Genomic DNA, 72089 nt, shown 5'->3' on the forward strand with positions numbered 1-72089 from the left:
TATAGGGAAGGAGAAGGGGCAGTTTTCAGAAAGGATGGAGAAAACAACAGATGACTCATAACTGAGTATTCCCTTAACCAAAGCACACTAGTACATAAATATGATGGATATAAATACCTTTTATTAAACTTACCTCTCTCTCTTTGATTTAGTCCGTTGGGAAGGTAGCTAGAACTTGCTTGTTGAAAACATTATTGGACATACTAAGCAATACCTTGACTTACCGACAAGTTCGACTCAATATTATTTTTTCTTTATCTCTGAAGAGACATTTTAACCAAAGGTTGTTAGTAAAGAGGGAGCTGACATTCACTTTATTTGCCTGTCCTCTCCAAACACAAATACTCCTATGTGAAATGCCACCTGGAGACAGTGGCCATGGCCCATAAATTTAATTACTAACCTTTAATTCATCGCTGGCAAAATCAGTTCTTGAAGCATCTAAGCTAATCAGCCTTCTCTGACAATGCTAATCAATCGTTCAGCAGTCCACCTTTGGCTTAATTACTCTTGCACTACATTACATTTTCAAAATGTCAAGAATCCTCTTCTGGAAAAGCAATAAATCATTCCTACATGATGTGAGTAGAGAGCCCGTTATTATTCCCTCACACTTGACCTTGGCTGCATGAAGTTAAAATTGATCATTTGCTGCAGTGGTACATTATAGAGAAAAGAGATTCAATAAGAATCGTAGCACACAAAAAACAGGGAGGTTTTCAGCACGGTCTTACATCCCCTGAAATGAACCAGCTGCTGTCAGATGTTGTTTTTAAGGATTGGCATGTCTACCACAGCATTTCCTGAAACAGGTGAGCTCTGAGGCTTTTACACTTCCCAATTTCTGAGATCTGAGAAGCATAAAAACACCATCTTATCAGAAATCCAATTAATCTCTTGTTGTAGATTCAGATCCAAAAATGACTACTCATTTTCCTGATATTTTTCTCCAAATTACAAAAAATCATCTACAAATACTCCTCAGAAAATGAGGAGAAAGGAGTAAAAGAAAAGAAGAAAGCTCCATGTTGAGATTAAGTAGCAGATTGAGAGTTGGCTCTGGGCTCGAATCCTGATCACATCACTCACTACCTACGTGAAGCTGGGCAAGTTATTAAACCTCTGTAAGCCTTGTTTTCCTCCTTTCTGCCCTGGGCATAATAACAGGCGAATGCCTCTAGAGCAATGGTTCTTACCTAGGGGCAATTTTGCCCCCAAGGGGGACATTTTGCAGCATCTGGAGACACTTTATGGTCAAAACTGGGAGAGGGGTGCATCTGGTGGGTGCAAGCCAGGGATGACGCTCAGCATTTTAGAGTGCACAGGACAGCCCTTATTCCAAGGAATTATCCAACGCAAAATGTCGGTAGGGTACGAACTGAGAAATTCTGCTCTCTCGAGCAATTAGCGCAGCTCTTGATACATAAGAAGCACTCAGTCAGCTCCTCTGTGGTCCCGCCTCCAGCTAGGTTGGCTCCTGGATTCTAGTAACAAGCACCTCCTCATCTAGTCCCTCAGCCCTAAGGGATGGCAGATGCTTCCACTAATCCCTGGGTTGTCCTATCATCCCATTTTCAGATCTTCCAACACTGTTTATGGCTGCACCGGAGGGATCGGCAGAACTGGCATCACCTGTAAGCTTGTTGGAAAGATAGGACCCTTGTAGGGCCCATACCAGGTCTTCTGGATCAGAATCTGCATTTAACCACGATCTCTGGGTGTTTGCATATTAGGGATTGAGAAGCTCTTTCTAAAACTTGTGTGTGTGTATAGTGTGTGTGTGTATAGTGTGTGTGTGTATGAAAATCTTCAGTATCATAACCGACTCAGAAAGCATTTCTAGGGGGCTTCCCTGGTGGCGCGGTGGTTGAGAGTCTGCCTGCCAATGCAGGGGACACGGGTTCGAGCCCTGGTCTGGGAAGATCCCACATGCCGCAGAGCAACTAGGCCCGTGAGCCACAATTACTGAGCCTGCACGTCTGGAGCCTGTGCTCCGCAACAAGAGAGGCCGCGATAATGAGAGGCCCGCGCACCGCGATGAAGAGTGGCCCCCGCTTGCCACAACTAGAGAAAGCCCTCACGCAGAAACGAAGACCCAACACAGCCATAAATAAATAAATAAACAAATACTAAAAAAAAAAAAAAAAACGCACTTGGAGTAGTGTTTTAAAAAAAAATAAAAAATTAAAAAATTAAAAAATTAAAAAAAAAGAAAGCATTTCTATCAGAAAGTTAAATTCCTATTATTCTGGTATTTTAGTATTTGGTAAACCACAACTACAGTGTTCCCTTCAACAAAATGGGTGAAGAAGACAACAAATATTATGTCTTAAAAGCAAATAGGAAAACGAGAAGCAGATGACTAGCTTTAACAGCCCATGGCTAAAGTTTGCAGAGTTCCCTAGAGTTGGCAAGTCTCCAGGGGCTCAGTGGTCCATGTGAGAAGGACATGTCATGTGCCAGCAAAGCACATGCTCTCCAGGGCCTGGCTCTAGCCTGGCGTTGGAGCAACCGTCCATGAGCTTCACAAATATTTGTATTCATTTTATTGGAGGCAGAGTTCCCCTTGAAATGGGGCCAACTGAAAGCTACAAAATGCCCTGGAAAGAGAGATCCAATTTAGACTTGTGATCTGTAGAATTTTATAGGCAAAGCAGGTGGCCAGTATTTTGGATCATAATGTTTGTGAGGTTGGACTTGGGGATTTAGAATGACTGTACAAAAAGAATTCATAAGCCATCAGTATTTCTTACCAGGCCTTTATACTTTAGTAAGAATTTAGTGGAAAGAGCATGTGTCTTATTCTTACCTTCTAATCACCCAGAATGCCTCCATATGCTTCTTATAGAAATGTCTCTAGGTGCTTGTTGAAAACAGGTATGCATGTATGGAAGAGATTATAAGGGCTTATCCATGTCCATTTCTCCTCTCCTTCTTGAGTGCATGGGGGGGATTATACTTCCCAGACCCCTTTGGTTTAGATGGGACCATATGACTAATTCTAGCCAATGAAATGTGAGTGGAAGTAATGTATAAAACTTCCAGGCTAAAGCATTTAAGAATTGGTGTGATAAGCCACCTGTTAATATGGTAGTGGTTCAAGTTGAAAATCTGGTCCTCTGGGTCATTGAACAGAGGGAGTCCCCACTTACCTACTTGACTTCACATGAATTACTTCTGCTCAATCACTGAGATTTTGGAGTTGGTCTTTTGTAGAATCTTGCAGTTACTTACCTTGATTAATACAACATAAGCAGTCAATATCGTGGACTTTTTGGCTAAAATATTAATATAGTCTAAAAGCAGTGGATTTGAAGACACAGATTCAAGTTTTTGCTCCAACACTTAATAAGTGTGTGACATTAGGAAAATCGTTAACCATCTCCAGTCTTAAGTAAAATTAGATTGAGCTATATCATCTCTAAGATCCCTTCTTCTCAACTCCAGTATCCTGGAATTATTTGAAGGCCCATATCATGTTTTCTCCTGCTTGTTGGACACTTCTCCCCTCCCCACACTTTGCTTAATTATTATAAATGATAAACTCATGTAAATGCAAGTACATACGCTATGCAAATCCTAAGAGGATATTATTTATAAAGAGTCATGGAATCAGTTCATGCCTATAAAAATACATTTTTTTTTTATGAGGAAGGTTCTATCAGTACATAAGGCATATTTATAGCGCCATGCCTCGTATTTGCCTGATTTATTCATCTGCCTGATTCATAACCAAGAGAGTCTTTCAAAGAAGCCATCGTTGTCACAGTGAGGGGTCTGCCCAAAGAGTCAGTCATATGAACCTGAACTGTTTCTGCTACCTCTAACTAGATGAGTTTCCGTCTGCATTTTACCCCAGTCCAGTCTCCAACTGGAATCCTGGAGACCAAGGTAGAATACGGCTGAGAAATTGGTTCTCTGGAATTTTAGGAGTTATATGACCCTTTGGGGCTGCACTTTGTAAATAGCTTTTGTGTCCAGGGCGCAATGCTGTTGCTGTGACATCCAGTCTCCCCCTCCGTCCCCAATGCATTCACTCCTTTTTTTTTTTTTTTTTCTCTGTCCTTGGACATGTCAGATTTTATGCTACCAAGCTTGGACTGCAGTAAACAGTGGTACTTTCCACCCTCCTTTGGAAAAAAGAACACAAACTCTCCACACTTGATGTGAGACGCATGCTTATTATAGGTTTTTAAAATGCTAAGCTCTGAACAGCGATCTGAGGGAAAATAGCAGGGGACTGGAGTGGGGGAAGGGAGTAATTGGGGTGAGAAAGGGCACACAAGGAATAAGCGCACTGATTATTTCAGATGGTGCTTTGTTTTTCGTGAAATAAATATATCCTCCCAACTTGGGCCATCTTTTCAGAGTTCTTCTGAAAACAAGGATGTATTTTCTTTCTCACCGCCTGTCTGTTTCTGGTTTGGCCCCTCTGGGGCTGTTTCAGCTGCTGCTGCCTCCGCCCCTGCTGTTGCTGGATGAATTGTGCTGGTCCCACTGTTTCTGTTCGCCACCATTCCAGAAGGAAAGTCCTTTTGTTGCAGCCTTCTCGGGCTTCACAGCTCAAATGCACATTCAGGAACACCAGAGAATAAAGCTCTTCCATCTATCAGGAAATGCGGGGCAACTGCTTTCTTACTACAGGGCTGACAGAAAATAGATTTTTCTCATTTTTTCACAGCAGGTGAAATTCTGTGAGGACAGACTTCAAAATAGGAGACGGCACAAAATATCAGTGGAGTGTTTGGGGGTTTTTTGTTTGTTTACATTTGGTTCTTTTTTTTTTTTTTTGGCTGCGTTGGGTCTTCGTTGCTGCGCACGGGCTTTCTCTAGTTGCGGCGAGCAGGGGCTACTCTTCGTTGCGGTGCGCAGGCTTCTCATTGCAGTGGCTTCTCTTGTTGCGGAGCATGGGCTCTAGACGTGCGGGCTTCAGTACTTGTGGCTCATGGGCTTCAGTAGTTGTGGCTTGCGGGTTTTAGAGCACAGGCTCAGTAGTTGTGGCGCACGGGCCTAATTGCTCCGCGGCACGTGGGAACTTCCTGGACCAGGGCTCGAACCCATGTCCCCTGCATTGGCAGGTGGATTCTTAACCACTTTGCCACCAGGGAAGTCCCAGTTCTTTTGTTTTTTATACTCAAAATTTGATTGGAAACTGAGGTGCTTCTCAGTTGTTCCTTCTTAAGTGTAGATAAATAATAGTAATAACCACTACTGTAAAATCAAACTTTTTTCCTGCTAATTCATACTAAAAGGAACATTGCTCAAATTTTAGTTCTTTGTTTTACAGTAATTTATTCTCCTATACGCCCTGAATTCTTTAGAAAGAAGTCTAAATTCTATTGAGATATTTAGAACAAAAGTTTAATCTTATTTTTAGTCTTTGGCTTCAAGCATACATTTGCTCTGGTTTCTTCTTTTCTGATATTCAACTGACTTTGAAATTATCTTTCTTTCTCTCCTGTTTTCTACCTGCTATTTGTCCACTAATATGAGTTTGCTGCCTTCCCTCTCTTTCTGGAGATATCTCAGTTTTTCTCTTCTTTGAAATAAATTGTTTTCTTTTGCCCTCTTTTCCTGTATAACCCTATTTCCCAATTATTGTTTCCTTACCTTTTCCTTCCGATTTCTATCAGAGTCCGAATCAGTTCTACTTGCTTTTACCCTACTGGCAGTTGTCAAGAATTATAGTAGAGTGTAGAATAACAAATAACAAATAAAAAAATTGGCTTACTTGTTTATTAAGAAATTAAAATGTATATTTCTTGTTAGGGTGACATTCTTCCCATGCCTTGGTAGCACTAGGGAATGAAAGCGTCTTTCCATAAAATCATACTCACTATGATCTTATTCTTGGTAAAATATTGCTAATTTCACTTCATGGTAGATTAAAGATAAACAACAGTGTTTGATAATTCTCGTATCTAGAGGGAGGAATCTCCTCCCCCTTGAACATGGGTGAGCTGTGTGACTGCTCTGAGAAACAGAATTTGGTGAAAGTTTGACTAGGCACTTTGGGCGCAGGTTTGGAAAGACTGTGTATCTCCTCATCCTCTCTCTGGGAACACTCACTCTCAGAGCCTTCAATTACCATGAAAAAGTCTGACTCCTCTTGACCATACTGGAGAAGCCATGTGCAGGTGTTCCTTGCAGTAGTCCCAGCTAAGCTCAGCCTTCCAGTCAAGGCTCCAGATTCACACAGTGAAGCCATCATGGATCTCCAGACCAGTCCATCTGTCAGTCAACACCACCAAGTGACCTCAGTCAACATCACTGAGGGCAGAAGAACCATCCTGTCAAACTATACCCAAATTCCGGACCCATAAAATTCTGGAAAATCGTGAAATGGTTGCTGTTTTGAGACACTATGTTTTGGAATGATTTGTTACACAGCAGTTAATAACTGGAATGCCCTTTATGCTGCCAGATTTTACTATGGGCTGGTGGACCTGGAGGGACCTTCAGGCAAAACGTAAGTTTCTCCCTTGGGCCAACTTGGAACCAGAGAAGCAGCTGACCACACTTCTTCCTGGCCACTTGAGCAAAAGGATAATATCCTGCTTAGCCTGAAGCTACTCATTGTAATTTGAACCCCAATCAATAAATTCAATGTGTAAGAAATTTAAATTTCTTTATTTTTTTCAAAACAACTTCGGCTTTGAGCTTTTATTCCACTTACATGCATTATCAGAGAATCCTTCCCTTTCCCTGGGATCAGCAAACTACAGTTTCTAGGCTGCGTGTTTTTGTATGTCCTGCAGGCTTAGAATTTTTTTATGCATTTAAAGGGTTGTTTAAAAAAACAAAGAATATGCAACAGAGACAAAATATGGCATGCAAAGTCTAAACTACTTGGTATCTGACCCTTTACAGAAAAAGTTTGATAACTCTCGGTAAAGACAAAGAGTTGGGGTAGCTAACGGTCTACAGTCATCTTTTTATGCTTATGAACTCTGAGGTACTTACTCTCCTGCTTAGGTAACAGACATCAGCCAACATACAATTTACCTCTTGTCTCATCTAGAAGTTTCCTTTGGGTCTTGGAGTTCTCCCTGCTATTGCTGTCCACAAAGAGTAATCATTTTGCTACTCCTGCTCCACATACGGGAAACACTTTGGATACCGTCCAAAGCCCTCTGTCGCTTCAGTCCTTCTCAGGCCCACAGATACTATTCACAGAAACCTCATGCAGCTTCATCAAACACTCCCTACCTAGACTGTGCATTTCTCCTCTAGGATATGCTGCCAACACAATCTTCTGGCTGGGAAAGGGGGCACGGGTCCCCTCCACTCAGACATCCCTCACTTCTATCTGCCAGTCCTGTTTTTCTTCCCCAGGACTCACTCCTGGACAAGAAAGGGAAGAGGTTCATGATGTATTCATTATTTACTGAGCTTCCACTAAATGGCAGGCACTGTGCTGGGCACTTTGATAGACCAGTGAACTAAACAAAGATCCTTGCACCATTCTAAAAGAGGTAGCAGACAATAAACAATAGAAACAAATGAATAAGTACATTATCTATTTACTAAAAGCATATAGTACTAAAGTAGATACAGAAAGTGCAACCAAAAAAGAACAAATAGAAGACAGTAAGAGGGATAAGTCAGAGGTGGGGAGTCTTAGGGCAGGCTTTACTGAGGGTAAATATTTGAATAAAAATCTGAAGGAGGTCAGTAAATGAGCCATGTAGATAACCATCCGGGAGAAGAGTATTCCAAGGTACTGAAGACAGCAGTATGCCCGACCTGTTCAAGCAACATGAGGGAGGCTGGTGTAAACAGAAAGGAGTGTGACCAGAAAGAGAGTAGGGCATGTGTGTGGAGTCTTGTAATCCTTGTTTAGATCTTTTTGGTTTCGACTTTGAGTACCATCGGAAGCCTTGGCAGGGTTTTGAGCAGAGGAGTTGGTCTGATCTGGCCTAGGTTACAACAGAAATCACTTTGTCTGCTCTGCTGAAATCAGATTAAGGGTGTGGGGCAAGAGCAAAAGCAGGTATACTTGTTGGGAAATTATCGCAATTGTCTAAGCATGTCATTATAATAGCTCAAATTTAAGGTGACAACAAAGAGATGATAAAAAGTGCTAAGAGTGCTAAGACTCACCATTTCCAAGATTCCATTATTTCCCCTTCAAAATTGTCCTCCTCAGCTCAAAAATTATTTTATAGATTAAAGGTTTAAGTTTTGCTCTTAAATGATCATGTAGTCTCCAAATCTGTGGACTAGGTCCTGAATTACTGCCCTTCCCTTCAAGACCCAGGCTTTTAAATCTCAAAACCTGGGAGGAATTCCCTTTTTCTCTGCCTTCCAGGGAACAAATCCCTTCCCTGCATCCATGAGCCTAGAATAGCCTCACTGCAACTTGATTGATGAAAGAAGGCTGGGACAAAGGCGAAATAGGAAAGACGAGGGGAAAACCACCCATTACTATCATTATTACCATCCCACTCTCACTTTGCTACACCACAAGTAGAGAGGCTTGTTGCAAGTCAAGCTTGTTGTGAGGGAACATATATTACAAGATGATCTCACTTTGATGGAGCTGCTTATCTTTGGTGATCTTCAGCTGGCCTCAGGAGACCACAGGATAATGTAAGCCTATTTAGGCAGGAGAGAACCTTCCAGTACCCTGGTGAATAAGGGTATGTTGGATCAGCCTTGTGATCCAGAGTTAGCAGTGAGTATAGGTTAACAAATCTCTCCCTGGTTTCTACCTTTTTGTAATCCCAAAGTCCCCTTCTCTCTTCCCCATCCCTCTAATGGTTGATTCTTGCCTTCTTAAGGACTCTATGAGCCCAAAATCTGCTGAGTACCTGAAGTCATTTACTCCAGGTCACATGGACATTAAGCAACAGAGACAAGCTTCAGGCAAGCCTCTCTGGCTCAGAGCCTGTACTTTCACGCACTAGGAACACTGTATCCCGCTGTTGTCAGCAGTTTGAGTATGATGTCCTTTGATGTGGCTGGCTGTCTTGTATTTATCTTTCCTGAGTTAACTGACTTCATGAGTCTATGTCTTCTGTGTTTCACCAAATTTAGGACATGTTGGGCCATTATTTCTTCAGATGTTTTTCCTGCTTCATTCTCTCACTCCTGTCTTTCTGGGACCCCAATTATACATATGTTACTTCTTTGGCTATTGTCCCACAGATCCCTGAGAGTCTGCTGATAACTTTTAATTCTCAGATTGAATACTTTCCATTGATCTATCCTCCCAAGGACTAACTTTTCTTGCATCTCCAATCTGTTGTTAAGGCCATTCAGAGAATTTTCTATTTTAGATCCTATATTTTTTAGTTCTGGAATTTCTACTGGGTTCTTTTAAAAAGTTTTTATTTTGCTGCTGATATTTTCTATCTTTTTTAATCACAAAAAGCATATCTTCCTTTGTGTCTTTGAGTATAGTTGTAAGATATGCTTTACAATCCTTGTCTGCTATTTTAGTACCTGGTTCATCTCAAGTTTGGTCTTAGTTGATACTCTTTTCTCTTGAATATGGGTTGCATTTCCCAGTTTCTTCATGTTATAAGAAAATTTGGATGGTATCCTGGATATTGAGTGTGATTATATCAAACAGGCTCTGGATTCTGTTATGTTCCTTTGAAAACTATTGATGATTTTTGTAAGCAAGTTAACTTTGCTGAACTCAAACTGCAAACTTTTTCTCCCCTGCCGTTTTAGCCTCAGCTGGGTTGTTTGCAGTCCTCCCATGCATGTGTGATGTGGGGGTCAGCCACAGACTGGGACAAGATTTATATACAAAATCGGGAACTCTCTGTCTGTACCTCTCCTTTCTGTGATATCTCCTCTCACTTTCCAGCTGCTGGACTTACCCTGAACTTTGACTTCTTAATTTCAAGCCACTTCACTGCAACTTGTTCTCTCTGAGTTTACACTGACCCACATGGCAGAGGAGGGACTTCCCTAAGGCTAAAGCCATGAACGTGGGAAACTCACCAAGTGCCATTCCCTTTTTTTGTCAAGTGTCCACTCCCCTTAACAGTGTCCGCTTTCCTCTGGTGGTTCTCCCACGCCTTTAGATAGTAGTTTTGTAGTTGTTATCTCCAAGAGTGTTAGTCAAACAGGAACTGCTCAAATATTACCGAAAATGAAACTCTCTCACTTTTTGCAAGTCTTCATTGACTCATCTCTCTTCCATTATTCGAGAGCCAATTTGGGGCTGTAATTTATTCGTCTCTATTTCTGATGCCAAGAGGGTTGTACTCAGTGTGTGATCCCTGGACGGGCGGCATTAGCCTCACGTGGGAGCTTGTTAGAACTGCAGACTCTCCAGGATCTACTGAACCCGAATCTGCACTATAACAATACCCCAGGCATTTCATTTGTATGTTAAATTTGATAAGCACTGGTACAGAGCACACTGAGGGCCACAGCATGGGCACGTGGCAAATGCTAATTGAAAGTGTAAATAAATAAATTCTTCACCTAGACATTTACTGCTAAGTGTGGGATATTTGCATTGAGAAATCATTTTCCTCTCAGATTTTAATAACAACATTTGGTTTTATATATTTTCCTCCTAAACTAGTAGGAGATTTGGTTGGCCAATGTGAGTCTGAACAGTAAAGGAGAGAGATTTTAAAGGGCCTTCATAAAATGGAAAGTATGACCAGTGTCAGCCACTGCATTTATAGGAGAACCAGCATCATGTGTGGTTGTAATTGAAATAAGAAATTTTATGAATCACATCTTTGGTCTGCTTTTTTTTTTTAAAAAAATATTTATTTATTTATTTATTTGGCTGCGCCGGGTCTTAGTTGCGGCACACAGGATCTTTCATTGCGGCGTGGGAACACTTAGTTGTGGCACGTGGGATCTAGTTCCCTGACCAGGGATCAAACCCATACCCCCTGCAGTGGGAGCACGGAGTCTTAGCCACTGGACCACCAGGGAAGTCCCAATACCCACACAATTTTTTTTTTAACATCTTTATTGGAGTATAATTGCTTTACAATGGTGTGTTAGTTTCTGCTGTATAACAAAATGAATCAGCTAGACGTATACATATATCCCCATATCCCCTCCCTCTTGTGTCTCCCTCCCACCCTCCCTATCCCACCCCTCTAGGTGGTCACAAAACACCTAGTGATCTCCCTGTGCTATGCGGCTGCTTCCCACTAGCTATCTATTTTACATTTGGTTGTGTATATATGTCCATGCCGCTGTTTCACTTCGTCCCAGCTTACCCTTCCCCCTACCCGTGTCCTCAAGTCCATTCTCTACGTCTGCGTCTTTATTCGCGTCCTGCCCCTAAGTTCTTCAGAACCTTTTTTTTTTTTTTTTTAGATTCCACATATATGTGTTAGCATACGGTATTTGTTTTTCTCTTTCTGACTTATTTCACTCAGCTTTTCCCCCAGCCTGTAGGCTATAGATAAAAATCTCCCTCAAAAAGAATTTCCCGCCCCCATCCCATGCATAAATTCATCCAGATGAAAGCATTCTTTTTTATTGGCAAGCAAAGCTGATGATAGTTATGGGCCCTGACAAAGCACATCCTGTCATAAAAATATTTCTGATAAATGTTTATAGTTTAGAAAACTACAAAATAATTTTCAAATATAGAACATAGAAAAAGCTTGACAGAAGCCAAATGAATTTCTTCCTTTACATTTAAAAACCATTCTACTTGATTAAAAATTTGTTCACTCTTCTTCAGCTAATGGTAACTCGATGTAATTTTATATGCATTGCATTCTTTAAAGGAAAATCATAATTTAAAAGCATGCAAATGGAAAACAATGCTAGTGAACAAAAGAACTGTCAAATAGTAAAAAGTTGTAAATAAAACAGGAAAAAAGGAGAATCATCAAGAAGAATTTGTAACACATACACAGAGAAGCAACAAAAATATGTTTGTGCACTGGGACCATGGTAATTATTTTTCCCACAGACATGAAAATAATATCAAAATTCTTACCCATAACAAAATTAGTTTAACATCCTCTTTCCAAGTTATCAGCAATTTTTCTGCCACATAGTAGGTGAAAGCTAGTGTTTTCTTTGTTTTCCCCATTCTAAGCACATGATGTTATTAAGTAAGTAAGTGCTGCTTTGTGAAAATGACACTTCTAAATAAGAATGGAACAACACATAATAAACCCTCTTTGAAAAGAAAAGTGTCATTTTTGTCTGAATGCCAACATAAATTCGCTTTTTGATAAATAGTTGGAGTAGCTATCAATATTTAAAATCAGCTAATAATTGGCAGCTATGAATTCTCAAATCACGGAAAAGAATCGGCAGTAGAATTACTCTAGAAATGAAAATATCACTGTCAACCCAGTTTTTTTTGGAGTGGGCATTAGGATTGGCCAAGAATATGTTATCTCACTGGACTAATTTGGTGCAAGCTTCAGCCAGATCCCTGTGGACCCTAACGCTAACCCATCCCTTCCCCCTGGCTTTCCAGCAGGGTCACTGCTAATGGAGACGTGGATCCATCTCTACAGACTCTGCATTACTGAATGACCATCAGGAGCATGAGTTCTAGAACCAAACACACCTTGGTTTAAATCCTGGTTCTACCGTATCTTCGTGATATAACCTTTGGCAATTTAATTAACTTTTAAGCCTCTGTGTCTTCATCTTTAGAATGAAGAGCAGTTATAATCTCCCTTTTGTCATAGGACTGTTTAAAGAATTAAATGAGACAGTTCATGGAATGTCATTATTATAGTATTTGACAGAGAGTAGGTGCTCTACAAATGGTTCCTCCACTTCCTTCTCCTCCTCCTCCTTCTGTTCTTGCCATAAATGAATTTTCAGGATGTAAAGTTTGTTGAGTGGGTGATACGTGGTGGTGCTAGCCATGACTCTGAAATAGTTAATGTCTAGAGCAGCGCTGTCCAACAGATTCTATTCAATGGTGGAAATGTTCTAACCTATGCTGCCCAATATGGTAGCCACTAACCAACCACCTGTGGCTAAGGGGCCCTTGAAGTGTGGCTGGTGCAACTGAGGTGCTAAATTTTATTTCAGTTTTTAATTTTAATTTTATTGAAGTATAGTTGATTTATAATGCCATGTTAATTTCTGCTATACAGCAATGAGGCGGTAAATTTTAAATTTTATTTAATGTTAAATTAATGTAAATACAAATTTAACTAGCCACAGGTGGTTAGTAGCTACTGGATTGGACAGTGCAGATCTAGAGCAAAGATCACAAGCTTAGGTGCATGCAGGGAGTAGACAGGTGACAGAAATCAGTGAAGTGGGTTGAGTCTATGATAGGGTATGGTGGGAGATAGGGTATGGTGGGACTTGCAGAAACTAGAGACACATGCCTTGTCTAAAGGAGTCAGCCAGTACTAGCCTTCACCAGTGCTGCTGGGTAGGTGTTTGTCCAGCTTTTCTAATGTGTCAGGAGAAGCCAGGAACGTAAGTTTTCATGCAATGTCTTCCTATTCTTTAATGTGTCAACTAATTTAAAAATTTTTGGAGCACTCCAGGCCAAACAAAATATATTTACTAACCAGATGTAGGCCATGAAACATCAGTCTGCAGCCTCTAGTTGAGAGCCTACCCCTAAAATCATGGGAAAGTCACCAAATTAGACTGTCCATAGGAAGAGCAGGGAACATCAGCCTTGTTAACATGTCAGGTAGATTTGCAGGAAGTGGGCCTTCTTGGGGACCCCATTAATGATGGCCTCATTGCCTACATCAAACCTTCAGAAACTATCTCAATTCTGGGTCCTCCATTCCACATGGCTTATAAGCTGAAAGAAGCTAGTCTAAGAAGAAGGAATCTTGCAAAGACAGTAGTGTTTCCTGGTCCAGCTCATCCCCAGCACTTGGTGTCCACTGGTGTAAGCATCTTACCAAAGAGGAGAGTGACAGGGACAGGAACCAGGTCTGTCTTCCATGTTCTAAATTCTTAGGATTCTGGCAAGCCCCAACTGATGGAAAAATGAAGAAGATTCTGTCCTGCTTGAACACGAAACTCTGTGGCATCTGGTAACTCTGTGAAGCCACCAGGGTTTTCCCCCAGTGTATTCATTCATTTATTCGCTCACTTATTGAACAAATATTTGTTAAGCAGCTCTTATGTTTGACTCACCAGTGCTATCTCATTCCCCACCACTTGAGTGTGCAACATTGTGGAGTTGGCTTTCAGCCTTGTCTTCAAGTAGGAGCCAGGTGTAAAGGCAACATATCACCCAAGTTAAGAGCATTATCTTTGGCCTCAGCCTCAGGATTCAGATTGTCCACTTCCTATCTGTGTGGTCTTAAGCAAAAGACATTTTTTTTAGGGCACTGAAATTTTATTTCACTACATTTCACTTAAGATGATCACACAATGTCTATTCTTTTTTTTTTTAAATTGAAGTGTAGTTAATTTAAAATGTATTAGTTTCTGGTGTATAGCAAAATATATATATATATATATAAATATTTCTTTTTCTTATTCTTTTCCATTATAGCTTATTACAAGGTATTGAACATAGTTCCCTGCGCTATTACAGTAGGACCTTCATGTTTATCTATTTTATACACAGTAGCTAAGCAAGAGACTTTTTAATTCTTAGTACCTCATCTACGAAATGGGAAAAGTAAGAGTATCTTCCTTATAAGTTGGTGAGAAGATTAGATGAGAAAAGCATGTCAAGGACTTAGCATAACCATAGCAAGCTCTCAATTTAAAAAAAAAAAAAAAAAAAAAAGACATTTACAGGTAATGGATTAGGTCTCTTGCTCCGTACCGTAGCATACCAAGGGGAGGGTGCAGTGGGGGTTATCTGTCTCAGCCAAGACGAGTATTTTATCGTTGACTTTATTTACTATTGCTGGTGCACGCTAATAATTAAAAGCAGACTGACTTTTAGTCAGTTTTATTATCGTTTTAAAGTCCTCTACAGACGTTGCAGTCTGTTATCACCTGCTCCCAGGGAGACTGCTGCCACTGGCCTCCACTGGCCATATTTAGATGCATCTCTGGCTTCATATTTCTCCCTTTTGTAGTCTTGCTCTCTGAATATCTTTAATACTGGGTTTAGTCCCTCTTGGAAGCATAGGTGCATTGTGTATGTAATGGTGAGTTGAAAAATAGACTCCATGCAAACAAATATTGAACGTTATGATACAGGGTGACCAACTTGTACCAATTTGCCCAGGACTTTGCCAGTTTGAGCACTGAAAGTCCCATGTTCCCTCAGTTCTGTGCAGCTGGGGGACAGCTGGTTATCCTAGACATGCCACACATTAAGGAAAGATGGTGGAAAGGTAAGAAGCCAGGTTCTAATACCAAGAGTTTGAATATCATTTGGTGTAATATCGGTGGAGAATGAACTACAGTTGACCCTTCAACAGCAAGGGTTTAAACTGTGCAGATCCACTTATACGCAGACATTTTTCAATAAATACCTGCAGTACTAGGGGGCCAGGGTTGGTTGAATCCGCGGATGCCGAACCACGGATGCCGAGGAACCGCGGATCCCGAGGGGGGACTGTAAGTTATAGAGACATTTTTGACTGCGAGGGCGGTCTGAGCCCCTAACCTCCTCATTGTTCAAGGGTCAACTGTACTCAAAACACACACACACACACACACACACACACACACACACACACACACACACACACACACACACACACACACACACACACACACCCCAACACATGCTGTGCCCACATCCCCCACCTTTGGCATCACGCAAACATCTGCCTCCACCCACTGATCACCTCCATGTGTCCACACTCATTTAACCAAACCTGGAAGTACAGAGTTACCAACCAGCTCTTCATGCCCTTTCTTGTCTGCTGTGTTTTTATGTGCCTGCTCAGGGAGTGTTCAACACGCTCTGAAGGAGGCCACACAGACACGCAGCCTGGGCCAAACGGATCGTTGCATAATTGATAATAGGCCTTTGTATTCACATTCTATTTAGATTATTGTACAAAGCAGGTGACAGGTGTTCAGAGAACATTACCCAAGCTGCCTGTTGCCGAGAACATCCTGAGACCAGCTGGGGCAGGGAGCCCAGAGGAAATCCCCAGAGTAATTTAATAGTTCACAGGGCTTTGGCTTTGTGAGGATTACAACCAAGAATTAAAGTGATATTGACCACCCACTTAAGAAGGGCCTTTGTGCTTTTTCCCTTCTACACTTATTATTTTTGTTCCCAGGGAAATTGCTGCATGGTGATAGAGATGAAAACTGTTTTTTGCAAAAGGGTGTATGTTGTCGCTTAGCACGAGAAACAATGGAAAAGAAAGCATCTAGTAAGGGGGAAGGCTGCTTTGAAACGCCCAGTATTGGGTATGCCAGGTTGGGGTGGATGGGGGTTGCTAACTTCTCTTTTCAAAAGATTTGTACCAGAGCCAGATGTTTAAGGAAAATTGTAGAATGCAACTTTCAGGATCAGAAGCTGGTTCTGAAACAGAGCTAGCCAGAACATTTCACGTGATTTCTCAGAATTCATCCTCTAGGTTCACAGCTAAAGTTTTCACACTTAATAGAGCTGCTACATTGCTCTATGTTTGAAAATTAATTACAGTTGGTCTCACTTTTTGACTATTTCTCCCCTGCTTTCTCATGCATTTTGGTTTTTCAGAACAAGTTTGGGTCAAAATTCATGCATTGGCTCATTCCCCAAACATTTACTAAGTATGCCTTCAACACACTCTGAGACGGGATTCATTCAATATCCATCCTACAGATACTTCTAGAGTATCTACTATGTGACAAGCTCTACGCAAGGCAATGAGGACACGTTCTGTACAGGGAGCTTACATTCCAACAGGGCAGACAGAGCCGTTTGGTGATACTTGCTGTGGAAAAAAGTAGAGTGGAGTAAGGGAGAGGTGAGAGGTGCTGGAGTAGGGAAGTGGAAGAGACTATATAACTGGAAAATGACGAGTGAATTGGCCAAGTGGACATTTCAGGGCAGAACGTTCCTGGCACGGGAAACAGGCTGTGCGAAGGCCCTGTGGCAGAGGATACCTGGAATGCTTGAGGCCACAGTAAGGACTTCAGCTTCATTCTGAGTGAAATGGGAAGCCTTTATAGGGGTTTGAATAAAGGAGCGATGGGATCCAAGTCAGGTCTTAAGATCACCCTGATTGCTGTCTGAAAAATAGTAAGGGTCAAGAATCGATGTAGGGAAACTTCTTAGAAGTCTGTTGGAATTTTCCAGGGAAGATAAGGCAATACACAAATAGGTAATTCTAGCCTTCAACAAGCATGTAACTACTTGGGAAAACAGATCTTGGCAGCATTTTATTTAAAAGGAGGCAAAATGGAATAAGAAAAAGTAAGTCGAGGAAACAGTGGTTAATTGTTTCCATTAGGGAAGGCTTCTTGGAGGAGGTGTCTGTGAGAGACTTAAACTTTTCATTTCATTCTTTAAGACCTCCTTCATTCTCTCCTCTTTCTCTTACTTCTTCCCTCTCTCCATCTTTCCATATGCCTCTCTCTCTCTCGTTGTCTTTCTTTTGATAACCTTTTTTGCCTTAGTGGTAGTTAATCATTAGCTAAAAGCTAACTTTTACAATACCTTTACAGTACCTTACTTTTACTACCCTCAACTTTGCTATAACTTCATTTTTCTCTCCTCAGGCAAATAGAGTTCAGTACATTGAATACTGTTTTAAAGAAGGTCTTAAGCCCTGAAAGATGGGTTTTGATATTCAAAATATGACAATTTATTAAACTGATGAAAATATCATTTGAAATGGAGGTGTTGGGAGTAGAGAGGGAAGTACAGATGAAATTTGATAGGCGGAATTTCAGTAATGGCTCAAGCGGAGCCATGGGCACATAGAGGTTTAGGACACCATTCTCTCTACCTCTGTGAATGTTTGAAATTTTCTCTAATAAAATATTTTAAAACCTCATTAGATCATTCTCATGACAAATTGCCATCCGTGGTACTAAATGTTTGGTATCATTTAGAAGTGATATCTTTGAAAGTCTTTTTTTTTTAGGAACTCATCTCTGAATAGAACGGTTTTTAAGAGTAAACATTTCAGGAAGTAACTTTTAAACATATGAGCAGACTGGTGCAGATTTTCCTTTGAATTTGACTTAATGATATACCAGCTCTTGTTTTACACTCTTAGTTCCATAATATTAGCTTTCAGTTTGATAATGTGTACCTAGAGGTCATTGGAAATAGCTGTGATGGTTTGAAGCAGTTCTATAATAAGGCAGACCTTCCTAATCAGGGCTCAGCATGGGATAGGTGTGTAACAGTATCTGTGGAACTGATCGCCAAAGCAATTTGTATCCAAATACCCACTCACAATCAGACTTAGTCTACTAATTCTTAAAAAATAGAACACTAGAGGGCAGTCTTCACATTGAGAAAGAATGGAAAGGTATAGCAGGTGACTAGGAGTCAGACTGACAATTTTAAATAGCCTTCTAAATTGAGAGATTATGTTAGATTAAGCTTCACATATTTTACCTAACTTCACTACTAGTGTAGCTCGAAAGTATTAAAATCATTTAGATATGCCTTATATAAGTATATATGTGTTTACCTTTTCATAGAATGTATAGTAAGGATTATATTACATCACAAATTTGATTTTTTTTAGACCTTAATCTAATAAGATATCCTTTAACAATCTTGAAAACCTAATTTAGGAGACAGCATATTGAAACACAAACTTGAATAGGTTAACTAAACTCTCAGCAAACGTACACCCCCAAAATCCAGAGCAATTTAAATGCTTCACAGGGACTGTCTTCTTTTCCTGCTTCATTGGAACCTATTTTCCTTCCCAAATAACGAATGTGATAGATCCAAGGCCATAGTTTCCACGTAACGAGCCCTTTATTAGTTGTTTTCCTGCTACCAGATTCTTTTTTTCTCTCCAAACACTCATTTGAACGTGTGTTTATTCCCGTGATACATTTTCTTCTCTTTGTCCAGATGACATCTACCAGCATCCCAAAGTCCCAAAAGATTTCACATTGATGATTTCATTTATATAAAATTTCTGAGTAACAACAGTTTAAAAACTGACAATATGTTAGCGGTTGCTAGGGGGATTAGGAACCATGGGAGGAAGGGAAGGAGGTGGGAGGAAGTTGAGTGTAATTATTAAAGGGCGACTCGTGTGATCCTTGTGGTGATGAAACTGTTCAGTGTCTTGACCGTGGTGGTGGAGACAGGAGCCTACACAGGTCGTAAAATTGTATAGAACTAAATATACACATACAGACCCAAGTCCAAGTGAAACTGCAGAAATGTGAATATGATTGGCAGATTTGTCTCTATGTTAATGTCCTGGTTGTGCTGTTAAACCATAGGTTTTTTGGTTTTGTTTTTAAAGATCAGGGTTTTCTTGTTGTTGTTTTTGTTTTGTTTGGCCGCACTGTGCCGCCCACGGGATCTTAGTTCCCCGACCAGGGATCGAACCCGTGGAAGTGTGGAGTCCTAAGCACTGGACCACCAGGGAATTCCCCTATTAAACTATAGTTTTGCAAAATGTTAACACTGGGGGAAATCAGGTAAAAGGTACATGGAGTTAGCGTCTCTGTTTTATTTGTTGAAACCAAATGTGAATCTTCAATTATCTCAAAGTAAAATTTCAATTAAAAGACTATATAAAGCAAGCATTAAAGAATTCAAACAGGACTTCCCTGGTGGCGCAGTGGTTAAGAATCTGCCTGTCAATGCAGGGATCACAGGTTCGATCCCTGGTCTGGGAAGATCCCACATGCCACAGAGCAACTAAGCCCGTGCACCACAACTACTGAGCCTGTGTGCCACAACTATTGAAGCCCGCGTGCCTAGAGCCCATGCTCCGCAACAAGAGAAGCCACCGCAATGAGAAGACCGTGCACCGCAAAGAAGAGTAGCCCCCACTGGCCGCAACTAGAGAAAGCCCATGCGCAGCAACAAAGACCCAATGCAGCCAAAAATAAATAAATAAAATTAATTTAAAAACAAAAAAAGAAAAAGAATTCAAACAACACAGCTCCTCAGTCCATGGAAATTTAAATATGTCTTCAGACTCTTAACCAATTTTTTTCCACTTATTCAGACTTAAATTTTCTAGAACAACATCTGCAAAGTGGTTGTTTCTCGGTCCTAAGACTATGGCTCAAGAGTTGATCAAAATAATCTGAGACAACAGTTCCCTAAGGCAAAAGGGAAAAAAAGTAATTTCCAAAGTAGATTGGCTATTTGAACACTTGCCACAAAAAATTACAGTATTGGAGAGAAAAATGGTAATTCTGGGAAAGCACAAATCTTTCCTCACTTATCATGCTTTCATCATATTTTGCCAGGCTGTGTGGATGAGACGTGAAATAACATCAGCATGTTTGTTCAGTTGATGCGAGAGCGTTGGTAATAAAATCTTTTTTTCCCACCCTATACATACTAAGCTCTTCTATGATCCTTCTGTCACCTCTCTTCTCACATTATCAGGCTTGTCACTGCCACATGTCCTGGGCCTTCACTTCTCAGGAGGCCTGAGTTCTCCAACCTGATTCAAGTAACAAAGTGTTGTCTAAAAAGCTAAAAGCAAAGAAAATATATAGATGTGACAACCCCCCCCCCGCCCCCTCCGATCCCACCTCACCCACAAAACCCAGAATCACCTCTGATCTCCAAATGACCAGTGGAAACATTTTTGTCCATGGCTTCTGGCAAAGGAGTGTTTTCCAGGAATCAGGTGACCTTTGAGTTTGCACCTAAGTGAAGGGGAGATTAGATGAATGAGTCAGGGTAGGGTAAGCTCTGCTGTGGTAACAACCACCAAATCTTAAAGTGACCAGATACGCTACCCATGGGCTCAGATGACAGAGACAAGCACCCCCCCCCACCTCCAGCACACACCCATGAGTGCTCGTGAAAACTGGAGGAAATGAAATAAAGTCTGTAGTCTGATTGACAGTATTGTGCCAATGGCGGGTAGGCAGAGGAGAGGGACGGGGGAATCAATGAAATCCTTCTAAGTGCTCAGAAGGTGGGAGCCTGGAAATACTTGGCAAATAGTATGAACGACTGTCACACTGAAGCAAGCGGTGAGCTGCAAAACAAGCTGTCTGTGGTGTTCTGAATACAAATTCAGGGCCTCTCAACAAGAGATTCAGGGAGTCACCTTACTGAAGAACGTCCTTCCCCCTAGGTGAATTCAGGCTCTGCTACTTACTAATGATGTGACTTTGAGTCCATTACAGCACCTCTAAGCTTTAGTTCCTTCATTTGAAAAATGGGTTTGTGGAGAAGATTAAAGGAGATGATGTATGTGAAATGTTCTGTGTGAAGTGTACATGGAGGTGCTCAGATGGCAAATACACAACACGTTAGCATTCCTAGTACCATTAGTATTTCTGCTACTCTTGTTTTGTTGTTATTCATTATCTCCACTATCATTTCCCCTTCCAAGAGCTATTAGTGCTCAGTCTATCAAGGCGATATGTTGAAGGAGAAATAGAAGATAGGCATGCTGGAAGTTAAAGGGTGTGTACTTATTAATAATTCCACTGAACCCTTATTTACTCCTATTAGATCTTGATTCTTATCATCTCACCCATCTAGGCCAATCTCTTTGGAGTTCTTTGAGCCTAACCATATTGTTAATATTATAAGGGAGAGTGTAGAATAGCAGTTTAAGAGGAATGACTCTCGAGCCTGGCTACCTGAGTTTGCATCTACTTCCATCATTTACTAGCTGTGTGACATTGGGCAACTTACTTAACCTCTCTGTGCCTCAGTTTCCTCATCCAGAGAACTGGCTGTTGTAGGGATTAACTTGGGTTTATATTTTGTACAAAACACCAGGGAAACTGTGGCAGCCACAGACGACACGATGTGTCCTTCTCCTCTCACTAACCAAATAGATATTAGGAAAACATATAAACTTGCTCATATACAATCATATAATGGAGTTAATGGCCCCTCAGAATTTAAGAGCCCCAGTTTTAGGTGGAGAGAAAAGCAAAGATGTATAACTGATGGAGTGAAAAGAAGCTGCTTTTATAGCTTTTTTTTTTAATTAAGGAAAACTAAGATTCACTCTGGGTGGTGAATGTTCTCAGAGTTCACACAAGTATGTCCATCTTTGGTTGATGGTGTGATTTCCTCATACGAGGCAGCAGTGACCAACCTTATTCCAGAGAAAAGGGACCCTCTTTTCCTCTCGTTGTGTGCAAGAGTAAGTCTTATTGGTAGCTGGTAATGCCCCACCGACTCATTCACTTTCTCATGGTAGCTGACAGAGTCAGGGGCTAATCCCAGAACCTTTTATTACGATGACATTTTAAAAACTACATCCCTTGTGCTCTTGCTGCATTTCATCAAAGGCTAAAACGAAAACCTATCTAATCTGTCAGAAGGGCCAATCTAATCTGCCCTATAAACTGTGTTTATGGAGGAAAATGCTTTGTAACCTTATATATCATAAACTCAACACATGAAGCCGATGTAAAATGTTCCTGAAATTGCAAACACTGACCCATGTCTTTTTCTCCCCAAGCAGATAAACTTGGGACATACAAAACACATCCTCTGTTATCAAAGGAGAGTAATAGAAAAAAATATGGTCAGACTATTTATCCCACCACATCCATTTATTCCATAATGCCCATCACAAAACCCCAGCTGCCTAGAAACATTTTATAATAAAGCATATTTTTTGAATGTTGTTTCAAAATTATATTGGCCACTTTAAATTTGCATACAGTCGAGTACATCACATAGCCTCAATCACATGTTTCCCATACCTCATATTGTTTCTTAACCTCTAACCTAATTTCTCTCAAAGTGGCATCCGTTCATCTGAACTACTGGGGAGCTTGTTAAAGATGCAGGTTCCCAGGCCCCCCACCAGGCCCACTGAATCAGATCTCTGGGCCTGGGACTCAGGAAATGACATTTTAATCCAGCCTTCCAGCTGGTTTTGGAATTGCTGCAGTCCTACCAAACCAATCTTTAGTAATATATTTATAATTATGGTTTAAATATGATAAAACCACAGTTATATAATAAATAGATTGATTTATACTATATTTCTTCCTTTTTAAAGATTTTCCTTTAAATATTTCAGGTGTCCACAGGTCTTCACAAAGATTATATTTTATTTGTCGTTCTTTTTTAGGGTTATATATTTTTAACTTATGGACTATATAAATATAACGGATCAACAGATACATAGATAGAGGTATAAATAGCTGTAAATATAGAGAGAGAGATCTTTATATCTAAATTTTAAAAAATTCCCTACACTACAAATGGTAAATATTTTTCAAAAGACAAAAAAAAAAAAAAAAATTCAGGTTTTTCTTGACCCCTATGAAGCCTAATAAGAACATGTATTTTTTAAATACAAGGGACTAAGGGGGGGAAGGTGGTTTTTAATTTTATTTATTTTTAAAATTTCTGTTTTGCTTTACTTGAGGTATTTTCTCTAATGGGTAGCATAGCAATTTTGAAAATATTAAAGTGCTGAAGAAAATGTTTCTTCATATTAAAATGCACGTCTCAGTAAAAGGAGAAAAAGAGAAATAGCTCCCTTAATTTTGCTCTAAATTATAGCTCAAGCCTGATGACAGTGTCTTCCTAAGCCAGTGCTTTCCAAAGCATCTTCCAAGAACACTGGCCCCATATGATGTGCCTCTAGGGAAGGGTTGCATTTTTCCAAATATATTTGCAAATTGCTCCAGGCTCTCCCTCCTGGCCCCCACCCCAGTGCTTCAAAAGGTACATTTTCACATTAAAGACTCTGAGGAGTCCTGCGGGAAAGAAACTTGGTTGACTTTGATCAGCAAAGCATTTTTCAAACTTACTTGTCCTCCAGCCCTCCCCCCTCTCTTACTTTAAATCACTTCTATCAGTTCTCCAGCAGTTCCTCAGAACAGGCACACTTGGGCTTGCAATAAGCCATCCTGAACGTATGTGTTCAGTCAATGCTATGGGGTTCCACTGAATTCTTGTACCTGTCGGTTAGATAAGTTTACCCTTCGCCCTCATCCAGGCCGTGGGTCATCAGTGGCAGGAAACTTAAGACCGCCCCCATTGCCACCGCCAAAAAGCAGACTCAGAGCCCCTACCCTGCTGGTCATATGCCAACACAGCCTGGCATAAGCAGAACAAGAAGTCAGCTCGGTGCTTCTAGACTGATAGCTATTCTCTCTTTAAAGATCCCCAACAGAGGTGATTTCCCAGTCTCCTTTCCTAAAAGATGTTATCTCACCCGTCTCATAAATCAGAGATTTCTGTCTAATGTGCTGCCTGTAATCTGTGGTCGCCTAGGGCAATACCTTCCAAGGCCCCATATTTGCAGTTCTAGAATGGCTGAGTTGTGAAATACCACACATTGAGAGTCTTTCAACATTTCAGTGTAAAATAATATTTTTTTCCTAAATGATCAAGCTACTCTGTGGCCCAATAGCAAGACCTTCCCTTACCAACACCCCACTGAGTTTCCAGTTTTTGTCAGCACATCTTATTCACCACCGTCCCCGGTGCCTAGAATAATAATGCAGTTCACAAGGACACACAGTGGGCGATTGATGAATACTTGTTGGAAGAGTGAATTAGGCAGAAAGCTCAGTAATGACCACATGTAAAGGCTCCTTAGTACAGAGCACCTCTGAGATTGACCCACCAAAATCATACCTATCCACTTCCTCACCCTCTTATTCAGGACCGGCAACCTCCTGAAACCCATGGCCCATATTCCAAACCCTTGTTGCTGTAGGGCAGGGACAATGTCAAGATCTTCTCCAAACGTCCATAGTATAACATATAAGTTTCATGTGTGCATAATTTTGTTTCTACTTCTGTTTACCCTACACTGTGCTCACCACCAAAAATTTAATTTCCAACCGTCACCATACACTTGACCCCCTCTACCCAGTTTGCTCTCTTGCTTGCCTCTTCCCCTCTGGTAACCACTACTCTGTTCTCTGTAGCTACTTGTTTGTTTTTGTTTGGTTTTGTTGGTTCATTTATTTTGTTTTTGTTTAGTTGGGGCAACTAGCATTTTACAGGAAATATTCTGAGAGAGGAACTAGGGACTCTGATGGTAAAATCAAAGAAATGTAGAAGTAAAATGGACTTTGAAGGTGATTTCATTCAAATATGTCCTTTTATAGGTGAGAAAACATGCTAGAAGAGTAATATGGGAAGTCACTTAGGGGAGGAACAATTGAGTTTTTCCTAAACCATAGTACTAAGTAACCGTCCTATTCTAGTGCATGTTGCCGTAGCCCTGGAATTTGAAGGTGGGCTCTGGCCTTTGAGGAGGACCCTCATGGAGTATGTGATAGCCAATGTGAAAATGTCCAGAGCCTTATTGCTCTGCAGATATAAAAGCCGAGTTTTGATCTCCAGAACAAGGTACCTGCTTCAGGCACAGTGGGAAACACTTCCTCTCCAACGTCAAGGCCAGAATTCTGCCACATCAGCTTCTTGGGGCTGCAATGCCAACCAGCTGGCCCCGAGAGGTACCCTAGGAAATCCATGCCTCTGCTAAGCCTCTAAGCTGCCCGCCCTGGGAACCCTGTAGGTACCTGGGTTATTTAGTACAAGAATATCCCTCTTCCCTTCCTGTATGAGCTGCATCACAGCAGTGACTTGGAAGAAGAATCACCCTTGGCAGCATCTGCAAGGAATTTTTTAAAAAGGTGGGTGTTAACCAGGTACACTGGCAGGTAAAAGGCCCAGCTCCTGCCTGATCCCAGGGGAGCCTCTGAGAAGGCCCTTGATGGGCCTCTTCTGGGAAGTGTTCTCCAGCAGAGCCCGAGAGCAATGGTGGGTCGGGTCTTCTTAGCCATGTCCTTCCTAAATTCCTCATGGCTTTGTTGTAAGCCTCTCTAGAAATTCCAAATCATTAAAATTGGAAGAGTACATATTCTAAGGTTCAAAGGCGAATAACCACAGAGGAAGGCTCATCTGGGATCTAGACTTCACAGACTCAAATCCTTTTCTACCAGTTCTCCACCTGTCCAAGCTGGGTCCCTACCCATCAGTAGCATTCTTCTCTCAGCCCTCACTCTGTGAAGAGAGAATGCTGGTTCTTTCATTCATTTATCCAATCAAAATACAGTTACTGAGCCCCAGGCACTGCACTCAACATCAGGGATACAAACTGGCATGATGGGTCCCTTTCATCACTCAGCCTGCAGCCTGCGGGAGATCCTGGTGATTACGCTATAGGGTGAGAAATGCTGGAATTGGCTTCAGTACAGATGGCAGGAGAACACACGGGAGTGACACCTAACTCAGTCTCAGAGGGTCTGGAAGAGTATTCTAGAGGAAGTGATGTTTTAACTAAGATCTTAGGAATAAACCAGTCACTTGTCAAAAGTGAGGGTCCATGGGTATATAGGAAGATTGTGGACCTGCAGATAGAACAGCTTGTCTGCAAAAGCTCAGAGGTGACAGAGGACACTGTTCATTTAGAAATCAAAAAGATTAAAGATGCTTTAGATTAAGCGGAAGAAAAGAGCATAGGGCTTCCCTGGTGGCGCAGTGGTTGAGAACCTGCCTGCCAATGCAGGGGACACAGGTTCGAGCCCTGGTCTGGGAGGATCCCACATGCCGCGGAGCAACTGGGCCCGTGAGCCACAATTACTGAGCCTGTGCGTCTGGAGCCTGTGCTCCGCAACGAGAGAGGCCGCGATAGTGAGAGGCCCGCGCACTGCGATGAAGAGTGGCCCCCGCTTGCCGCAACTAGAGAAAGCCCTCGCACAGAAACGAAGACCCAACACAGCCATAAATAAATAAATAAATAAATAATAAAAAATTAAAAAAAAAAAAGCATAAAAATGGGAGTCCTCAGACTGGGGCTCCAGTCCTGGCACAGAGATGGACTAACAGTGACCTTGAACAAGTCACTTTATTCTGGTCCTCACGTCCTCATCCATAATACAAAGGGACTGGCCTAAAGGGCAATGGCGAGGAGATGGTCATAAAGCCCCTGCCCCTGTGATAATGGCACAGAGGCCCTGCACGGACTCTTGCTGGAAGGGTGAGGACAGTCACCTTGGTCTCAGTCTTTGGAGCCACTTCAAGTTCCTGCAATCACGTGGCAGGACGGCACTGGGAGGCTGTGGAAACTTTCTGGAGACTTGGAGCCGCTCTAGTCGCCACTGAGTCCTGTTATCACAGGGAGACATTTGTATAGTCCTCATTCTTTGATAGTCTGTGTCTGAAACGTTTTGTTAAACCCTGAGAAGGGCAAATACTTAGATGTGATTGCCTGGCACGGTGAAAGAACTTTCATTGTTGAGTGAATGGAAAACAAATAGTGATTGGAACTTGTTAAAATTGTGGTGCATAGAATAAGAAACAATGTTCATCAAGGTTCTTGGACTCCTCCTACACATAGTAGGTGCTTAGTGATGATGTTGGCTTGATTTAAATGAATATGTAATATATATAGTAGTTGTGACATTACATGTTTGTTACTTGGGACTTGTTACTCTTTGATTTCCCCAAAAACCTAGTTTTAGGCTGGGTTCCCACCATGTTGACTCAAACTCAGGGGATATTTTCCCCCATGTAAATGATTCTCTTCTGATTTGAAACATTATCTGTGGCCTTGGTCAAACAAATGTGAGCCAAGGTAAATCCATATCATCACATCAAAACATGTTGTAATCAAGGTCATAGACCAAACACGTGCTTTATCTTTCATCCGCTAAGGTCTTGGTGCTGCTTAGGACAACTGTTATGAATACTGGCGGACACAGCTTAAGGTCAAACAAAATGTGGACTGGAATGAATCGGTCCATAAATGATATACATGATAACTGATTTCATTTTCAAAGGAAGCTGCTGTCTGTGGTTAAATAAACATGAGGTAGGTACCCGTTGCAGAGCTGTAACCCAGTATTTTAAACTACACCCAAAAACCATTCAAAAATACATTGGTAAGTAAGACTGCATTAAATGAAACAAAGAAGTTAAGTTTGGGAAGGTTATAGTTTGGTTTCATGCAAACACATGTCAAGCTGTTTGGCTGGCCTGACACCTGGTACAGACATCACACTGTAATCAATCAGGCTGTGCGTCATTTCATCTCCACTCACCCAAACAAGAGATGTGACTGAGAAAGATATTTGTGAGGTGGGGAGAATTCAGGTCAGAATTGCGAAGCAAGAGAATTTGAAAGCAGCCAGTTCGAGAGTTGTCTCAAAAACTGAAAGAGAAAGCCATATGTACTATTTGGAACAGGCGTGTAACTGGAATGTCACCACCCCCTTCTTCAGTTTGGAGGTCACCAGTGTTCATCTCCAGAACATGCATTCTAACCCCCTACACCCACCCCGCACTTCCTCTCTGAGAGCAGCTCCAGAAATCACCACAAGGGGGAGCATTGACCTGGTGAGTCAAACCCCAATAGGGGGTATCAGACAGATCCTAGTCTGGGGATACAGGGGCAGGTCACAAAGCTGACACTTCATGGCCAAGCTTCCACCATTCACATGCCCAGAAGTTACCTGGGTTGGAAGCTTGCCCTTCTACACTGGGTCAGGGAGGGCACAAGCATCTACCATCTATTAGAATCCCAACCAACCTCTCATGCCACAAGTCACTCCGAGGGCCTGGAAATTTCTCAAGCAAAACATTTTCTAATACTCCCTTTCCTGAACATTGGAGCGGGCAGCAAAACCTCCCAAGAGAGACTGTCTTAAATGCCTGCAAACCTTCTTAGAAAGGGACATACCTACCTTTCGGGCCTTAGAGATAATTTCCCTTCCTAATGCTGACCAAGGTGACTCCCCAAGATCATTTCTGCGAGAGCAAGGACATTGAACAATGTTCCAAAGCTTTCCCAGGCATCTGCCGTAATGCGTTCTAGAAATCCTAAATCGAAAACTCAACTTTCCCATTTATGGTCTCTGTGAGGGTGGCACGTTTCTGCCAGAAATAAGTGTGGGGTCTGGTGCGGAATATCCACTTGAGTCTTGAAGATGGCTGGCCAAAGAAAAAGGAGAAAGGAAGACAATTCATGAAGGACTCCTAACCGTTAGCACCTGCTCCACAGTAATGTCTGCTCCTTCCCCCGACAAAGCTCTGTAAATGTGAATTCATACCACACATATGCAATGTGCACCCAAATTTAATGCGCTGTTTGCTTTGGTTGTCCTATAACTGGCCGTGTGTACTCTGGCATCTAGAGAAAACTGCAGCTTTTAAATGTTAATATGGCATTTTTCTTCCAGCTTTTTGAATTTAATTTTTGCAACTGAGGTCTTAGTCCCTTGGTGCCAAGGCCAGTACAGTTCATTTTTGTGTAGAAACTTACACTGATCTTGACGATTCACTTTTACTGAGTTGGCCAAAGAGGAAGAAAAGTGAGAGCATATCAGTATAAGATGTCCTAGCTTTGGAAATGAGGGTAATTTAAGGATCTGGTTAGAAACGATGGGTCTCCCCACCCTAAGGTTCGCTATTATTACAGTCACTTTGGAGCGGATAATTTAACCAAATGACTAGGAAGCTAAGAGATTCAATAGCCTAAGAAGAGGATTAATCAAAGGAAAAACGTCCTAACTTACTTGTGGAAAACCCCTCCCCAAAGTCTTTTTCAAGGGAGAGCATTGTCCATACAGGAATGTTAAAGCTAATGGTCCTTTCTGTTTCTGAAACTCTTGGTAATAAACTACCTTTGCATACATTATTGCTTTTGTTTTTCACAGCAACCCAGAGAAATGGGCTCGGGGACCGTTACTATTCTTTACAAACGAGGAAGGTTTGAGGGTCATGCTTAAGGTCACCCAAATAACTGGCAGAATCGGTACTCGCACCAAGACCTTTCAGTGTGGGGATTTAGTGCTTTTCCCTTACCCCCGTCGCTACTTTCTAAGAAGCAGAAACTGGGCTCGTTAAATTGTTAGGCCTTTCAAGAATCACCGTGCTGGCAGAGGAATAGCATCTTCAAATCCAGCTGCCGCCCTCATTGCAAAAGAGCTCACAAAAGCAGGCTTTCTCTCCTCACTTTTACTGTCAGCTGTGAGACATAAGACTTGAAAATGCCTTAAAGGAGTAAGTTGGAATTCTGATGCCGGGAGCCTTTTAAATACCCCATTGTCTCTGAGGAGAGGGACAATCCAGGCTTTGTACTGCGGCGCATTTTTCCTCAATCCCTGATCCCTGGAAGGCCCCCTTTCCTCAGAAGGGCTGTTGTGTTTTTCCTGCCACATCACTGTGACATGTCTTGCACTTAAGACGGCAGCCTACTCAGCCCCATTCATGGATTCCTCTGGAAATCGATGTCTGCTCACCACCACCCCCTCAAAAAAAAAAAAAAAAAATTATGGCTTTTTCAAAAGAGTTATTGGAAATGGAACTTGTGAAAAACCCTTCCTATGCAATGTGAACCCAGACAATAATGTTTTGTAACAGTTTTGTTTGATGTGTGCTGACAGGAATTCATCATTTTAGTTAACAGAATTGCTCTTTGTTATGTAAACTTGGTAAAGTCCGCCTCATCTGACCTCTGGCGTTGGGGAATCCACTGTTCAAAACTGTCATCTTTCTGTGGGCAGCAGGATTCTTATGGCAACTTCTGGAACCAAATTAGCCCTTGACCTTAAAGCTTATACCACCACTGGGTTGGATGCCAAGCCAAGCGAAGACGATAATACTGTAAAGTATGTATACACACAAGTCCCATTCCCCAAGAATTGATTAAGTGGAATGAGTATTTGTTTTCCCATTTCTCCGTTTTCATTTGCTGGTATCTTAGGGAGCCGACCTCTATCAAAAATGATCGCAAACCTGAAAATACACCATTTCTAAATTATATACACTTCTATTCACTTTAGATATCCAGTGCTTGTGTACATATAAATTGAGAAGATAGTTGGCCCTGGGTTGTGTGCTTTTAGATTGGCTCTTTAAGAAGCAAATAAAGTAGGCTCCCACCTCAGTCACCACCTCCCAAACCCCTAAAATAGGAATTCCCTTACCATATGGTTTCCCAAGCATGTCTGACATGGCTTGATCCAGCTCTTGCAATCTCAGCCAAGAGAGCTATATTCCATAAAATCACCCCACCACCATCACCACGAAGATCACCAGGCTCAACTTTATTAGAATCCATTCTTCAGTCTTTTTCTGCCCAGAAGAATCTAGAATGACGTAACCTTCTCAAACCTACCAAGACTCCTTCAAAGTTAAAAGATTTTGTCTCCTAAGCTGCCAGCCTCCTAGAGTTGGTTGTGAAAGAGTCGGTTTCTGTGTTTTCCCCGAGTATTATTACCCTAAGAAGCCAATGGATAGCCCCAAATTGTTGAGCTGTAAATCTTACACGAGTGACAAGGGCAGTAGCAATAGATTAGCGTAACATAGGAAGAAAGAAAGCGGGAAAGAGAGGCCTTCAGAAAAAAAAAAGATCTGAGGTCAAGCCCCACCTCTGCAACTTACATCCCACCTATGTGTCCTGGGACGTGTTTTCAAACACCTCGAGACATATTTCCTCTCTTGTATAGTAGGAATGATGTGTGATAGAAATGAAATGCCTCAGTTCATATTAAAGCTGGACTTCAGCACATGGCACATAGTAGGTATTTGACAAATGACAGCTGCTAAAATTACCAGTGTCATAGCAAATACTGCTCACTCCTTTTTGTTATTGAAGTCCGTTTTCCACATAGTGAAAAATTAGGACATTATCCCAGGAAACAGATCATTGTTCTTCTTAAATTCTAGATTTTTGTTCTATCCTGCCCCAAGTTTTAAGATAAATAAATCTGTAAATCCACTTTGGAATGCCCGTTGCCATCCGTAAGAACACATGCGAGAGTTAAATCACGTGCTTTTTAAAAGAAAAGGATAACCTAGTGGAAAATTACAAAAGCAAAGCATTCAGCCCCTAAGACTCTTTTCTTTGGAGTGATAGAAAAAGCCCCTTACTGATTTCACTCCAACTTTATCTGCCATCTTAGTGGAACGAGATTAAAGTTCTAACCTGTGCATTTAGCACAACTGATAATACCCTGAATGTAAAACGTCAGGTGGTAGCGTGACGTTTGTCAAGCACACACAAACGGTTCCCTTGTAACCGTACCTGGGTCTTCAGTGTTCCCCATCCTTATCAGAAGCTGATAGGAAATGCAGCACACTTGTTCGCCAGCTGCAGGGGTATACGGTGGCTCTCCCAAATAAAGGACATGGTAGGCATAGTCATTTGAAAGCTTATCTGCCAGGATATCTGCAAGCCCATCAAATGTTCGCTGGTAAACAGGTAACCTGAACAGGTGGATTCCTGCAGACCGGGAGTGATTGAGGTGCCCTTGCCAGGGAGGGAGAGAGGAGTTTGCCTGATTCAGAGTGTGTATGCTGGGCCTCCCGGCCGCTGAACAGCCTCGCATGAAAGAACACAGGAGCTTTTGCACTGGTTATCGAAAACCTGGGCCTGTGGGCCAAGGGCCCTGCCATGTCTCCCTGCCAGGACACTGAGACCAGGCTGAACTAGCAAGGCTGCAGAGGAGACCCCCCACACCGACTCGTGTGAAGGAAACTCTCAGCACGGATGACAGCGAGTTTTTTCTCACTCTGTTGACCACAACGATGTGTAAACAAATGTATTTGAAACATACGTTTGGGAAACAAAATTTCAAAATCCAGTCGCTTTTCGTTGGTTTTTATAACATTTATTAGTTTGTTTTTTAATACAGGGAGATAGAAAGAAAACAACTGGTCTGTAATCTTACTACCCAAGGATTCCTCTTGACATAATTCTTGAAACTTTTATTCCAGCAGAACACGCATGTAGGAAAGTATACAAATCAGAAATAGACAGCTCGGTGAATTTTCAGACTGAACGCACCTTTGTTACTGGCACCAGCTCCCAGATCAAGGGAAAACATCATCCGCCCAGAGTCTTCTTGACCTCTTCTAGGGTACTACCCACCTCCAAGCACAAGCTTGGTCTGGACTTCTCATGCCATAGATTAGCTTTGCCATGCCATTTTTTTTTTCTTGAATTAAAACAAATAATTAGGTATATATGACCAGAAAAAATTTTAAGTACAGAAACATAAACCGGAAAGCAAAATCCGTCTCCCTACCCTAAACTTCCATGAACAGATTTTCGGTTTTGTGGTTTGTTTTGTTTCTGATTTATTTCAGGAGAATGATTATGCCCTTTGCCAGAATTATTCTCCTCCTACCCCGTCTCCCCCCTCCCCTTCCTCCCCTTCTCCTCTTCTTTTTCTTTGAATTTACACACAGCAGATGATACATACATATTGTCCTATTTGTTGCTTACCTTCTTTGTAACATTTTTCCCCAGAAAGGATGTTCCTACAGATTTCATACTGTTGTGTTAAAAGTACTTTGGTGGTAGGGGAGAGTAGGGAGGAGGGTGAGAAGGGCCGTTTTGTAATTTACAACCAAGTAATTTCTGTTCTTAATTAACAAGGGGGGGGTGCTTTTTCCTTTGTTTGAAAAGATACAATAGATCAGGTCTCCCGTGGTCATCCCTGCCTCTTGTCCAGAATTCTGGGTCCTTTTGTAACAGAGCTCAAAGAAGAAAGCCCCCAGCTCATGAGAATAGCCTGCTATGCTTACACCCCAGGAAACTCAGCCCCCATTAGAGGTGGCCATGTGACAACTTGCAGCAAAGCTCTTTCCCGAACTATGGTGTTTGTGGGTCTCAGATTTCATTATTATTTCGTATTTTCTTTGTATCCAGTTAAAAATGAAAGCTTTTTTTTTTCCCCCACCAAACAAAATACCTAGAGCTCACCTACCGTTCCTTCAGTGAGCTGGCTTCACTTTGTTTTTCTTTGGCAGGGGAAATTGCCATCGAGGGAGACATTTTCCAATAGTGCAACTTTAAGCCTGCAACTTTATTAAAATATATTTTTCCAATAGGTGGCACTAATGTGTTTAGCTAGAGTTAATTCATCCCCACCGAGGGGAACTGTACAAGTCAAAAGAGCTGTTCTTACCACTTCTCACCAAGTTTCTCTTACACTCTTGGAGGTTGTCTTAACTTAGTACCACAAACCAGGTGACAAGATACCCAGATAAGCATCTCAGAAACCAGACCTTGCCTCTTGATAAAGAATAAAGATAAAGATAAAGAAAGAGAGGATAGATCGCCCATGAAGAGTCTTCCTTTTGTCCTTTAATTCATTTGAGGGACTATTAGTACCTGAAATTCAAAATCTAGGAGTGAAAATGTTCTTTTATATATAACTAAACACCAAGGAAGCAGCAAAAGTCTAACAGGCCTACAAGTCACCTACTTGAAATGCAGGCTTGACACGCGTCTGGAAGAAGCCATGTGCTTTGCTTCTGTTCTAGGTTTTCCAGTCGTGAGATAGAGGCCATAGTGGCTTTTCCCAATTAATCATTGAATATGAGGATTTGAACAACCTCAAGAGGTTGTTCTTCATTCAAGGTCAATTTGTATTATGCCCTCAAGAGGACTTTAATTTTCACCATTTTTCAGCAGTATTCTGAATGCAAAATGAGAGCTACTCTTTGTGTATCACAGAATATGGGAAAACTCAAGATGAGACCATCTACGGGTACTTGAATTGTGTTGAATATAATCCCAGTTCCTTCCCTTTTCTATTCTGTATCATCACAGAAGTATCATCTAAACCCTTTGCTTATTAATCCATCTGTAAAATGGATTGAATATAATAACTTCTGCTCTTTTATTCCTTCAGGACAAACAAAAAGCCAAACAGTTTTAAAGCACCAGGCTTGAGTTGTAGATGCAGTTTTATTTTTCATTCTGTTCTTTATACTTGAACTATTTCACAACTAAACATTAAATAATTCATTTGTAATAAGCATCCCTGTGTTTGGAGGGAAAGGCAATATGTAAATTCAAGATGACTTTATAAAACTTTAACTCATCATAAGAGTGATACCTGATAATTATAGAAAAATTGGAAAATTATGAAAAGTGGAAATGGAGGGGAGAGCTCACCAGCTCTAGGGGAGATTCCCACAGCTGCCATGAGCCTTAACACTTTGGAAGATTGTGATTAGCATTTTTCACAAAGGTACCTGTTAGAGAGTAGCAAATCAATAAAATAGCACTGCTTCGGATTGCAGAAACCAAGGAACAAGATCAGCACCTTAAAAATCCACTTAAATTGTTGAAAATGTTGCACCAGTCAGAAGATTCAACTGAAGTTCTAAGGTCCTTTCCAAAATTGATTCTGTGTTGTTATACATTCATTCAACAACTACTTAGGAGTACCTACTACATGGAAAACACTATGCTGGTACTAGGACATACAGTGATGAGCAAAAGAAGCAGGGAGACAGGCATTAACCAATAAATCAGATAATTCATTGCCTGATTACAAATGTGTATAATAAGGACTGTCGTGAGAGAGAAGGCAGGGTATCTGACCTGGCGTAGAGAGTCTTCCTTTGAACACTGAAAGGAGCTTTGAACACTGAAAAAGCTTTGAACTAGACAAATGAAAGAAAGGTAATGGAAAGGAGGGAGCTGTGCAAAGGCGCTGTGGCAGGAAAGAGCCCCATGTCACCTGAGAAGAGAGCACAGTGAGTGGAACGGTAGTGGGTACAGGGGCAATCACAGATGAGGTCAGAGCGTTGTTTAGTTTTATTCAAAATAAGGTAGGATTCCATTGAGTTATTTCAAAGTGACTTTTTTTTTTTAGTTGACGTGTCGTTGATTTATAATGTTATGTTTCAGGTGTTCAACACAGTGATTTGCTATTTTTATAGATTGTACTCCATTTATAGTTATTACAAAATAATGGCTATATTTCCCTGTGCTACGCAATGTATCCTTGTTGCTTATTTATTTTATACATAGTAGTTTGTACCTCTTAATTCCCTACCCCCATCGTGCCCCTCCCCCTTCCTTCTCCCCACCGGTAACTACTAGTTTGCTCTCTATATCTGTGAGTCTGTCTCTGTTTTGTTATATACATTTGTTTGTTTTATTTTTTTAGATTCTATATATATGATAACAGAGTATTTGGCTTATTTCACTAAGCATAATACTCTCTAGGTCCATCCACATTGTTGCAAATGGCAAAATTTCATTCTTTTTTATGGCTGAGTAATATTCCACTGTATATCTATCTATATATATATACATACATATATATATATCTACACATACATATATATATATGTATATATATATATATATATCTACCACATCTTCTTTATCCATTCCTCTGTTGATGGGCAGTTAGGTTGCTTCCATGTGTTAGATATTATGAATAATGCTGCTGTAAACATTGGGGTGCATATATTATTTCAAATTAGTGTTTTCCATTGCGATTAGAACATTTCCTAACACCATATAGAAAAATAAACTCAAGATGCCTTAAAGACCTAAATGTAAGACGTGAAACCATAAAATTCCTAGAAGAGAACATACGCTGAACAGTCTTTGACATAAATCGTAGCAATTTTTTTTTTGATCTGTCTCCTAAGACAAAGAAATAAAAGCAAAAATCAACAAATGGGACCTAATTAAATTTAAAAGCTTTTGCATGGCAACGGAGACTATCAACAAAAAAGACAACCTACTGAATGGAAGAATATATTTGGAAATGATATGACGGATAAGAAGTTAATATCCAAAAATATATAAATAGCTGATATAATTCAGTATCAAAAGGCACATGAAACAGGACTTTTTAGGCCTGTAAAGATGCTCCACATAGCTAATCATCAGAGAAATGCAAATCAAAACCACAATGAGGTATCACCTCACACCTGTCAGAAAGGCTATTATCAAAAAAAACAGAAATAACAAATGTTGGCAAGGATGTGGAGAAAGGGGAACCCTCGTACACTGTTGGTGGGAATGTAAATTGGTGCAGTTACTCTGGAAAACAGTATGGAGGTTTCTCAGAAAACTAAAAATAGAGCTCCCATATGATCCAGCAATTTCACTCCTGGATATGTATCCAAAGAAAATGAAAAAGCTATTTTGAAAAGATACATGCACCCCAATGTTCATTGCAGCACTATTTACAGTATCCACTGAGTTTTAAGCAGGGCCTGTCTGCTGTTCAGATGTGGCTTCTGTGTTGAGGCTGAATTAGATGGTGACAGGAGAGGATGTGTGTAGAGACTGACTCTGCTCAAATAGTTCAGACAAGAGATGGTGGTGGCAGTGGATGGTGGAGAAAGATATTTTAAAAGTAGTACCAATAGGACTTGATGCAGTTGAACATGGCTAGAGGGGGAAGGTAGTAGAAAGGATGACATTCAGGCCAAATATATTAAAGTAGGTTGTTGATGTATCTATTAAATTTCAGGGAACATGACTTTTTTTCAGTCAACAAACATCTATTAAGCCCCTGTTATATTTCAGGCCCTGTTCTAGGCCAAGTGAACAAAGTCAACAAATTCCCAAAGCACCTTTGAAACCGTGTTATGAAAAAGTTTAGACCAGGTGTCAGCAAACTGCAGCCATGGCCAAATCCAGCCTGCTGCCTGTTTTGTAAGTAATGGTTTCTTGGAACAGAGCCACGCCCACTCGTTCACAGAGTGTCTGTGGCCATTTTCACCCAGCAATGGCAGAGGAAAGCAGCTGCAACAGAGACAGTTTGACCCACAAAGCTAAGAGTATTTGCTCTCCAACTCTTAACAGAAAGTTTGCCAGCCCCTAACTTAGATGATCCGTGTATTGATCTTACCTTTCTCTCTGATGTTCTTTGTAACCTTGAGAAAACTAGTTAACCTCTCTTACTCAGTTTTCCCAGAGGTAAAGAAACTATGCTACCCAGGTGCGCAAATTGAGAAACCTTCAGTGAGGGCTTTGGGTGGTATAAAGTGTGAGCTGATAAAAGTGGTCTAGATCTATCACGAGTGTGCTGTTTTGATTCGAATCTTCCTTGCCTGGTCCCTAACCTCCTTTTCCAACCTGATCTAACTCCAACTTCTAAAAAGCATTTTCTGCTCCAGCAAAACTGAAAACTCTCTCAAGTCTACGCCATGTTTATGCTGCTCCCTTTTTCTTTAACTCTCTAAGTTTACTGAAACCGTGCCTGTCCGTCATCTTGCAAAAGTGTCCCCTTCTTAATGAAATCTTTCCTAAGTGAGTCAGCCTGACGCCTTTCTTCTGTTCGTTTACTCTTTATGGTAGGTCTGTCCCTCTCTTAACAGCCTACCCCCCCTCCCCCGTCTGCCCTGGTGTTCGTTTTATTTGTCTTGTTATGACTTATGAGATATGAGGGAAGATGGGCATTGTCACTTGCTCATGTCTGCAGCCCTGCCGTGCTTAGCACAAAGCCTTGTCCAAAGGTTCACCAACTAGCCACTGACTTAAATTAAATATACACCTAATAATGACTTTAAGTTTTAGGTTGTAACCCTCAAACTAGCTCCTCCGTAGGAAGAAAGTTGAGTGGAAGATGAGACTTCCCAGCAACCTAAAGACAAATGCAGTAATGATTGACTCCAGCCTACAGACCTGTTCTTTTTGACTTGAGCTATGTGAGGCCAGGCAGGATTATAATTATTTTAATTGAGTTACCAACCTCTTAAAATGGGAAAATTTCACCAAAAAAAATCTGTATTTCTGCTTTCTTTTAAAAGAAGTCTGCATTCCCACATGGCATTCACCTGTCATACTTAGTAGAAACTGTTATTTAGATGAAGCGTATGGTTTCAAACTTGCCATAGTCCCTGCCACTCCCTGTTGTGTGTCTGGTGTTGTGGCTCTAACACTCTGACCATTTACCATTGTGCTTGCTCCACTTAAATCTATCTGTTGTCACAAATAGAGTTGAAAAAAATGAAATATTTCTTTTGCCCATGTTTTTAGTAAAAGTGTAGAATTAAAAATAGGCTGAGAAGTAGAGTAGCATGTGAGTAAAGCTATGGACTCAGGAGTCAGACTGTCTGGGTTCAAGTTTTGGTAGCCCCTCCTACTTAGGATTACCAGATAAAATACAGGAAACCCTATTAAACCTATATTTTAGATAAACACTGAATAATCTTTAGTATAAGCATGTCTCAGTTTCTTTGATTTGCTAAATCTGCCAACCCTACTTCTACTTGCTGTGTGACCTAGGGCAAGTTACTTAGCTTCTCTGTGCTTCAGTTTCCTCATTTGTAAACTGAGGGTAATAAAGGGACACTGTGATGACAAAATAAATATTAGCTACTGTTATTATCAGTTTTTAATTTTTTTAAAAATTGAGATGTAACTGACATATAACATTGTATAAGTTTAATGTATAACATGTTGATTTGATATATTTATATGATGCAATATGATTACCATTGTAGCATTAGCTAACACCTCTGTCACATAATTATCATTTCCTTTTTGTGGTGAGAATGATTAAGATCTAGTCTTTTAGCAACTTTAAAGTTTATAATACAGTATTATTGCCTATAATCACTGTGCTGTACATTGGATCTCCAGGACTTATTTACCTATGAGTTGCAAGTTTGTACCCTTAAATAACATGTCCCCAATTTCCCCACCCCCAACCCCTGTAACCACCATTCTACTCTAGTTTGGGGAGTTCAACTTCTTTAGATTCCACATATGCGTGAGTTCATACAGTATTTGCCGTTCTCTGTGTGACTTTTCTCATCTAGCATAATGCCCTCAAGGTCCATCCGTGTTGTTACAAATGGCAGGATTTCTTTCTTCTTCATGGCTGAATAATATTCCACTGTATATATTTACATACCGCATCATTTTTTTAACCACATTAATTGGTGGACACTTAGATTGTTTCCATATCTTGGCTATTGTGAATGATGCTGCAGTGAACATGAGGGTGCAGATATCTCTTTAATATCCTGTTTTCATTTCTTTTGGATTTAAACCAGAAGTGGAGCTGCTGCATCATATGGTAGTTCTAATTTTTTGAGGAACCTCCATACTGTTTCTGTAATGGCTGAACCAATTTACATTCCCACAAATTGTGTACAAGTGTTCCCTTCTCCAACCTTGTCAACACTGGTTATCTCTTGTCTTCTTGATGACAGCCATTCACAGGTGTGAAGTAATATCTCACTGTACTTTTTTTTTTTTTTTTGGATCTTCGTTGCTGCGCGCAGGATTTCTCTAGTTGCGGCGAGTGGGGGCTACTCTTCATTACGGTGTGTGGACTTCTCACTGCGGTGGCTTCTCTTCTTCTCTTGTTGCAGAGCACAGGCTCTAGGCATGCAGGCTTAAGTAGTTGTAGCATGCGGGCTCAGTAGTTGCGGCGCGTGGGCTCAGTAGTTGTGGCTCGCAGGCTCTAGAGCGCAGGCTCAGTAGTTGTGGTGCAGGGGCTTAGTTGCTCCGCGGCATGTGGGATCTTCCTGGACCAGGGCTTGAACCCGTGTGCCCTGCATAGGCAGGCAGATCCTTAACCACTGCGCCACCAGGGAAGTCCCTTATTCTACTTTTGATTTGCACTGCTCTGATGATTAGTGGTGTTGAGCATCTTTTCATGTACATGTTGGCCTTTTGGATGTTTTCTCTGGAAACACGTCTGTTTAGTTCCTCTGCCCATTTTTTAATCAGATTGTGTGGGAGTTGTTGTTATTGTGTTGTACGAGTTCTTTATAAATTTCAGCTATTTTTCAGATATTATTAGTCCTTTATCCTATATATGTAATTTATATATGTAATATAAATTTATATAAACCATATATGTATAATTTGCAAATACTGATTTTTTTAGGAAAAATAGAAGGCAGCATATGCCATCAGGACAGTGAGGAATGTGTCTATAATTTGATAAACAAACTATGTCTTTGTTCAAGCATACAACTTAAGATGCTGCATTTGGGTAATTAACATTAACTGGCACTCTGGACAAAACTTGAAAATCTCATTGGCCTAACAATAAAGATTTCTTTCTACCTAGTATACAGTAGAATGTAGATCAGCAGGGCATCTCCCTCTTACGTAGTTACCTCCAAAGTCACCACAGCTGAGGAAGAAGAAAATAGAGGAGGCTTTCCAGCTGTTAACAGCCTTGACCCAGAAGTGATAGAAGCAGCTTTCATGCACAGCCCATTGGCCAGAACTAGTCACGTGACCCTAACCTAACTGCAAGGGAGCCTGGGAAATACAAGGAAGCACACAGAATATTTGATGAGTAGTAACTATCTTGGCCACAGTTACCATTGTAAGACAAATATGGCGGTCTTCACTTTTTGTATTACTCGTCTGGCTACAGTAGACAGTTGGATTTGCAACTCTAGCACATGCAATGGATGCAAAGTCAGAAGACATGTGTTCTAGTTCTGTTCTTTCTTGAGCCAGAGAAGTATAGGCAGAGGATTTTCTTCCCCTGGGAGGTTCATCTCCTCCTCCTGCCAGTTGAGAAGGAAAGGGATGCTTTTCTCTTCCTATCAGGAGCAGGAAGTTGTTCTAAGTTGAGTTGGTTGTACCTCTGACTTGGAAACTTTGAAACAGAATGTGAAGTCAAGCAGAAGAGGAAGGGAAGGAGGAAGCTGAATTATTCTGATTAGTATGAGAGGTAGCAAGGCGTTTTCACATTGTAGCATGTAAACCCGATCTCATTTTCTATTTTGGATATGGATGTCTTCCAGAATTTAAAGAATGATTCTCAAAAGAAAGGAAAATGCCTGCACAGGTCCAATCAGTAGAGTGAACCCAGGTGTTTGCCTGGAATGGAATTTAACCAAAAGAGTTCAGAAGATCATCACGTCGATCAATACAGCTGGGCATTGGGGCTCACTGGCCCATCTGAGGGACAGAAGCCAGTGCCAGCTGCCTGGCTGCCAAGGTTAATGAGGCTATGTTGTTGTGACCTCATCTTAAACAGGGTTCTGAGCCATGCACAGGGAGGGAGGGAGAAGTGAGCTGGGTAAAATAGCCTGTGATGAGTGATGAGGCTTTGTCAGTTACACCCAACTGTACAGTTCATAAATCAGAGAATACTTCCTGATCTGAAAATCTGGATTTGCAACTTTGGTGATTATTTTTAGGTAAATTCTGAGAGGTTGCAAGTAGGGACTTGAAAACACAATCAAAACCCCGGAGCAGATAAGCCATCTGTGTGTGCTCAAGGAAAGAGAAGTGAATTTAATTTTATACTCTTTGAAAAAGGAGGATAGATGCTGTTGGCAGGTCCATAAAATATGTATGATGGTCAGGGTGGCGGACACTCAAAGTCAGGGAGAGAATCGTTTACCCAATGTTATCATTCTGCCTGGGTCATCTTTTAAAGCTTCATGAGCATCAGTCCCAGTGCCAAAATAATCTCTGAAAAGAAAAATTCTTTTCTCACAAAGATCACAGGTTTGTTCTATGACTTATCAATATTGGGAGGTGTTTGTTAAATGTTCAGTAAAGTCAGGAAGACTTATTAGGCACTTAAATTCTTAAGGGGACTATGATGGTCCCTTTCACCTGTGCTTCGCTTTGCCTCTCCAAAATCCAGAAAACTCTGACAGCTCCATGATAATAAGGCATCCCAAATAGAATCTCACAATACAGTCAAGTGAAAATTAACCAGACCCTTAAAATTCATTTTTATTACCAGTCATACTTGACAGTTAAGAAACTTTAAAGCCATATTCAGTGAGGTTAACAGTGTATACTATGCATTTAACAAACTAAGAAATACTCTCCTTACATTTTCAGCTTTTTTATTCTTTCAGTATTCATCATAGTTATTATCTGGTTAAAGGAAGATTCCTTTGATGAGAATCTTGCTTTTGGATAGTCTCACTTTGTCTCTGCCCATTTATTTGTCTTTCCAGTGACTGTGATGTTACTAACATCCTTACAGTAACTTCCTTCTTTTGCTTAAATCAGATGGTTAGTTTCTGTTGCTTGCCACCAGAACTTCTGCTTGGTACATTACCTATTCTGCCTGGTATTAGAATTGTTTGTGTTTGTGTGTATCTCCCCAAGGAGACTCTGACATCTTTTGAGGTGAGTTAACTTAATCTCTGGCATTTGTAATAAAGCCCATCCTAGAACCCCACGTACTAGTGAAAAGTGTGGATTCTGGAGCCACGTAGCCTTGATTAACGTTCTAGCTTCTTGCTTTACGAACTCTGTGACCTTGGGGAAGCTAACAACCTTTCTAGGTTTTGGTTTCCTTGTGTAAACTTGAGAGCACCGACCTGTATTAATGCTTAAAACAGGGCCTGGTACGTAGAAAGCATTTCATAAGTATTAGCTATTATAACAATATTACATTTTATTATCTTATTTCTTATTACTTCATGTTATTTTCATATTATATATATTTATAGATGCTATAAACTTTATTATATATTATGCATATAATGTATACATTATGTATAATATATATTGTGTTATATAAGTTGTATATCATATTTCATTATATTATAGTATAATTATTATTATTATTATTTTTTTTTACACTAAGACCTTGAGCTCTTAGCGGTCTTCTCTCTCCTAGGGGCATTTGCTTTTTTTTTTTTTTTTAATTTTATTTATTTATTTATTTGGCTGTGTTGGGTCTTCGTTTCTGTACGAGGGCTTTCTCTAGTTGCGGCGAGCTGGGGCCACTCTTGATCGCGGTGCGCGGGCCTCTCACTATCGCGGGCTCTCTTGTTGTGGAGCACAGGCTCCAGACCCGCAGGCTCAGTAGTTGTGGTTCACGGGCCCAGTTGCTCTGCGGCATGTGGGATCTTCCCAGACCAGGGCTCGAATCCGTGTCCCCTGCATTGGCAGGCAGATTCTCAACCACTGCACCACCAGGGAAGCCCTATAATTATTATTATTAAAAGCGTTCAAGAAAATAAATATTTAATTGAGTTTAGCTGTTTCTCAAACTGTAAGCTCACTTCCAGTGGACACTATGACGTTATTTGTTTGTTTTTAAGAAAAGTTTTCTTCCTACCCTTGGTTTTTTTTTAACATCTATGCTAAACAGCTTCCCTTTGGAGGAAGTAATAATTTTTAATATGCAGGTTATGAAAATACCAGCAGGAAGTTTTTCATAATACGCTAAATTTCTCAACCTCTGCGCAAGAAGTCTTCACCTAATTGAAATGTCGTTGAATGTTTTTCTTACTATCATGATGTTTTTCATGAAGAATCTGTACATTTCATCTGCCTGAATGTAACGCTTCCCTGGACCAGCTACATTTTCCATGAAGTTGTAGAGCTGTGAAGTCATCTCCTTATCCGGGGGCCCCTTTCACTTAGTCTTAGTATGGCACCTGACACAGTTTATTCTGTTCTTCGTGCATTTCTGAAGGACTGTCTGCTTTTCTTCAGCAGACCCGTAAGTCAGTTTGATTCCTGTATCTGAGCTCTCTAACAACTGGCATTGTTTTCACTGTGCTTCTCTGTGGTGTTGCATGGGATCCTTTTGAACTTCATTTCCCCTGTTCTTAGAGCTGATGTCAGAAATTTTCTTTTGTTGAGAAGTTTGCATCCTTGGATTGAAGCGCTAATACCTCCATTATAATATCATCAAAATGGCAAGCAGGGATTGGTTTTGTTTTCATTGTTTACTTTTGGAAATTTCCTGGTCTCCGAAAGAGTCTCATTGTGGAACTGCTGTAGTGAAGTAGAATCAGTTCATCTGTTTAGCAGTTGTTAACTGGGGACTTACAATGGGCAAGATTTGCTCAGAATGTTGACCCAGTTCGGAGATGAATTTGGCATATCCACCCACGTTGTAGAAGCAAACGGTCTCAGAGGATGGAATTCTCTGTAGAAGATTAATGCTCATCTTTAGTTTATGTTCACTGCACTTGTCCTTATTTGGGGTACAAATATAGTGAGCTTCCCAAAAAATGGCAGAAAGGATGGAGGAAGTGAGAAGAAGATTGTACAGGGAAAAGGTTGGGTTAAGCATTACCTGCTACCTCAGTGTCCCTGAATTCTTCTCATCCAATTTCACGAATAAGAAAACAAGAGCTCAAAGAAGCCTGGTACCATTTCCATGGTCACACAGCCAGAATGTGCCCAAGCCATTTGCTGGCCTGGGAAACCTCTGCTCTTCCCCTCATCAGCCACACTGCCCCACAAACAGGGGATAGAGGGTGATGGGTGACACACCAGGGCAACACGCTGTTCTCAGTAGTCTAAAGGCCCCTTTTTGCCATTGCTCCAGAAACTGAGAAGATAAGTAAAATCAAGGAAGAGCAGTTGAATGATTTTAACTCATATTAATTGTTCCTACCTAATTAGAGGGTGTTTGGTACAGTCTCTTACATTTTAAAATGTGTCTATCCATCTTCCCAGCCAGCCTATATCTTGGTATCTACCCGAGAGGAATACCTGCATATGGGTAGGAAAAAAGCATGCACATTAGTTGTAGAATTTTATGTAATATGCAGAAATCGGAACTAACACAAATGTTCACTGATAATGGAATAATTAAATTCTGCCAAATCTGTACTGTTAAATGGTATGCCGATAAGGTAGATCTATACAGGTAGAACTAAAAAGATCTTCAGGATACACTAAATTAACAAAAAATCAAGTAGTGGGAATATGTGTGTGTAAAAAAATTAAATAAAATTCTGTATTTCAGAAAAGGGAGTGATGCATTAGAAAGAGGAAAATAATACTTCCAATTTTGGGAGAGAGCAAGCGCAGCTTGCTTCATGTGTAGGTGATATTGGAATTGCAACTTAGAGCGTGGTGAAATGTAGAGATGTAAGGATTTATCCAGAACCACCTAGGTAAACAAGGGAGTTGAGCCAAGATAGGCACCCAGTTCTGAGTCTGAAGCTGCGGCTTTTAACTAAGATTCCTCTCACAGTATGAATTCTAAGCAGCAAACATAAGATGTATGTAACACTCACATATATAGGTAGAGGATATGCGTATGCTTTCATTAAGCATTTACCTTGTGTCAAGTACCCTACTAGAGGTTGTGTGGAATATCCTGATGAATTAGAGTTCCTGGCCTTAATAGCTTGAGGTATAGTATGGGAAAGAAGATGTATTTATAAACCTTTTAAATATATGAAAGTTAACCAGACCCTAAAAGAAAACTACAGGGAAATTCAGAAGAAGGATTCATGAGCCAAGAGAAGAGAAAGATATTTGCAGCTGGGGAGTCTGGAAGATGTACCAGGTAAAATGTGTTAAGATACAAGAAGCAGGAAACTGAATTAACAGTGACTTAAACCATAAGGTTTAACTTCTTAGCAAGAAGTCTGAATTTGGCTGTTCCTAAGCTGATTCAGCATCTCAGTAATGTCATCAAGGACATAGGTTTTTCTTATCCTCCTCAGTAATCCTTCATCTTTGCAAAAATCACATCATTTTGCAATATGGCAGCCACAGCTCCGAACATCTCAACCCACATTCAAGGGCAGGAAGCAGGAGGTAGACAGGGCAGCAAAGAAAAGAGAGGGACTTTTAATGAGGACAGTCTCTTTGCGTCTCTGAACAAACTTTTCCCCGGATGCCTTCTCCAGAGATTTCTTCTTACAGTTCATTGGCCAGAATTGGATCACAAGCCCCCCACCCGCCTGGACCCAAGGGATGCTGTGAGAGTATGATTCTGGCTTTCCCCCTGTCTATCATGGAATGCTGGCTAGAAATAAAAAATCCTCATGGTACTGAGGAACATCTGAGAATATCTGCCACAGCAGGTTTCATGGAGGAAGCAGTACTTGGGTTGGATCTGCAACAAGGATAAAAAGAACATTTATTGGATTGTCTATTGAGCATCACTTTTCTAAGAATTGACCCTCCCCAGCTCCAAGTGGGCGTTACCAAGATCATACAATATGTTCCTGTCTTCTGGGAATGAATTGTAATAGATGTCATAGATGCTGCCAAATTGGTCTTTGTTTTGTTTGTTTCTCTCAAGCAGCATTTCTGACTTTCTTTCTTTTATTGAAGCTAACTGTGTAAGCATAGTACTCCTGCTTGGCTGTTAGTCTGATGGTCGTTCAATTCTCTGTGCTCAGTTTCCGGCATCAGTCAAGAATCCCAATTATTTTTTCAGAAAGAATTTAACAGAAAGTATTATTAACCATGTATAAGAAAACAGGGCAAAAAAGGGACACTAGGGTATCACAGAGGTAGTAACTGCAGGAAGCTGGCCACCATCCCAAGTGTTGGGGGAACAAAGAAGTTGGGATACCTGTTGGTGGTGGTATCTCTGAGTTTGATACACCTGGTTCTGATAACAGTAAAAACACGCAACCTGGAACCAGCTCCTGCTTCTGGAACCAATGGACTCTGCTAAGTTTAAAACCCATTGCTGGAGAGATGCTGAGGGCAGCAGCAAGCAAAACTGGCAAAAGCAAGTCCCTTTTCCCTCCTCCATCCTTCCGGCTCCCTCTAGCACCCCCTACTGGTGAACCTAACAGAAAGCTGCTGTCAAAACAGACGTGGGGCTTGCAGAGTTCCAACCCCAGCATCGCATAGCAGAGTATAGAAGATTTGGAGCTGAAACACCTTAATACCCAGCACATCATTTTATTATTATTGTTTTTAGCACATCCTTATTAAATGGAGGTAGTAATAGAACCTACCTCATAGTATTGTTCTGAGGTTTAAATGAGGCAGACCGTGAGAAGTGATTAGCAGGGTGCCTAGAGCCTAACAGGCACTTAGGAAGTATTAGTGGACATTATTACTACTTATTCAACAAGTATTTTTTGTGTACCTGTTTTCAGATCTAAGGTCTGAAAATACAGTGATGAGTCAGATAGACAAGATCCCTGTGACATTCATATTCTAGTGAGCAGTGGCCCATAATAAGATCATTTCAGAAAGTGGTACATGGTGTAGAGATAAGAAGGCAGTCCGGCAGTTGAGAGTTACAGGGAAGAAAATAACTAAGATTCAATGATCGGCAGCTAAGAAAATGAAAAGACAAGCCACAGACAGGGAGAAAGTATTTACAAAACTTGTGTCTGACAGAGAACTTATATCTAGAATGTAGAAGGAACTCTCAAAATCATAAGAAAACAAGCAATCCATTTTTAAAATGGGCAAAAGATTTGGACAATACATCATAGAAGATATGTAGATGGCAAGTAAGCACATGAAAAGGTGCTCAAGATGAAAAGATGACCATTAGTTATTAGTGAAATGAATATTAAAACCACAATGAGATTCTACCTTTTTTTAAAACTGACAATACTGCTGATGAGGATACAGAACAACCGGAACTCTCATATATTGCTGATGAGAATGCAAAATGGCACAATCACTTTGGAAAATACTTTGGCAGGTTCTTATGAAGTTAAATATTAACTAACTTTGTAACCCAGCGTACTCGCTCCTAGGTGTTTACTCTAGAGAAATAAAAGCTTAGACTTAACACAAAAATCTGTGTGCAAATAAACATATTCTTTTACTTTATTCATAGTGACTGTATTCATAAAATTGGAAATAATCCCAATTTTTCTTCAGCTGGTGAATGGATAAACAAGCTGTGGTATATCCATACAGTGGAATATTATTCACCAACAAAAGAACTATGTACTATACCTGCAACAACATGGATGAATCTTGAATGCATTATGATAATGAATGAAGCCAGAGTCACAAGGCTGTATTCTGTATGTATTCATTATGATGACATTCCAGAAAAGGCAAAACTAGAGGGACAAACAAGGGATCAGTGGTTGCCAGGGCTTGAGAATGGGGTCAATGGTTGACTCCAAAGGGGCAGGAGGGAATTTTGTGGGGGTGATAGAACTGTTCTCTATCTTGACTGTGTTGATGGTTACATGACGTACGCATTTGTCAAAACTCATAGAATTGTACACTAAAAAGGGTGAATTTTGCTGTATAACAATGCCATAGACTGAATGTTTGTGTCCCACCCCCCCCCGCAGAATTTATATGTCGAAATCTAATCCCCAACGGGATGGTATTTGGAGGTAGGACTTTGAGGAGGTGATTAGGTCGTGAGGGTGGAGACCTCATGAGTGGGATTAGTGCCCTGTTAAAAGAGGCTCTAGAGAACCTCTAAGCAGAGGGAACAGCAAGGACAAATCCTCCAGACAGACGGAAGCAAGGAATGTGGAAGAAAGGCCTGTGGGACTAGAAGAATAGAGTGATAAATGGTGAAGAGAGCTCCATCTCAGAGGTCCTGTTTGGTAGGGCTACCAGGTTTGGCTAAGTAAATAAATGAATAACTGGACACTCAGTTAAATTGGAATTTCAGGTAAGCAGTAAGCTGTTTTTAGTATGTTGTGTGTAATATTTGGGACATACTTATACTAAAAGTATTGTTTCCTCAGTTTCAAATTTAACTGGGAGTCATGTTTTTTATCTGGCAACTCTTCACCTAGGACATGGTATGAATTTTGGATTTTCTTCTGTCTACAGTGAGAAACCAACGGTAGGGTTTTAAGAGGCACAGTGGGGTGATCTGTGTTTACTAAGATCATTCTGATTACTGTGGAGAACAGATTATAAAGAGGCAAAGGCACGGCCATTGCAGTGGTCCAAGAAAGAGAAGATGGTGACCTAGTCTAGGTAGCAGTGGAGACTGAGAAAAGTAGATGGATTGGGGAGATATACTTTGGAGATAGAGATCTAAGGACTTGTTTATAGATTATGTATGGGGGGCAGGGGAAAAGGGGAAAGAGGAAAATGAAGGATGCTCCTAGGATTTTGGCCTCACCAACTGGGCAAATTCTGTGCTATCTAATATTAGCAAAGACTTAAATAGTGTTGACAGTGGGCCGTGCTTGCTTCTAAGCACTTTACATATATGAACTCATTTAATAGTAACTCATTTAATCCTCACTATGATTTAAGCACTTGAGAGTTACAGGGAGCATTATCCCCATTTTACAGATGAGAAAACTGAGGCGCTAAAAGGTTAAGTAGTATGCCCAAGATCATGCAGATAATAAGTTGCAGAGCAGGGTTTCCAACCCAAGCAGCCTGGCTTGAGTCTGTGCTGTCAGTTGCTATGCTCTGCTCCGTGCTTTTGCTATTGAGCACGTGTTAGGTGCTCAATAAAGAATTGTTGAGTGAATGAATGAATGAATGAGTGAGTGGAAGGATGGGTTACCACACATGTCTTATGTTGATTTTTATGCAAGGTGGTGATGATGTCCTTATGCGTGCCAGGTAGACTTTATCTGTATGCTTTTCTCCATTCTCCACACAAATTTTAACTTTACCTCCATTCTTCTGGACATCATCTCATATGTTGATTTTGGAAGTCATTAAAATAATTCCTGGGAGGTGTTTTTAAGATTTAAGCTGTTATGAAGTAGAATTGAGAAACACTCTTTCCCGGTGTCCCAAGCAAATTGGCACACGTGGTTAAGTCTGAACTCTAAGGAGGCCACATTGTATCAAATTCACATCCTCTCTACTGTCAACTGAATTTGTCCTCCAGATATTCTCTCACCCACAGGGCATAACATGCAGGTGTACCATCTCATGCTGAGGGACTCAGTACATCCAGCGGGAGGTAATCCAGCATGGTGGTTAAGGCTGCTGCCTGGGTAGTCAGAGAGACGTGCATTCACATAATGGCTCTGCTCTGTGGCCTGAAGGAAGTAACTGAACTTCTCTGTGCTTAGCTTCCTCATCTGTGAAATGGGGATAGTACCAGTGCCTGTATCATAGGATGATTGTGAGGGCTGAGTAGGTACCAGTACCTGACTGAGTAAAATGCCAAATAAAAGTTGGCATCCATTATTTTTCTATCTAATTCTCACTTAAGAGAAAGCTGGTTGTACCTGGCCCACTAGAAGGATCCATAGCTACAGAATAAGTTCCTTGCCTGGAATTTGCCTTGGTTCTCACAGTCCACCTGTGAGCATGAAGAAGGATCCATGAGATTGTTCTTACCACTCTCCCTTTTCCCTTGTCTAAAGAAGCGCTGCCATGGAATCCTTCCCACCTCTCAAGACAAATGGACTAGTGTCCATTCGGAGGTATTTAATGATCTTCACAAGATCTCTCAGACCTCTTGTGGCCCCTGCTTAGATTCCATCTTGGCATCAGAGCAAGTGCACAACTCAAGAATTCGTAAGCAGACTGATACTCCAAGCATCAAATGAGTCCACATTTCCCATTCAGTTCACCAAATGTGTAAGTGAACTGAATGGAACTCATTGAAGAATATTCAAATATTAAATGCCAAGCAAGGACAGAGAGTGGGGTGCATAGGGTTGTTGGTCTGCTTACTGAGAGATGCTGGCATCTGGGTGGTGAAACCACCAAACAAAACAACTCCCCAAGGAGACCTGTCTGAGTATTTTGCTTGCGCAAATTAGTGGGACATAAATTCTTCTTTATGGCAACATTATTGAGAAAAATGATCTCAAAGAGCCTGCTATATCCAACAAAAATAATTCTTTATGAAAAAGGTGAACTTACTCTTAAGAAAACCCTCCATCTAAATACAAGTCCTTAAAACGGGAAAATTAGACATGTTTATTCACTTGACAAAAGGAATTTTTTAGTTTCAAAGCAAACTTTTTCCTGGAATTTGTTAAAGTATGAGCTACTGAAACACATTTAAAATATTATCTGATTCACATGAAATATTCCCCTCTACATCCTGCCTTTTACACAGACCAGCTCAATCATCTTTTCTCTCTGTGTGTGTCCTGCTTTGCAAAATAAGGAGTTTAGGATGAATAATTTTGGAGTCTCATCTCTAGGAGCAAAATCCTCTGTTTATGGGACTGGAGAGTAGTTTGACATATTAATTCATTTTGTTCTATAAATATTTTTCCTTTACTCTTTCCCTCCTTTAAGCAGATAGCAGGTTCTGGGCTTCTGAGCATGCAACAGAATTTGGTGGCAAAGCAGAAAGGAGAGCGATCCTGTCTTTTTGAGGGCAGAGGCAAAGAGGGTAGGGGTTGAGGATGGACTTGGAGAGGCATGGAGGGAAGAGTGCTGTGGCCAACAGGAACAAGTACTGACCAGGGTTCAGCTTCCTGGCAGTGCCCCAAGGAAGTGGCAGAATCCCAGAGAAACATGGCTCAGTGAAGCATCTCAGGCAGCCCACCAAATGAGCCTTATTTCCCAAGCTGAAGCTGAAGCAGCCACAAGCTTTAGAACCAGCCTCTGTAGATGATGACAGTGGTATCCCAAGGCCCCCTCTGTGGTCTGACAGCCGGAAGGCACCCCCATCACACCACCCCTGGCACGGAGTTAGACCGACCCTAGAAATCAAGAGTGAGGAATCTCCACAATGACTGAGATTAAGGTTCCCACCAGGACGGCACGATAAGGGCTCAAAATCCAAAATAAACTGGCTTAGTTATATAAAGAAATGTGATGTTTCAGGAAAACCAAATATAGGGACTGAGTTCATATTTACCATACGTCTGTATCACAATATTTGCAACCTTTCATTCTTTCTAAATCTCCATTAAATTCCCCCCTGGTTTTGTCCAATCCTTTTATTTCTCCTCTTTTCAAAACTATACACGTTACTTGAAAGAATGTTGAAATGCTTCCCTCCAGGGCCTATCTTTTTCTCTTTATCTGAGAACTCAAGGGTTTACAAAACACTATGGGGCCCCCGTAGATGCTGCTGTCCAGGAGGCACTTGGCAACCAGGACTCCTTGTTGGGTTGAAGGGGCACCATTAGAGAGAGCTGTTAGGACTCCATTCATCAACAAAAGCTTTGTGACTGTCTGGCTGTGTGACAAAATCAGTTTATGTCTCCGAGCCTCCATTCTTAGAATTAAGTGGGGCAGTAGGGGGAAGGAGGAATGAGTCATATCCAGAGCTTCCATGAATGGCTGGGCAGACCATGCCTTCCTCAAGTGCAGCCCCACCATGCACTCGTCAGCCCTGTGCTCAGTGCTCTGGGACGTGGCTTTGTCTGCCTTTTCCTCACCCGCACGGGGAAGCAACATGGGCTGCCTGGCCCTCATTACAGCTGCATAATCCAGCTTGGGTATTTTGTGATTCCAATTTGCTAAGCCTTTTCTTCTAAAGGATTTTGCTTCTAGCAGTCGTTCTGGGGGGGGGGGGGGGAAACAACTTCCATAAATACATTCCTTTTTTCCTCAAAAACACTTTTAAATATATATATATATTTAAAATATATGTGTATATATATTAGATAGATAAATAATAATATAGATAGATAGATAGACAGAGTTAATAATAAGAAAGTGGTGACCATGTCAGGCACAACCTCCAAGGACCCTATAAATATCTGCAAAACTAGGGTTGTTTTCTTTTTTTTTTTACTCAAATTAATTGATATGACCAGCAAACAGGGAAGTTTGTCCAGCTAGTATGGAAAGTAATCCTTGTTCATTTTCAGGTCTCTGGTTAGCAGGGCTTGAGGGAAACGGAGAGGGCAGGGGAATTTGAGGTCCAGCTAATATTTCTGCAGGAGGGTGCCGTTGTAGTTCTGTTTCTGGAAAACACGCTGACTGCCTGGAACTCTGGGGCTGGCGGGGGGGAGGTGCGGTTGTTGCTTCCCTTGTCCTGGGCTTGGGGAAGCAGCTCTGAAGTTGCAGCAACTGGCCCAGCTGGGGTTTGTCAGAAGTCCTGCCTTCACCCATGACCCAGTCGTTGCCGAGCTCTCAGTGGGGAAGGCAGGCAGCGAACACCTCCTGGGGAGATCGCGACTCGTCCCCTGCTTGGCCCTAGAAGGCAGACACCCGGCTTCAGTGATGTCTTTGTTATCAGCTCAGGCAGGCGCTCTGGTTTCCCGTTTTGATGAACATGGGACACCCGGGCTGAAGCACCTCTGCGCCCCCATCTCCACGGCCAGGAGAGCACAGCCTGGGATCTGGGACCTGAAGCTGCCAGGATGCCCTTAGGAAGGCACAGGGGGGCTGGGGAGAGGGCTGGGAGGACAGGGCCCTTCCCCAGGGCCACCATGCAGGGCAGGCAGGATGCCCAAGGGTCCCCCTCGCTCTGCCGTGCCGTCCTCACCCTCTCCCTCCCAGCGAGGAGTGCACACCACGGGTATTTTTTTCTGTCTTCTGGCTGCAGCTACATGAGGCAGTTGAATTAGAGTCATGATTGTAATTTAATTTCTCCAAACTCAGAGCTATTTTCTTTCCAAATATATCAGGGGCCAGGAAACGTTCAAAGAACTAGGGAGACCATTCCAAATTCAGAAAGGTTAAAGAGGAAGAGAAGTCACAGGATGAATACTACTACTAACATAATCTTTCATAATAATTATAATATCTCATGTACAATGTATTATATACCTTCACATAGCATGAAATATGTATTCTTATATATATGGTAATATATAGTAATCTTATAGGTGTGTTATATGTTATGGTAGTTATTGTATAGTAGTCTAGCATATATATATATATGTGTGTGTATATATATATAAATATATATACACACACACACATATAACATGTAACATGACAGTATTCAAAATGTTCAAAAATAGTTCTCATAATGTCAAAAAATTGGAGGACCATTCCAAAATCAGAAAGTTTTAAGAGGAAGAGGAAACAGGGTAAAATAATTATTATTTTATAATTATTTTTATGATAATTTATATTTAACACATAGTTACCTAGATATTCTGTATCATAATTATTTTTTATATGATACTATATTATATAAACATAATATTATATTATTGTTGACATTATTATTGTAATTAAAAATAATATTTGTTGATTTTTTTACCAGGCACTGTGCTAAACACTTTACAGGCATTATATGACTTAATTTTTTTTTTTTTTTTAAAGAAATTCACGGTCTTTTATTTATTTATTTATTTATTTATGACTGTGTTGAGTCTTCGTTTCTGTGCGAGGGCTTTCTCCAGTTGCGGCAAGTGGGGACCACTCTTCATCGCGGTGCGCGGGCCTCTCACCATCGCGGCCTCTCTTGTTGCGGAGCACAGGCTCCAGACGCGCAGGCTCAGTAATTGTGGCTCACGGGCCCAGTTGCTCCGTGGCACGTGGGATCTTCCCAGACCAGGGCTCGAACCCGTGTCCCCTGCATTGGCAGGCAGATTCTCAACCACTGCGCCACCAGGGAAGCCCTGATTTAATTTTTATAATAACCCTATGATGCAGATAATGTGGTATTTTTTCTCCTTTTTTAAAATTACACTTTTATTGAGATATAGTTCACATACCATACAATTCACCCATTTGAAGTATATAACTCAGTGGTTTTTAGTATATTCAGAGTTTGCAATCATAACCACAATCAATGTTAGAACATTTTCATCATCCCAAAAGGAAACTCCATACCCATTACAAGTCACTCCCCATTCCCCCCTCCCACCAACCCTAGGCAACCACTAATCTTTCTCTCTCTATGGATTTGCCTTTTCTGGACATTTCTTTTAAAAGGAGTCATCATATGTGGCCTTTTGTGACTGACTGGCTTTTTTCATTGAGCATAATATTTTCAAAGCTCGTCCACACTGGAGCACTTTATTCCTTTTTATGACTGAATAATATTCCATTGTATGGATATACCACATTTGTTTATCCATTCATCAGTTAATAGACGTTGGGGCTTTTTATAATTTTGGGTTATTATGAATAACTTTCTTCTGGATACTCATGTGCAAGTTTTTGTGTGGATGTATGCTTTCATTTCTGTTGGAGGTACTGTGTTTTTACCCCATTGCACAGATGAAGAAACTGAGGTACAGAGATGTTAAGTAACTTGCCCAAGGTCACACAGCTGGTTAATGCTCTGAGACTCAAAGTCAGTTCTGCCTGATGCTGTTAGCTACTCCACTCTGTTGCCCTCAAGTTTATCACAGGTTAATATGTGGAGGGTGGGGACTCATGTCCCTCAGGGCCTCTGGAGAGACACTGAAAAGAAGCACAGCAGGAAGAGTTTCTATGCAAGATGAGGATGAACTGTCTCTGTTAAGGCTGGTTAGGTAAGCCTGGGAGTGATTGCCAAGGGAGGGGTGGATTCCCCTTTTGGGATGAAGGATCCTCTGTGGGGATCTTTAAGACATAGCAGGGTTGGATGCCTCAGTCCTAGGAATGAGGTTTGGCTCCTGGATGTCCAAATGGCAGCCCTCATTCTGCATCTGGAGTCCAAATGGTGCGAGAGGAGCCAGGCCGCGATTCAGGCCTTCCTCAGCCCTTCTCAGCCCTGACCTTACCCCAGCCCCCCGAGCCTGTTTCCAAACCCCCGTGCCACAGAGCAGGGCCTCCCAGACCTCCTCCTTGTCCATCCCAGGCCTTGACCTACCCCTCTCTCTGGCTCTCGCTTGGGTGTCTGCAGAGGGAGCTAGCTGGCCGAGGCCAGCGGAACCAAGGCTGGAGTTGGGTGGGGAGGAAAGTGATGAAGTTCAGGCAGGGAAGGAGCTGAGGGGGCCAGAGGAGCCATTTCACAACAGCCAGGGCAGGGCGGGGCGTGGAGGGCAGGATGCACAAAGTCTCCCCCGGGGGAGGTGATGTTACTCAGAGCACGTGACCATAACCTGAGACCTCTGTGCCTGTGTGGCTTAGAGAGCCAGTGTCATTTGAAATATTTCTATGGAATATGGGTTTTCTTCTTAATCCTACCTACCAAAGGACAGACCCTGGATTCTGGAATTGTTACTGTATCAGTCACAGGAAAAACAAAATCCACAGGCTTTTTTGGGGGGGTCTTTAGTTATGAAATGTAGCAGAAACAGCTTCAGTTTTGGGGTTTTTTTAACATCTTTATTGGATTATAATTGCTTTACAGCGGTGTGTTAGTTTCTGCTTTATAACAAAGTGAATCGGCTATACATATAGTCAGAGGCAGAATCTGTCCCTCAGTAGCTTTAGGACCCCAAAACAATTTTCTTAACCTTTCAGAGCCCTTGTTTTCATGTACAAGATGGGAATAAACAGAAAGACCTGCCTTGCACAGTTATTGGCAAGATTAAATGAGAATGTGCCCTGTTGGCCAGTACATATTCTTAGCGATCACACTTCTGCAGGATATTGTAATGTGGAAGCAGAGAGGCGGATGATTTAGGGGAGCAGTGGCTTAAACAAAGCTAGACAGGTTCTATTCTTGAACTACTTTTCAGAGCATTTAATATACTGACCTGCATTAAGAATATCTAAGAAGGGGGCTTCCCTGGTGGCGCAGTGGTTGAGAATCTGCCTGCCAATGCAGGGGACACGGGTTCGAGCCCTGGTCTGGGAAGATCCCACATGCCGCGGAGCAACTAGGCCCGTGAGCCACAATTACTGAGCCTGCGCGTCTGGAGCCTGTGCTCCGCAACAAGAGAGGCCGCGATAGTGAGAGGACCGCGCACCGCGATGAAGAGTGGCCCCCACTTGCCGCAACTAGAGAAAGCCCTCACACAGAAACGAAGACCCAACACAGCCATAAATAAATAAGTAAATAAATAAAAATTAAAAAAAAAAAAAAAAAAAAAAAAAAAAAAGAATATCTAAGAAGAACCACTCTCTGTCGCATTTCACAAATTTATTTAACCACGGCAATTTTTGGATCTAACATTCAGGGTAGAGGTTTCAAACTGGCGGTCCACGGGTCAGATCTGGCTAACAGATGTGGAGTTTTTTTTTTGGCCAGTGCAGTGTTGTTTTTAAAAGTTTCCTGTATTTAAGTATAGTGAGATTTCACATATAGATGGCAAGATTTCACATAAAAATTAACTTTTCAGCTTCTCTTGAAAAATCTAAACATTGGGCCCAGCTGGGTCGTTTCCGCATGGTGACACTTGGTGGGAAATTGGGTGGGCAGAGCTCTGCGGCAGCTGCCAACTTTAGATGAGGCATATCCTCTCCACTCGGTCCACGGCCCCCGAGGCGTCCCAGTTTGTGGCCCCTGAGAGTCTATCGCTTCTCACATGCTGCGATGAGGAATGTAAAATAGTGAGTTTTGTCCACACCCCCATACATTTACAAATTGCTAGACATCTGCTTAATCATATCCATGCATTACTGAATGATGTGATATGTACATTAAAAAGCATAAACCGAGAATAATTTAACAGAATGAGATTAAAAATCAGTATGAATCAGGAGTTTTGCTCTCCACCTTTCGCTCTGTGCAGACCACTGAGCCAACTCCTCATACAGAACTGGCACCTGGTCGGGGCTCATAACTTAACAACTCTTATTAATAGAAGACATTATTGCTTGATGGTATATGAAAATGTGTAACGTCCTTGTTAAAGAAAAGCTGAACGTGGAACCACCATCCCTGTAGCTGACACTGACTGAGCTCAATGTCTTGTGTATCTGAACACCTCCATCCTTACAAGGAGATAGTGAACTAAGTGCTATTTTGCTTTTACTTGGCCCATGAGGGTTACTTTTTCTTTAACTATCCCCAGTAGCATAAACAATAGCCTCTGGAACCCAGGCCCTACCTGAAATATGAATATAGGTAAATACCAGTCTATACAAAGAGAGAAATTGGTGCACAGCATTTTTTTTTTTCCCCGAATATTGGTGAAGTGCTTGCTTTAGCCAGAAAGATCTGGGAAAACATCAAACAACTTTGAAGGGACTCTTCAAGTCTCCCTTATAGTCCCCAAGCGAGGAATATAATAGTAAATAGTAACTGCTTGTGAAGTCATCTGAGATTTTTAGATGAAAGGTCAGGCAGAAACATTTTTCAAAGTGTTATTTATTATGTCAGTTTGGGTCTTAGTTTTCCAAGGTTTCAGCCTCATCCTGTAACAGAATTTCAAAATAGTGAAAAGTAACATGACAGATAGTAATTGGTTTTCTTCTTAAAATCTAGTAAGGAGGCTGAGTACAACTGGGTGGGAAAGTCCTCTCCCCTCCACCCTCCACTTGGGCATTTTAAGTGCAGTTTCAGGAGCCCACTGAAGAGCTAAGGAATCCAGATTTCTTGTAGTACTGCTCTCCTTGCAGCGAACGCTAAGACTTTGGGCACCACTGATCTGAGCAGATAAAGCAGCCATTCCAATGCTCTCTAATGACATGGACCCAGTCAGTAGGACAGCCACATGGTCAAAACTGGGGGCTCTGAATCACCCCTGGGTTCCAGTTCCCACCCTACCACTTACTAGCTGGGTTTCTGGGACAAGTGACTCAACATCTCTGGGCCTCAGTTTCTTCTGCCGTAAAATGGGAATAATACTAGCACCTGTCCGGTAGAGCTAAGAAGAGAAAATACATGTGAAATGCTTGGTCCAGTGGTTAGGCACACAGAAAGTGTTACTTATTGTATGGCAAACAATGAGCTATTTCTCTTGCTTTTCTACTCTCAAGATCAGAAATGTAGATGTCCTCCTTTAACTATTTGAGTCCCCTATTTTTCAGCTGTTCTGACCCACATCTCCATTACCTAAGCCAGGTATTGGAAACCTCTTTCTGCTAAGGGCCAGATACATTCCTTTTTGTAGACTGTAAATTCTCTATCACCACTACTCAACTCTACCCTTGTCACTAGAAAGCAGCCATAGAGTATACAGAAGTAAATGGTTGCGGCTGTGCACCAGTGAAACGTGACTTAAAAAGATAGGCAGCAGCACAATGTGGCCCACAGGACAAAGTCTGCTGCCCCCTGATTTAGGCTCTGTTTCTCCTCAAAACATGCACAAAGAGGGCAGGAGAGGCCACTCGAAAGAATCCAGTGTTTAGCACGTGTGCTTCGGAAGGAACCCAGGAAGGGAGCCCGGGGCTTGTGTGGATTTAAGGGAAACGAGAGAAAATTGAGCCCCCTTTCCCTGCAAAAAGTCATCCAGCTTCTCTTTGCAGAACAGGACAGTCTCAAAGTAGAAGGAACAGTGCTGTTGGCGAGGGGAGGGGGGAGGGGGTAGGGGAGGATAGGTGATATTTTATAATAACTATAAATGGAGTGTAACCATTAAAAATTGTGAGTCACTATATTGTACTCTTGAAACTTATACAGTATTGTTGTTTAGTTAATTTTTATTGGAGTCGAGTTGATTTACAATGTTGTGTGAGTTTCAGGTGTACAGCAAGGTGACTCAGATATACATATACATATATCTACTCCTTTTCAGATTCTTTTCTCATATGGGCCATTACAGAGTATACAGTAGGTCCTTATTAGTTATCTATTTTATATATAGTAGCGTGTATATGTCAATCCCAATCTCCCAATTTATCCCTGCCCCGCACCTTTCCCCCTGGTAACCATAAGTTTGTTTTCTACATCTATCACTCTATTTCTGTTTTGTAAATAAGTTCATTTGTATCATTTTTTTAGATTCCACATGTAAGTGATATCATGTATTTGTCTTTCTCTGAGTCACTTCACTCAGTAGTTTTGATTCTTATATTAACAATCATCTAGATCTCTGCCCAACTCACTAAACTGTATAATTAGTTCCACTCAGTGATACATATTCTTTTCCATTATGGTTTATCACAGGATATTGAATATAGTTCCCTGTACTATACAGTAGGACCTTGTTGTTTATCCATTCTATATATAATAGTTTGCATCTGCTAAGCCCAAACTCCCAATCCTTCCCTTGCCCACGCCCACTTCCCCTTGGCAACCACAAGTCTGTCCTCTATGTCTGTGAGTCTCTCTCTGTTTTGTAGATAAGTTCATTTGGGTCATATTTTAGATTCCACATATAAGCGATGTCATATAATATTTGTCTTTCTCTGTCTGACTCACTTCACGTAGCATGATAATCTCTAGGTCCATCCATGTTGCTGCAGATGGCTTTATTTCATTCTTTTTTTATGGCTGAGTAATACTCCATTGTATATATGTACCACATCTTCTTTACCCATTCCTCTGTTGATGGACATTCAGGTTGCACATCAACTATACCTCAATTTTAAAATATATTTAAAAACTAAATAAACAATAAAATTCCAAGAAGGGATTTGTAGGTTTCCTGGACTGCCAAAGGGATCTGTGCCAAAAAGACAAAAAGGTTAAACATCCCTGATCAGATTATCACAATGACTCCTTGAAGATGGCAAGGTAGTTACTATTATCCTCTTTCCAAGGATGAGGAAGCTTAGGGAAGTCAAGTGACACGTCCAAGGTGGCAGTAGTGGGTAACAGAACCTGTGCTCACATGGGATGCTCAGGGTTCCCAAGTGACCACACTCAGCGGAGTGGGAGGGAACCGTGGCCCCTCTCTGTGCGGTAGCCAGCACGTGAGATGGAGCAGTGCGGAAGAAAAAAACACTGAGAAATTCTTGCCTCTGGGGAAGGTAATCACCAGAACAGCCAGAGGATGAGCAGAAGCAAAGAGCCGGGCCTGTCAGGCTGGGGTCCAGTGATTAATTGGTACAGGGAACACAGCCAAGAGCGGAGAAGCCATACCAGGCCTCCATCCATTTGTCCATGCCCTGGGGTCAGGGATGGAGCAAGTGGAATCTTTTATAAAAGAGGAATGTAGCCGTTGGGGGAGTTCTGCAAGGAATTCACAGGTGTTTTCTTATTGTGCTCGCCCCTGCCTGAGGACCTGTGGGTGTGCTGTTTGCAGTAGAAAGGAGGGGTGGAGGTGCGACCCCCTGTGTGCTCTGTGATCTTTCACACACACCCCTCCCCCAGCCCTGTATTTTTTATGGGCTACAGTGGTTTATATTGAAATCGCAGAAGCCAAGTTCACGTCACAGGGATCTGGGTCACTGAGAAACTCATGGGGTTCTTCAGCAGATGTCAACAGGCGAACCCAGAGGGGCTTTGGGGCTTTGGCGGGAAGGTGTCAGTCACCAGGGTCACCCCACTCCGGGCCATGAAGCTGACCTTCTATAAGTCATCTCACTGTGGTGATTCTGTAGATTTAGATTCAAGAGAAACTCAGTAAACTCTTCTCATTCTTGAGGAAAGAAAGCTCCAGAGGTTGGTTCAGCCCATTTCTTCCAACTGAAATTCTGGTGAGAGTGTGTTGGTAATTGATACTCAGAAGCATTTATTGACATGAAAACACAGCTGTTGTGTATCAGGAGGTCATTTTTTTTTTTCCCTAACACCTACTGGAATTATGAAATGATGGAAGATTTGCAAAAGTTTTTTAAAAAATAAAATGAGTCACTTTTAACTCATCACCCAGTAAAACCAATGTTAATGTTTTGGTGCCTCTTCCTCTGGATAGAAAGGTAGACAAATAGGCAATTTCCCTACGTGCGTAATGTAGGAAGCATGCAAGTACAATCATTCAGTCCATAAAAACTCAGTCCCATTAGTAGGATATTATGAACACAGAGTCCTACTGTGTTGCCTTTTGGGACATATAAAGCCAGGTTCAGAAATGTGAGGTCTCCTTTCTTTCTGTCTCCCTCCTTTCCTCTGCCCGCCTCCTCACGGATCTCAGCTTCATCTTCTATCCTGCACATTTCTACTGTCATACACTTAGTACATGGCAGAGCACGAATTCTAATCCTGACCATCTGATTTGGGAGCCCTTATTTGTAGCAGATTGTGTTACCCTACAGTCAGCAGTTTCCTGTATACTTCCAAGGGATGTGGGCCAGGCTAAGGATTTTAGATTCTTTAAGAAAAGAAACCGTATGAGACAAACAACTCCCTCCTCCTTTCGCCCATATCAGCCATCTCTCATGGTGTAATTTAACTCGTTTTCACGCTCAAAGACTCTCCCTTCCTACTAGAGAATGGGAGGATGGACGTAGATGGCAAGGACAGAGGTCCCCTCCTGTTACCTTATGTAACAAAGACCTAATATTTTCTAGCACTTAGCATGTGCCAAGTCCTATACTAATTGCTAAACATGAAACTCATCGAATCTTTACATCAACCCTCTGAGGATACTGTGGTATAAGAGTAAAGGTAACCGAGACCTTTACTAGCCCGAGGTCATATGGTTAGTAAGTAGCACAGCATGATTTCTAACCCAGGCCATCTAACCTGGGAGCCCCCGTCTTGGCAGGTTGTATTTCCCAAACATGGCAGCACCAATATATATCTCATCCCAATATATATCTTTCTTTCAACATTTGATAATACCCCTCCATCAAGCAGTGGGGATCTGTGTTTCTCTACTTGAACCTGAATGAACCCTTGTAACTGTCTTGATTAACAGAATGTGCTGGAAGTGACACTGTGTGATTTTCAAGGCCAGGTTATAAAAGGCAATACAGTTTTGCCCAGCTCTCTTTCTCTCCAGGGACATTTCCTTTTAGAATCCAGCCACCGTGTTGTAAAAACAAAACCCTTGCTGCATGGAGAGGCCTTGTGTGGTGTTCTGGCTGATGACCCCAGTGAGGCCCCAGTCAAGAGCCAGCATCATCCCCCAACACACAAGGGTGAATGGGCCTTTAGATGAGGCCAGCCCCAGTCTTCCTTCTGAGATTCTAGACCACAGAGAGCGGAGACAAGCTGTTCTTAGTCTGCCCTGACCCACAAAAACTGTGAGCGATAATAAATGATTACCATTGTTTGATGCCACTAAGTTTTAGAGAATTTGTTATGTAGCCGTCGTAACTGGAATATTGCTCTTGACTGTTACAGCGGGGCTAGAATAAGCTCTCTGGAACTCTCCATCCCTACATTTATTCTGGCCCAGTCTGGTACATCACCAAGCTTGATTTTGCCATGAGGGAAATCTTGCATAGATTTTTCTTGATCCAATTCCGTCAGGAGAATTATTCCCATGAGGCTTTCTATTGTTGTTTAAGTTTTTGCGTTTTCCTCTGTTTTCCTAACTCTTTTGTTGGGGATTAAGAGGCTGCCTCGGAGAATGTAAGCCAAATGCTGTTTTAAGCCAGATGTTAAATTGACCTCTTTCAGGAAAGATCTAGCCAGTCCTTCAACAATTATTGACTAAGGAGTTACTCAGACCAGTACTGGGCTTTGTCCAAGTGAGTTTATTCAGTCAAAAGATGCTGTACAAAAATTTTCTGAAAGAAAGAAAGGAAGGAAGAGAGAAAGAAAAGAGAGAAAGAAAGAAAGGGAAAACAAAGGAAAGGAAAAGAACAGAGAAAAGAAAAGAAAGGTCCCATGTGCTTAAAATCGGGACCCTTTGATTCTCTCTGTAATGCTCTTCTCCAGAAAAAGAAATAGAAGGGGGCAGGGGTGGATACCAGCAAACCAAGGGAAAAATATAAAGGCCTAAATACTAGGTGAGGAAAATCTGCTAACGTTGTCTGATTGCAGGAGAGATTCAGGATGTTTAAAATGTGCAGACCTGTGGATGTCAAGCTTGTCCCTACCCCAGAGCTTTGTACATGTTTTTAGAGATTTTTTTCTCAGATATAAGCATGGCTCATTTCTTTTAGTCCTCTGCTCAAATCTCCTTATCAAATGTCCATAGGTGATGATGTAGTTTAAATAGTTTGGTGTGCGGAAAAGGGAGAAGAAATGAGAACAGGTCAGCTCTCTCCCATTAGCATAAGGAAAATGCATGGCCAGGTTCACATGGATTTTAATGCCCAAATTGTTCCCTTTATGGGGACATCTTTTTGTTTGTGTTACATTTAAGTGTGAAGAGCTAGACTCCTCACTAAACTACCTCCTGAAATTCTGTATATGTTTCTTTACATATTCCTGTGCTCATAGGCCATAGGGCTGGGAGTAAAAAAGAAAGGACAAATAGAGGGGAGAGGTGGATCAAAATTAAATATGGAGATACCCTAGTTTGAATTGTAAGAGATTAAATATTGCTGTGCTGGCTCAAGGTCCCAACAAGAACAGATGGCCTGTGCTGAGTAAGATGATTTGGGAAGGTTTTATTTGCAAAGGGTTTACTTACAATGGTGTGGGTGTAGGGCACCACCGGGGATAGTGCAGAAACAGGAGCATATCTGGAGTAAAGTTGTCACTACCATGGCCTAAAAGGGAGGGAGAGGTTGCTGGCACTGGAAAGAGAGAGAGTCGCGTAGAAGAGCTACCTTGAGAGCAGCTATCGGGACACTTTCTGGTGGGACACAGCTGAGGAACTCTCACAGAGGGGGCCGGAGGAATTAATAGGCAGATCTCACTCTCCTCCTTCCCTTTTACCTGCTGGAAATTTCCATTGGCTGTACCCACCTGGATGCCAGAGATCCAAGAGGCTGTTGAACTAGTCCATAAAGGTCAGCCTCTGGCGCAGACAGCAGAGAAGAGAGGGGTAATGGATCTGGAGGGTAAAGGGGAGGTGTCCAGCACACCTGGCACCCCACACATACGAAAGTTTTCAAGATCAGAAAATGCTTGCTTGGAGACAGTGCTAAGTATTATCAGTAATGCCTAAAAAGTACAAATTCAACTTTAAACCACATACAGACTTTAGGAAGACATTTACAAGAGCCTCAGGTTTATCTTTCATCTTCTTGGCTCAAATATAACTGAGTTCTCTGGGTGTACAGCAATAAACTCCATTCCTATTTATCTTCAGGAGACTGGTCTTCACAGTGATAGGAAATACATCATAAACTCTTGGGTACTAAGCCTCAATAAGTGGTATTTTTAAAACGTAAGTCCAATAATGCCTCCGCTCTGTTGACCACCCCCTTCCTTATGGCTTGGAGTAAGAGCTAGAGTCTTCACAATGGCCTGCAAGACCCTGGATAATAAGCCCCTGGCTATTCTGTGAACTTACCACTACTGCTCTTCCCCTTGCTCACCTGGCTTCAGCCAAAGTGGTTCAAATCCATTCATCATAATCTGCCCCAGGGCCTTTGTCCTTGTTTCCACTGCTCTTTTCCAAATACAAACATGACTCACTCCCTCACTTTTATATGTTTAAACATCACCTTTAAAGAAGCCTGCCTGACAATCCTATATAAAGTAGTATCGATAGCAAAATGTGTTTTCCAAAAAGGGCCATACCAATATTTCCACTCCCCCATGATCTTCCAGAAACTTGCCACTGCCCATCCATCAACAGGTGGAGTCCGCTTTCCCTCTCCTCGGGTGGGACTTGTGACTGCCTCAACGAATAGAACGTAGTGGAGATAATGCTGTGGATTCCCAAGGCTAGCTCATAAAAGGTGATAAGAGTTTTCTTCCGATGCTCTCTCTTCCTGGGACATTTGCCTTTGGAACTCAGCCACCATTTTGTAAACGAAGCAAAGGCCACATGAACAGACCACGTGTAGGTATTTGTTCAACAGCCTCAGCTGAGGTCTCAGCCAATACCAGCATCAGTCACCAGATACGGGAGTGAGTGAGCCATCAGGTGACTCCAGCCCACAGCCTTCAAGCTGCCCCATCTGATGCCAAGTGGAGTAGACAGAAGCTCTTCCTGCCAAGACCTATTCCCTTTTTGCAGATTCATGAGCAATATAAATGGTTGTTTGTGCTGCTAATTGTTGGAGTAATTTGATATACAGCCACAAGATCAGAATATATTTTTGGTGCCAGAAGTGAGATGCAACAGAAACCTAAAAATATGTGGGAATGGCTTTGGAACAAGGCAGTGGGGAGAAACTAGAAAAACTCTAAGGGCAGTGTTAGTGAAAGCCCAAAGGATCTTGAGGAGACCAACAAAGGAAGCCTGATAACCCTTGATGAAGCTATCAGGGAGGGCTTCAAGGAAGGTGAAGAAAATATTACGGGAAGCTGGAATGTTATGGAAATCCTTGTTATGTAGTGAGAGGAAGTTTAGCAACACTGTTCCTGAAGTAACGTGGAAAACTGAAGATGTACGTAACTAACTGGATGATCTAGCTAAGGGGATTTCAGGCAGAATATTATAAGTGTCTTCTGACTTCTTCCCATTGTCTATGATGAAATGAGAAAGGAGAGATGACTTTTTTAGAAAAGGAATTTTTCACTTTTCAAGTAAAATGTAGAGGAATTACCAAGAGCAGGACTTGATGTCTTCAAAAATAAATGTAATTCTACCTCCTGGCCTCTCCAGTATTCTCAAATTAAGAGAGAGCTTCAGAGCGAAGGTTAAACCCAAGTTTTTTTGCTAAAAACCTCAGCAGTGCCGAAGGCAGTGCCTCCAGAACTCTTCTGCTTGCACAAAAGGCCCTTTAAAGATCTTAAGGGGGTGCATCACAAATCCTCTCTATTAACCAATAGAATCTAAGAATCTAGACTCTTGAGAATCTAGACTGTTGTCTGTCAGCAGTTTTACAGCAAGCCCAAGGTAGAGAAGGGCTTATGTTGACAAGATTCGTGCATGTAGCTTTTTCTTTTTTTTTTTTTTTTTTTTTTACATGTAGCTTTTTCTAATGGAATGTATTGTAATCTGATTTGTAAGAAATCCACGAGGTTTTAAAAATAGTCATGTCAGCTTGGATAGAAAGGAAGATTTAATCAACATTTTACATGCAGAAAGCAGACTGAGAAAATCATTCAGCAAAAAATAGGCCACTTTTTATAAAAAGGATGAAGATTTGGAGGGCATAACTAATAGCCATGCTGAGTCATTGCCAGGCAGTAGCACGGTACCCTAATCAAGTAAGTGGCAACATATACCCTACTGGATTTCAAAATTGTTATGGATTCCTGTGTGCTTCCAATTTTCCTCCTTTTTGAAGAGAAGGGTCTATAGCACTTACTCTATACATTTTCCACGATTATACACGTTTGTGTGTGTGCACGCGCCCGCATGCACGCATGTGCCGAATTGTTTCCTGAGTTCATGAGTCTTAAGATCAATGGAAACTGTCTCTAGAAGCTCTATCTGAGGAATGTCAATCGCATGTGAACAAGATCTATATGGCAAGATCCTACTCTGTGAGCCAGAACTTTAAGCCATAATGGGATTAGACTCTGGGGGAAAGGGTAGCCTTTTTTTGCTAATAAGAGGGATTTGAATTACTGTAACCAAATTGTGGTTACAGATTGTGGCAAAGTATATCTTCAAAAAATGGCATGGCAGGATTTCTGGTCCCACATGCTCATCCATAACCTTGCCACTTCCCATTAAGAGGTGGAGTCTGTTTATCCTTTGTTTGGGTATAACCTGAGAAATGTGGCATCCATATAATAGCAATTACAAAAGTTTTGTTGAAACATTGAAAAGGAAACCAAAATAAATGGGGATGTGTTTATGAATAGGAAGACACCATGTCATAAAAATACTAATTATCCCTAAATTAATCTATACATTTAAAAAATTCTAATCACCATTTTAATAGGCAGGCCTTTTCATGGAACTGGCCAAGCTGGTCCTAAAATTCATGTAGGAGAGGAAACAACTATAAAAAGCCAAGGCATTATGAATAAGGATAGAGTAGGGTTTGGAGGGAAGTATTTACACTGGTGTATATCAATATTATAAAGCTATAGCAATTAAAATATTGTGGAATTGGAACAGAGATACATGCATAGACCAACAAAACAGACTAGAGGAAGAAGAGAGATAATCATCTATAATGTATGTGCTACTTGATTTATCATAAAGGTAGCCATACAGAGCAGTAAGGAAATGAAGTGCTTTCAATAAGTGGTACTGAGATATTTGGTTCTCCATAAAGGAAACAATTAAATCAGAGTTCTCCTCATTCCAATTCCAGGTGGGATTTTAGACTTAATTGTGTAGATAAAACTATAAAATTTTCAAAATAAATGCAGGAGGGTGTCTGAACAATTTCAGGGTAGGGAAAGGTTTCCTAAGCAATACACAAAAAGCACTAGCTGAATAAAAAGATGGGTAAAATTGATTGCATTAAAATTCAGAACTTCTCTTTATCCAGGGCACACCAAAAACAAGATGCAAAGAAACTTAACCAAATATTTTTGATGCATAAAAACCCACAAAGGATTAGCATCAAAAATATATAAATAACCCCTTCTCATCAGTAGTAATTAGGAAAATGCAAATTAAACCCAGAATGAAATACTATTCACAGGCATCAAATTGGTAAAAATAATAATGATAAAATAAAGTTCAATCTGTTAATATCAACTGTGGGTAAGAATGTGGGGGAAAGACAAATTTAAAACATGCTGGTGAGATTATAATAAGGTTGAAGCCACACATTGTATGTAAGCAACATTTCCACTTCTAGGCATATATACGCAAAGAACCATGTCCAGGAATATTTGTAGAGGTGTTGTTTGCTATATGAAAACATTAGAAATAATCTAAATGTTTATCAGCTGGAAAATGGAAAAAACCAATTGTGGTTTCTTCATACAATGGAACGTTTTATAGCACCTAAAATGAGTGAGTTGGACACGTAAACATGGATAAATTTCTAAAGTATGATATTGTGTAAAAAAAAAAAAAAAGTGTTGTAAAATGATGCACACAGAATGATCCACTTATGGAAAGTTTTAAAACATGCAAAAGAATACTGTAGTTTATGATATTGCATAGGTAGTAAAAAATATTAAAACAGACTTAGGAATGATAAAAAACAAAATCCATCTGGGGAAGGAGAAAAATAGGAATAGAGAGAGGTACTAGAGAGTCTCAAGCATATTTGTGATGTTTCATTTCTTTAAAAGGAAAAAAGGCCTATTGCAAATTGTTAAGTTTTCATTGTTTTGCTGTGGGTAAGTGGGGTGCTCGATACATCATTCTCTGTCCTTTTCTGTTCACAAACTTTTCCTTAAAGCCTAATGAGAATCATAAGCCTCAGTGGGTCCATATGGTTTGTTGCTTTATTTGTGGATCTAGCTATACATTTGGTACACAAGTTCTGCTGAGAATGTTACAAAGGTATGCATGGAATTCTGTTCTTGCTCTTCTCCGAAGTCACGTCTACACATCATCAGCAAGCCTCTTCCGTTTATTTATTTATTTATCTTGGCCTTGCCACACGGCATGCGGGATCTTAGTTCCCCAGCCAGCAACCAGGGATCAAACCTGTACACCCTGCAGTGGAAGCAAGGAATCCTAACCACTGGACTGCCAGGGAATTCCCAAACCTCTTCAATTTTAAGTAGAATGAGCAATTAGGTTATACACCCCTTCCAGGGAGAGGGATTTCTTTTAAATTTATCATCAGAAAATCCGCTCCCAGCGAGTCCAGTCTGCAGAAGAAAGATAAGATGTCAACAGTTTATCCTCCCAAATTGTCTAAAGGCCAGAAAGAAAAGAAATACTCAGCGTACTAAGGCCAGGTTAAACATCAAATTTCAGTTTTCCAGCATGAGGAGGGAGGTTGAATCATCGAAGAGGATGAGCAAGGCTTGAATCAGGACTCTAGAAATACTTGGTCACTGAAAAGTGTCTAAGAGGTTATTCTGTCTCCATGTTGGCTTCTCCATCTGCCTTCACCTCATTGCTCGTGGAGCGAAGAGTGATACAGGACAGGGCTTAATAAGGTGGACATAGGTAGATAGCTTTGTCTTATTTATTTATTCATTTTTAGATGGAAATCATAGATACACTGTTTGATTGCATTCCCTAAAAGTAGACCCTAAGAAAAGGTTTTAGGTGAAAGTAGTTTACTGGGGGCATCACAGTGAGGGAATGCGGATGAGACAGAAAAGGGAGGGAAGGTCATCACAGGTGGATTAATGAACAGGTTGCTGCCCTGGGCAACTGGGGCTCCATTTTGCTGGAGGCTTTTTGAGGGCCTGTGTAGAAAACCCTTGAAACTAGCTCCACAAAACATAAGGAAGCAGGAGCATTTTTTCATCAACTCCTTATTTAAGGATTGTTGCTTGGGAATATTAACTCCTTCCACCGGGCCTGTCCCCCCTGAAAGCTTGCCAAGCAGATTCTTATGGGCCGCAGAAAGCCCCCAGGCTGAGTTCAAAAGCCAGTGGCATGCAAGGGAACTTGCAAAAATTTCAGGTAACATCCACCTTGGCAGGGCCTTGGGGATCTGCCGACAGCATATGACAAGGATATCTATCACAGAGCCCAGTGTATCATACGTTCCAAAGCATGGGATAAGTGTTGCCAATGGTTCAGGAGATAATTTTAGGTGGTTCTGGGTCATGGTGTTAAATAATACTGAATCACATGGTGAGGGAGTTCTGCCCTTTTCACTTTTGTTTCAACTTTTCTTATTATTCCAGGAATAATGTCTCATTTTGGTACTAACTGTTATGGGCTGAATTGAGTCCCCCCCCAAAATTCATATTTTGAAATCCTAACCCGCAGTAATCTCAGAATGTGACTGAATTTGGAAATAGGGTCTTTAAAGACATAATGGAGTTAAATGAGATCATTAGGGTGGGCCCTAATTCAGTATGACTAGTGGCCTTATAAGATGAGGGGATTTGGACACACACTGGTACAGAGGGGAGACCTGTAAAGCCACAAGGAGAGGGCCGTGTATTGTGCAAGCCAAGATAGGCGTCAGAAGTAATCAACCGGCCAACACCTTGATCTTGGACTTCTAGCTTCCAGAATTGTGAGAAAATAAATTTCTGTTGTTTAAGCCCCCCAGGCTTTGATACTTTGTTATGGCAGCCCTAGCAAAGTAGTGCACTCATTATGGCTTTAATCTATCTCCAACACTTGCTAGCTACCCGTTGAGGAGCTTCAGCCTCAGGCTCAGAAGGTTTACTGATGACCGCAATTGGCTAAAATGTGCCAACATTGTCCTGTTTTCATTGATTTATTTTTACAATTACCCTCAATCTATGGCAAGTGGGACTATTTATTATCAGCAACGATGCAAAGTTTCCTTTTTAAGTACATGTATTTAATCTTTGAAGCCAGACGATTTAAAGAACAACATTGAGCAAATAATAGAACCATCAAGATAGTATAAAATGGCTCAAGTCTGGGAAATACTGTGAGCTCTGGAGCAACATGTTATGATGGACAGAAAGAGTGTGACCTTGGGCGAATCACCTAGCCCCTCTGAGCTTCAGTTCCCCTAATACTGACCTCATAGAGTAGCTGGGAAATTCACATGGGATATTTGTCAAGCAACAAGCACTCTGCCTAGCAGTAATTAAAAAATCAGTAAATGTTGGTTCTCTCCCCTTGAAATATTTGTAAGAAAATATAGATTTTTTTAATGGGCCTTTGGAAAGTTATTAATCAGATATTAGAACATGGCCAATCATGTTAATCAAATCTAGTGTAATTTTCTTTAGAAAAATTCCCTTTTCTATCATTTTGTCCCATCCTAAGAAACTGGGTCCTTTTGATCTGTTTGGAACTGCTCAGCCCATCTTTTCTGGATGTTGCGAAGATCAAATGAGGTAGCAGGTGTGGAAAGAAATTAGAAAGTTTGCACACAAATGGAGTGGCGATGGGGTTTCTACTTATGTCCCGCTGTGGCTGTGTGAATTGATTTGTATATCTTTGTAGCACTCATTGAAATGAACCACAGTGCTTAAAAACTACCTTTTTTCCTATGGCTTTTTCTATTAATATGGGAAGTGTTCACAAGTTTCTTATCCAAATAGTAGAACAACGGGGACCCCGAGAGGACCAGAGGTTTTCAGTAGAGAAAAATCCATCATCTCAGAATTCCCGAGACCTTTACAAGAGAAGGTAGTGAGTCGGTGTTCTTAAAACAGTGGAAGTGCCAATTCTGAGTACAATGTCATGTTTC

This window comes from Balaenoptera acutorostrata, chromosome 10 (genome assembly GCF_949987535.1).
Source record: "Balaenoptera acutorostrata chromosome 10, mBalAcu1.1, whole genome shotgun sequence".
NCBI lineage: Eukaryota > Metazoa > Chordata > Mammalia > Artiodactyla > Balaenopteridae > Balaenoptera > Balaenoptera acutorostrata.